The following is a 72,089-nucleotide window of genomic DNA, read 5'->3' as shown; positions in this document are numbered from 1 at the left end:
GCTACTTACTGGAAAAATCTTAGGGTTGAAAAAGCTGAAATGTTCAGAAATAAACTGTAATGGCTGTTGTCATATTCCAGTTCTCATATTGGTCTGACCCAATGTCTGAGCTTCTCCTATTTGAAGGTCTATGCCTGGAGCATAATGACAGGAGAGTTACCTAACACTGAAAATAAATGTAAAAAAAAATATCAGTAATGACTGCCACATTGAGCAGTACATTCTAAGATTAAACAATATGAATTTCCTTGAACTCAGAAGAAATCAAAGAAAACAGTAATTACTAATTTCCTTGAAATGTAAACCTACTTGATGTATGTGTGTGTGTGTGTGTGTGTGTGTGTGTGTGTGTGTGTATGTGTGTGTGTGAGTATGTTAAAACTATCAACTTGCAGAAATATTGACACACATTATGTCAATACTAGCATGTTAATAGCACATTTTCCTGACACTCAAATGACTGAAACAAAATAGATTGAAAAAAATGAAACAAATAATCTCCTCTCCTGCTTGGTTAAAATAAAACAGACCACAGTTATAGACACAATCTGTCTGAACAATGGTACAGTTAGGGAAATGTTTTTTAGTAACATAATGGATAGGTTAATGGCTAGAGTTAACACATATGAATATGGTGATGCAAAGGGCTCTGATCTTAAGGAACTATGCCATTTTATCTATTTTATAGTGTTAGGTACCTCTGTTGTAGCAGTGCCTTTTTACCCTACTGTCTTTGCGTACAATTCACGTCATCATTCTGTTTTTTCCCCTTAGAATCTGTTGTACATACACATACCTTTTAAACTATTCTGTCTTTAATTATAATAAAACCATTCAGACTACAATGGGCTACAGCTTGGAAAAGTCTTCAACATTTATTAGCATAGGCCAAAACTGTGGCCTATGTCTTTGCCGTAGAGCCTCTTCCTGCATTTTCCATTGCTCATTGGTTCCAATCCTGTTACAGTGAGAATAATCAGTCAAAATTTGCAGTTGTACATCATGGTCGATATCTCCAGGTATGAACTTGATGTCTCTTTTTCTCTTATATTTCTTATTGCACAAAATAGCATTATACAATTACAGACTATTCATTTATGATACTAAATCATAAAAATAAAAAAAGCACATGAAGAATAAGGAAGGTGTTGAGGGAAAACAGATTAAGTCTTAAGATGCACTAAAGAAACAGCTTGAGTATGAGGGAGGGTCTTAACAACGAAAACTATTTAATTTTGACAAAATTCTACAAAAAGGAGCTACCTGTCTTTTTTTAGTAAATGAAAGTAATGTATGTGTCTTCCAGTTCAGTAGTAAAAGTATCATACTAGCTATCATTGTCCTTTATATTTCTGTCTTCTATGCTCCTATGATATTTTTTAAATTCTCCATATAACCAAGTAGAAATAAATCTGGATGCAACCCCATCTTATATGCAATAATATTATTAATCAACAATTTTATTTTAATCCAACAAGAAGAAATCTGTTTGCATGGCTAACACAAATGAGGGGAAGCACTCATTTTCTTCTCCATAATACCAACAGTAAAAATTATCAACCCATCCTATATTATATAAAGATAAATTATTTAATAACTCTTTTTATTTCAGGTGAAAATAAAATAAACTTTAGCTTATCTAAGTAGGAAAGCCAAGTTCATTATTCCCATTTGAGAAGCTAGAATTTTCAATCTCTTGCTGTTACAATAAGTCATTTGCATCTGTGTATAGCTAAAATCCTTTTCATAGTTCTCAAAAATGAAATATATTTGCATTCTGACAATTGTTTATATATAGCTGGAGCGCCCTTTAAGACACATGCAGATTATTTTTATGATTTGTTTTTGCACCTCTTTAGGAAAATTTGCAATCAACAGACTGACTGCTTATCACATACTTATATCTAATACATGTAATAGTATAAATAGAAGAGAATAGTTTGAGAGTTCAGGTTGTAAGTAACTTGACAAAGGAAAAAAATACCCACCAGATTTAATATTAACAATGGAATTGTAACATTTGCATTGATAACTATTCATCAATACCTTTCATTTCCTCACACAAATAATAACATTAGCATTAAGTAAAAAATAGCATCTAAGTTTCTATTATATAAAAGACACAGAAGGATCTAAGGACAGCAAGGAGTTCCAGTATAATTCTTTTCTTTAATATAAAACGACAAGTACATAAGCACTTTCGTAGCAAAGCTACTTCATCTGATGTATCTGTATAAAAGCAATAAAACTGTATTAACCAGTTCACCTTTACAAACATTATTGCTATATATCATATAACGTAAGCAACATTACATAAATTATTCAATTCCTGCCCATTAACCAGTACTTACAACATAGGCAATTATATATATATATATATATATATATATATATATATATATATATATATATAAATGAAAACAAACAACAGTGACACAATTCCTGTTGCAAGCATTTTACATCACAAACCATACTGATATACTCCCAGTTGCAAACATTATCCCCCGGATTCACGAAACCTCCATGTAAGACTAAATAAGTCTTACTCGGAAACTGCAGTTGAACGGTCATGAGGGCATGCTGACTCGACTCCAAGTCTAACACGGATCGTGCATGAAGGCAGGGGGGCGTGTCTGACTACCGAGCAGTCCTAAGGTCCACGCCCCTTCAAGGGTCTGAATTGTGAAATGTCAACACACATGAGTGAGTCCACTCAAATGTCAAGATACCCAACACTACACTCCCTCACATTGTAAACCCCCAGTAGAGTTATAAAATGTAAAATATATATATTTTTTTTCTAATTCCCGATATAGCTGCCCGTATTTGCGCGTGTTTGCGCGGGTGTGCCTATTGCTTAGCTCCAGTTAGCAATGTCGACATTGAAGAGCATAACAACAAATGTTTATGCAAATGAATCCAAATAGCAATAGTGTAGTGGAAGAGCCTTCGCACAAAGAGGAGACATTCACAGTTTGAGTCCCACCACTCCCCTCTCTATTTTATGTTTTAAATTAGCATATGAAATAATTCCTGACATATATATGACTAAAATATTACTAAAAAGAATTGAAATGGCCTATGTATCAGTGAACAAAATGTATATATAGAAATGTAAGAAGGATCTTGACATATAAATGCCCATAGCTAAGCAACGCTTTAGCCAGCGCAATCTAGTTGCCCAAAGCTAAGCAGCGCTTTACTCAGCGCAATCTAGTTGCCCACAGCTAAGCAGCACTTTACCCAGAGCAATATAGTTGCCCACAGCTAAGCAGCACTTTATCCAGTGCAATAAGTTTGCACAGAGCTGCGCATCGTGCTAATGGAGCAACGTCGGGTAACGTCGGGCAACGTGGAGCAATTTGGAGCAACATTGAGCAATGTTGCCTAAACACAGCCACACCCCCTAGCCTGTCTGGACAGTAGTAAAATAAAATGCAATGACAAGTTTCAAACCCAGGACACTGTGCACCATAATCAAAGTACTGAACCACTAAGCCATGACAGCTTAGGATAAACATCCACTGTTAACATACATATACTTATAAATGGTAGATTAACCATTGCTAAGCAGGTCTGCAGTCAGCTGAGAATTTTCAAAAATGGCCAATCACAAAAAAGTGTGGGAAATGTGGCATACTTAAGCTCCATAGGCGGGAATACTCACCATAATTGATTGTAGCTCCCATCTGCAGTTAGAATGTCTGGTGCTGGAGAGGGTACTCACTTTCGAGCACAATGCTGAGGCATCGAGGAGTCAAAATACATGGTTTGGCTCCTAGTCCATTGTCATGAGTCTCGACTCCTGCAGGGCCAGTTCCAAGGGATGGAGTATAAGGCAGAGGCTTGGAACCGGTTGGCTCATGATCTCACCAGTGCCACAGGCATCCCCCGGACTGGTGAGCAGGTCCGTCACCACCATGTAGACCTGAAGAGACGGAAGCAGGACCTACTGAACCAATGCCTCCAATGGAGGCAAGATGCCCCACTACTGAGTAGGTAGCCATGGAATGCAGTATGTAAGACATGCTAATATAGTTTAAATAATGGATAGGTATGTCTCAATATCCCTTCATTTACTTCACAGTTGCAGTTGTCTGTGCTGCAAATCAGCAAGCCTATGCAGATAGGCTGCTAAGGCTGCACCACCAGGCAGGTTAGTAATTATTCTGCATGTATTGTTATATAATATATGTGAGAGAGCATGAAAAAAGTATTGTAGCCCAATAATACAGCTATAAAATGCCCTGAATAATTTCTCTGCATGTACTGTTATATAACATAAGTCAGAGAGCCAGGAATAGAGTGTAGTAACCCATTAATAAAGGTAAAATAAGTCTGGAATACTATCTTTGCATGTACTGTCATATAAAATAAGTGAGCGAGCCTGAAAAAGAGTGTTGTAACCTATCAATAAATGTATAATATGTCCTGAATAGGTCTTCTGCATGCACTGTAATATCAAATAAAGGTGAGAGCCTGTAGAAAACAGTGTTTAATGTAATTAATAAAGGTATAATACTTGGAGTGTGTCTGTGTCACTTATTTTGAAATGTTGTTGTACCCTTGCATTAAATAAATAGTACTGTTGTATTAAGTGCTGTCAACCCACAGTTGTGCAGTCCCATATAAAGTGGATAAAGGAAGTGCCAGTAGCTGTGAAGCATATATACAGTCCTCAACAGTCAGTAAATGGCTGGCATGCATAGGTAAATTTGGCACATAAGTAGCTTGTCAAGGTGTTTTCCAGAAATGTGAGTGTGCTACATGAAATGTAGGTTTCTGTAGAAATTTAACTGAAAATGTCACGTGAACACATCCAGATATGTTGATACATAAATATAAAAATAAAATATAACTATGTAAACAGTAGCATCTGCAACTTGGACAGTTAGTATGTCAGATATAGGTCAGGTATATAATGAACTAGCCAAACCCATTACACAATCTAATGCATGTTGCCTAGTGTAATAATACATGTAGGGGATATACACCTGCAGTCAATGGGAATGTAGTGTAGAGTAAAAGTACTTATAAGATGTTAATGGAGGTTTCTTTTTACATCCTACTCTATGTGCATATACAATGCAATTCCACACCTCAATGGGTATGTCTAATCTCAAAACATTTGTTGGGACATATGTCCTATTGTTCTATAAAAATCTGCATTTTATTAGATGCATGTGCCCTGTTCAAACATCACAATCTTGGTGGCCTGTTGCCACCAATCATCCCTTCATGCTATTGTAATGTCAACTGTCATTCAATATATGCATGTGTTATGCTTGCTGTTCAACTGTTGGAACCCTGGTGTGTTGGGTTAATGGGAATATTACCACATGCTGTTACAACTAATTTGGAATGCTGTTGTCTATGTTGTAATTAAATACACCTAATCACAGAACATATGGGAAGGCTGGTCCCAGCGGACCCACCTGTCCCTCCTCAGCTGGTGATTGCACCTGGCACCAGCAGGTCTGGTGCCCAGCCCGGACTACCCTCCTCCATTGGTCCTGTGCCACCCTCAGGTGGAAGCACTGCAGGGGATGGGGCTCATCCCCCCTGCAAGCGTGGGCGGAGAAGGGCCACCTGTCACCCTCCAAAGGGTCCGGGTTGTGGTGCGTAGGGAGATCCAGCATTTAGTCACTGATCCCCTAAGCCAGCTCAAGGCGAGAGTGGCACAACTCACGGGTGAGCCTGCCCCTCCTATGCAGCCCCCAGAACAGCCAACCTTGGGGCTGTGAAGGTTCAGTGGTGACTGCCCATGGATGGAGATCTCAGTCCCACTGTTACCATCTGTGGGCTCATGGGCTTGCGATTTCCAAACATCCGTCCCCGTCAATTGTGTTCACCCACCCCATGTGTCATACTCCGCCCCTGTATGCATCTTGTTTGTCTTGTCTGTTTACCTCTTCAACCTACCTCCCCAAATAAACCTACTTTCTCTACCTCGCATTCCACTCTCACCTGAAAAAATAAAAAATAAAAAAGGGCAATCTGTACCCACAAAAAATTATGCCCCATACATAGCTGCCCATTTTGCACACATGTCTGCTGGACTTGTAAACTGATAATTAGAATTGGCAGTACAACATACTTTGTTGTCCTCACCCCTCTCTCAGGGGTGGAAGGTTTCAAATTTCACTCCAAATTTGTAACATATGCACAACTGTTGCTGGTAAAGAAATGGGCAGCTATGGACCTTCCCTACACCTGTCCTGCACATCCTGAGCTGGTTTCCCCACTGTCTTTCCATCTTTGTGCCCCCTTTTTCACCACTTTCTTATCTCCCCATTTTCTTTTCTTTCAAAGAAATTAGTGCGGGGTTTAGCTGGAGTAAACACTTTTAAGCAGTAGATAGCGGGTTTGAGCGAGTGCGCATGTGTGCGCTAAGCTTAACATCATTAATCATCACGCAAACTCACGCAAACCCGCTTACAACTGCTTAAAAGTGCCTTAATCACTCTGTATATCAGGGCCCTTGTTCTGTTCAGCAGCAAAATAAAACACCTCTGTCAGTCTCAAACCCCAGACCTTGGACACACTTGACTGCATGAAGTACCACTAAGCCACAGCAGATATACAACAACTTGGTGCTGAAATAAATATATCATGCAAAACAATGAGTGAATGTAAAGGAAAAATAGGAAGGCCATAACACAAAGCTTGTTCTGTGGATCTTTACCAGCAATTGCTGTGGAATTGCATTACATGACTGATAAGAGAAGCAGCCATTCTGGCAGCAAATAATGTTATTGAGGCACTTTACAACCCCCACACAGTATCATAGCAGGACAAACACTGGCATATCTGATTAGGGCAGAGGCCATACTTCCTGATTGTGAAACATATTTTAGCTGTGTCCCTCTGAATCCCTCTGAAAAGTACTGGCGTTAGTCAGAGAGATGTTGTATTACACAATGAATAATCACAATAATAACAGTAGACACTGCTTGCACTTCATAAAAGGAGTACTAATCCATATGCACTGCTTCACTCAAGTCTACACTTACTGTCTCTATTAGTTGGAATGTGTACCTCACTTTTAACTACCTATCCCTGACTCCAAGCAAATATGTATCTGAGTATTTCATAGTACTGGCAGAGGCACAAACACACAGGCATATCAGCTCATCTGCTGTTACACACTCTGCAAATAGCTTTGTGAGGACTTCCACAAGCATACCCTTATGTAGGAGTACAACACAGAAATACTAAAGGATCTAGCCATGTACTGGTAGCAACTGACTATAACAATGCCATTCTACCAGTGCTGAAAACACCTGTGGGTTGCACAGACAAAGAATAACAGGCTAACATCTGGCTACCATCTGGATAGGTTCACAGTTGGGAACTATGCAGGCAGACCACCTGCCTTGATAAACCAACAGGTACACACCAATCCATTAAGTCCAGTAAGATAACACTCACACAATAAGATGTAATGCTCTCTGTATTTCTGCGCCCCCCCATATTTTAAATATACGTGTGCTTAGGGTCAACCAAGGATGTAGGTAGGCATACTCAGTAGTGGAATTGTCCAGTTTACCTGAGACTCCTGTGCTAATGTCAACAATAAAAATGCACAAACCCTGCAGAAGTGAGTATGTCAATATGCACAGTATAACAGACCACAAACAGTTCATGTGTCAAAAGAATACTTCTCAATAACTACTTTTGTATGGCAGTCAATTACATAAGTAGAAAAGAAACTACATACTCACATATATCTTGTGTAAGCATTTGTAGGGGTGAGTTAAACTCTGCACTGATAGCTCTGTACTGGAAGTGGCAACAGTGAGGTCTGAGTACAACATGTACATCACTGTCTACACCTCTAACTTCAGATATAAGAAGAATACCAACCTTATGACTTAAACAACAGTGTCCACAGCAAACAAGCATGGGCTCCACTCTGGAAATCTGAAAGGGCTATGCCTACAAAATCTAGCAATTTATAGCATTGTGTTGCTATGACAGTGAGTACTGCAATTACCACACAGCAGGCTGTATGCATTTACCAAATGCTGGGCACCAATTAGTGCAGAGGTCATCACATGCACATGTGCAGATACCTATAAAAGCAGACTGTACTTGCTATCCCCATATGCAATCATTACATTGCACATGATAAAGCTTCACAGAACTTGTGGATGAGTAAATACTAGTTATTACTTAATAACACACAAGTTTAATTTAGTAAAAATACTCGCGTGAATCAGCGACCAAATATATTAATTAAGTAAAAAAAAACTTAATTAATAAGCAAAAGGAATTAAGTAGCAGCAATCATTACTTAAGTAACAACAACAAAAAAAAAAAAAATTGTCAAAAAAAAAAAATAATACACAGACGGACCTGAAAGTGACAAATAGGTATGTGACAGAAATGTGATTACTGGCAAGTGGTAGATGTTTATGAAGAGTACTGTGAATACTCTGAAACATGCATATGTGGCAGCAGTAGGTATGTGTGCACTGATGCCATGCATGACTACTGCCATGGACAAATTAGTGTGTAGCTGTGTGCAGTGGGACATAACTGTGACATATGTAGCTCAGCATTTAATGTCAAACATCTGATCATGTCAACTATGTTCTGTACAGTACTGTGTATAATGGCTGTCTGGGGGAGTAGTGCAAACAGCTATATAAACATGGATGTGACAGAGTAACACATGCATGATAGTCATATAATGTGTAGCTTAGCATTGGCAACTGCTGTACCAGGCTAGTATAGTAATGTAGCATTAGCAGCTATCAATACTCCCTGTAATATTACTGTCATGCACACATGTGACAACTGTACATGTTGTAGCAAGGCCCAACAGGTCATCCGTGAGGTCTACAGACATACAACAGTGTGTACCTTGTGTGTGTATGGCACACACATATGTAGAGATATTTATGTGTCAGATATATTAGCATCTTAACATGTGCATAGAGCAAGGTACATATTGCAACTGTTTGTGAAGGGTGGACATATATATGTTGGTGAAGGTTGTTATGTGCATTTTTTCATGTAGGTTGTAGTGTGTGGCAAACAAGACAGCATACAGTGCTGGTATATGACATGTGGTGTTTAAACACAGTGGGTATGATTTGCTACGTTTATAGTCTTCCAGACAGGGAGTCCTGCTAAAGATACATGGCCTGAGAATACCGTCAATGCATTCTGCACAAGACTGTGCACAATTATTACATAACTGTATCTCTCTCAACCCTTGCATAATTGATATTCCCACCATGAAAGGTGGACTGTATATGTGCCTACATGTAAATCTATATCAACACCAATGGATGTGTATATGTACGCTCAAACTCAATGTTGTAAATGTATTGCCATCCATTTTGTTAAAAACTCTGTACCCTTGAACTACCACATAGGTGGTAGTCTACTCAACACCAAAAGTGTGATAAGAGACCATGGGACACAGGTGGACAGTAGTGTCCCTTTTGATAATCACAGTGCCACACTAGTCATGTGAACTGTGTATGGTCCACATGTCATCACAAAAGGTGTGTCATACATGGAATGAGAGGTCAGTGTTCCACTCTACTCATCAGTCATAAAACCCATCATAGAGTACAATGGGCCTTTTGGTATGTACCTCAGAAGACATCTACAGCAACTGTAGACACCAGGCACAAACACCACAAAGAGTATTACCATACTCAAACAGATGCCCTATGCAGACTTTCTTCCAAAACCACAGCTACACTGTGTCACATACCACCCACCTAGAGCCAACCTCTGCCTAACATACAAAGCTATGCCAAACCCACAAGTGTTGGACATGCTCCATGTCAACAGATCAAAATCCCTACAAGCCACACACTGTACTGATCTAAACATTTTGACGTCAAAAAGCAGAACATGCTGGAGTGGTACATTCTCATCTCAGACACATACCATACCCTGGAACTAACTACCTATCAATAGCAAAGAAAGGTCCTCATTAGCAGTCATCATGAATAATCATGATGAATGGATGTGACATAGGAAATACAACCCAGGAATCACCTCTGTGGCTCTGCATGACAGGGGCACATGAACTTAAATTACTTGGGTTTTGAAGGACAGGGTACTGTATGGCTAGGCTTCTATAGGCCCTACGCCTAATAGCCTATGAGCTACCTATGACCTCATACACACATGCATGCACATGTTGCATTAATTGCTATGTGAGGTTGACTGAGTGTGATGGTGAATGTGTAGGTGAATGTGTCATCGTTGTGTATATGTGTGATAATCTAGTGGGTAAATGTTCATATCATGGTTTGTAGTGTTCTAGTTCTGATCCCCGCAAAAGATATGTATGCTATTGCTAGGCAGCAAAAGCAGTATGGTATACGGTGTGACATAGTCCCATGGTGTTGACTGGAGTGTGCCATTGTAGGCTAAAGCAGTACGTTTATGCTCATTGATTGTTAACACTAGTGAATACAAATCCCGTATGAACTGTAGTACTACCTGAAGCTGTAGGCCTAAACAGCACAGTATGGTGTATATCCACATTGCTTTGAAACACTGTTTTGTTTGTTACCTGTAGTCCCCACACATTACATAGCTCAGGCATAAGGTTTTGTAAGTGCTGACAGACAGTACTGTATGGTACACAGGTAAAGCTCATCTGGGTTGCAATACCTTTGTGTCTTGTAGGTATGTCTGATGTGTGTGTGGGTATGGCTGTAACATGGCCTGGGTCATATGTGTGTTACAGGATATAAGTGCATATCTAGCAACATGTATAGTGTAGTACAGCAGTATGCTACCTATATTGATGAATGTGCACATATGTTACTTAGGGGTTTGCTATCAACAAGTAGTGTGATGTACTGGTAGTACTGTAACTGTACTTTACAATCATTTCAATGGATGAAAAATTTCTGTATGCATTAGCTTCATATATACCTCCTGTGGCTAGGTGGTGCATTGTGTCATATACAGTGTGCCATGTGCTGTTGTATAGTCTTACATATTGGTTTCACTTTGTTGCTGTGCAGAACATGGTTTAATATATAGAACGTGCCAGACACTGTCAGGCAGTTGTGGGCTGAGCACTGAGGTGTGGTATTAAACGTGTGTATCTACTGACAGCCAATAGGTTGCTATATATGGAATTTCATTGATATCTGTACTTTAGAATGTTAAGTGTGCCACAAGACTTGCTCACAATAATTGTTTTATTTTCTTACAGGGACATGTCTCATCATCGCAACCCTGCCTATTCCCCTGAAGAGGAGGAATTAATCATATCCACACTCTTACAACATCACACCCTGCTGTTCTCCAGAACCAGCCAGGACCAGCATGAGCGCACTGCACTGTGGCAGGATGTTGTCCATCGGGTTAATGACATAGGCATGCATAACTGGACTTATGAGCAGGTACGCCATCACTGCAGTGATTTAATCAGACATGTCCAGCAGCATGCCTCTGATGTCCGCAGACAACAGCTTGCCACATGTGGTGGTGCAGCATCACATCCGCCCCTCACCAGAGTGGAAGAGCTGCTCCGCAGCATGGTGGCTCCTGGCCATCCACTACAACAAACATGTGTCATCATGGAGGCCGGAGTCACCCAGCAAGTTGACTCAGAGCGTGCAGATAACATATCATATCTGTAGACTACTGTTAGCTTGATTGTTAGAACATGTATATGTCAGATGTGCACTGTGTATTTGGAAGATGTGGAGCCTGGTGTTGTGCAATACTGATAATTTTGAACATAATCTGTATGCCTGTGATTGTCAACCATTGTACTACTGTAAAATTGCAAAGTCACAGCAGCAATGCCACAGTTGTTGACACTGACAAACTATCTCATATCCTTGTAGGTCCCTCTGGTGTGACAGCAAGACAGCAGAGCCATGCTGGTGAGTGTTCTACATTTCGTATGGCAAATAACATGTGCATGTCATAGGTGGGTCTTAGGCCATATACACATGTACAACACCTACACATAATGCATGCTCTGCAGGTTTTCTGTGGGACTATGCACATCCCAGTAGCATGAGTGGCTGCCTCAAACACATGCTATACACAGAGCATCCCAAACAATTGTGGTACACTGTAGTGGACATTGTATAGACAGAGTCAATGCACATGCATACAACATACACCACCTTGTCATACGCAGTACGTGTCAATATGATACACATGGCGTATTTAGACACCTGCTGTAATGTCAGACTCCAGTATCCCACATCCACACAGCACACATACTATACCTGAATGGTAGAGGCCTAACATGGGACGGTGCAAAACACTTCAACAAACAAGACATTCATGTTAGGCAATGCTCCCTATTTAACACCTTACATACCCATGTAACAACTGTCTGTGCAATGGTTAATGTAGCCACAGTGCTGCAGTTCAGGTATAGCAAGATAGTTGCCAGTGTTGCACATATCAGTGGCCTTGAGTGACCACATGATGCTGCCTGATGATGGCTCATGGTACTACACTACATCCAGTTACAGTAACTACAGTACAACACAAAGCATTCATTGCTATACACCTGACAGTTGTGTGCATCCAGCCATGGTATGTATACCTGTGAGTGATGGTGTACAAGACATTGAAAAGCATTTAATACTTGCACAGCAATGTTGTTTCCATGTACACATTGTGTTCCAGGGTGAGGCCAATCATTGAACAACACACATGCATCAAACACATGGATACTGTTATTAACAAGGACTCTCTACACTCGCACTGCATGCTGTTGAGCAATACACATCTTGCATACTGACACGTGTGATAGAACTCTTTGGCTTGTGATACTGTACTCCACCATTAACCACTAATGGGTATGTTCTGGATTGCTGTTGTGTGTGTGTGTCTACTTTAATGAGTGGTGTATTTGTGTTCATGTGTGCCTGTGTGCATGTGTTCATGTGTTCATGTGTTCATGTGTGCATGTGTGCATGTGTTCATGTGTGCATGTGTGCATGTGTGCTAACATCATGTACAAATTGTAAAGTGTGTTTCCTGTCTCCCTCTCACAGGTGCTGAGGTTGTGTTGGTTGAGTGCAGCAGGGAACCTGAAGACACTGCCACAAATAGTGGAGATGAAGAAACATGTGTTGTGGCACAGGCAGATTTGACAGGGTCTGTCGTTGTTCCGCCAATCGACAATACACAGCTTTCCACACCATCTATGCGCACATTCATACTGCCAATACATCCCTCATCACCAATGGCCTTAGCTGAGGGACAGCATACAGTAGGCATTGAACAGGATAGTGTGGTATCTATGGCACATGCAACCCCTCACAGCAGCCATACCCAGATTCCTGGAATGGTACCACATAGGCAGAAGTCCAGGTGTTCTCGTGGGAGCACTGCTGGTTGTAATGCCCCTGGCAGACGTGGCCACACAGGTCTTACAACCTCAGGTATGTTCCGGGCTGTATTGCAGGCACAGGCACATATGGAACGGTATACCATACAAGGACTGAGGGCACAGAGGGCCCATAACACCACTATCAATAACAGTATCCATGACCTTGCGGGTGCAGTGCATCACTACACCGAGGTCATTGATAGACATTGGGGGGAGACATTAGATGTCCTCCGCAATATAATGTCCACATGCCAGGACAGTGCAGGATGGCCGAGACGGTGAAGTGGATGTATGCCAGCAACATCATCGGTTGGCAGTCGTTGCGGACGACACACAAGTCACAGTCGCTCCCATAGTGGCAGTACCAGCCCCAGCGATGTTGGAGCAGGGCTGTCAATAGACTGTTATAGAAGACTATGTGCACATGGCTCTGGCCAGTCCCAGCAGGGACATGGGTACAGTCGACATCCCTCTGCCTCTGATGATAGTACCCAGTCTGGCTTAGTACCCGATACTGTCTGTTGCACCCCTGCCAGGCACAGGTACTGTGTCCGTGGCCAGAGACGGTGATCTGTAGAGCCTGGCAGGTACAGTCTGTGGCTGTCCCACAACCTCCCGTATATGGCAGCCACATGGTAGAACTGTGTGCATGCAGACACACACACATAATCCAAACACCTAGGGCTAACACATACACACACACACATTACATCAACATTGACCCATGCTGTACTGTTGTCCCTCACACACACACACACATATATGTCGATTGGATGGGTCAATGTCGGGCTCTGGCAAACCAACAACACACCCTGTGCATATGATGAAACTGTGCCACCTCCTTTCATCTGTAACATTGATGCAAGAAGTGGCTAACATGGTGCTGATGCACAGGGTGACTTTATAACAGTGTAGCAATGTTAGCATGTTGTCTACCGTGTAGTGTAATGATATCCCTGTAGGTATATCTGAGCAGGCATGATGCATTAAAGCTATGATTATCAGTGTAGTATTGTTTACAACAGTGTTTATTCCAAAAATGTATTGTCTGCCCATGTGCCACTTGGCTGATGTGTGTAGTTTTGGCAGCATGTGTTGGTGAGCGGACAGTACGTGTGTGATGTGTGCAGTACAGATTTGCAGGTGTGCATTTGTGAACATGGTGGAGGTGCACTGTCTGCATGTATGTGCATAGTGGACACATGGGAAGGGTGACATGCCCTGTATTACACAGTGTCAAGACTTCATTGTTTCTATTGGTGGCCAGTATGCATTTTAGTACACATATGTTTTAACTTGGGTACACATGTTTGTATGACATGGTTTGACACTATGCTGTGGGTGATACTGTTACTATCTGTCATTGGTTTGCATTCTGGTAGTGTACACATCCTCAACAGCCTGACTATGACCAATCGTTAGATGATGTCTTGACAACTGACACACAGATGTAGGTAACTCAGTAGCATTTGGATCCGTCCAGTACTATACTATACCAGTAACCAGTGGTATTGACTGCCACCCATTCCTGAGACCACTCCTGTTTGGCATATAGCCCTCTTAGGTACAAGCAAACACACTAGGGATATGCCCGTCTACATCTGGAAATGCATACAGTGGCCTACAATGCATTCTCCAGATGAGACACTTATCCTCCACAAGGGTATCATACAGACAGATACCTGTTGTCCAACCCATGCTGTAAAGCTGTAAGCCAAATATAGCATAGTTATCCACATTTATTAAACATTGTATCCTGACAGTACCACATAGGTAGTAGCCCCAAACATGTAGAACGGGTACTGATGTGTACATACAACCAAGTGTTATGTCATCTGTCCTTTGGTATTCACATTTCCATAGGTATTCTGAAGTCCCCCCGGTGTATCACATAACCAATAAGGGGTCTGTATGCATATCCACAAAGTTGTTGTACACCTATAATGAATGTCCATTACTGACAGACTTTTTTGTGTTTGAACATGTCTGAAATATACCCAAGGCATGAACCCTCACTCACACTATTCTATGGAAACTGTCATGGGTGTGTGTGACACAGATGCCCTAGGCCACAGATCACTACAGTGGCTGGCCTTGTCACAAACATACATATGTGACAGAAGGTCTGAGAAGCAGCAGCAGAATCTGTCATAGGTAACAGATGTATTCATGTAGAAAGCAGGCTTCACACCTATGAACTAATTGAGGTCACATGTACATATATGCATTTGCCACACAGATAGCTGAAGTGTGCAATGCACATACTGTTATACTGATATGTCATACAGTAGTAAAAGCTAAACACACAACACATTGACCAACAGTATCACACACACACATTCAGCAATTTCAGGATTCAAACCCCTACCTAACTATGTTATGATACTAGAGAGATATGCATTAACACAACGTACTATATGCTTTACTGGGAGTTTTCATTTCCACTGCTATATTTGTAGGATGCTGACATCATCAGACTTGCCAAACAGGAATATAACACTTTTAAGGTGTTTTCCTAACCTCCAAAAAGGGCAATACCCTCAAAGGAAATCACACAGAAACGTACACACACACCCCCACCACACACTCAGCAATTGCAGGATTCACACCCCTACCTAACTATGTTATGATACTAGCGAAATATGCATTAACACAACGCGCTATATGCTTTACTGGGAGTTTTCATTTCCACTGCTATATTTGTAGGATGCTAACATAATCAGACCTGCCAAACAGGAATATAACACTTTTAAGGTGTTTGCCTAGTCTCCAAAAAGGGCAATACTCTCAAAGAAAATCACACAGACACATACTCAGCAATTGCAGGATTCAAACCCCTACCTAACTATGTTATGATACTTAAGAGAAACACATTAACACGACGCACTATATGCTTTACTGGGAGTTTTCATTTACACTGCTATATTTGTGGGATGCTGACATCATCAGACTAGACATGGTACTTGTGTGCACTTACTTTTATGCAATCCCAGGACTAAGACATGGGGGACAGCAGGTGTTACCAGCTTGGACAGGACTCTACAATTCTTACCTTGTGTGATCTATCTGTGGCACAGTTGCCAATCCATCCGATGACAATACATATTTATGCACAGGTTGTTTATTTGGTGGATACGACATGTGTCTGTGATGTTGGAAGAGGCCTATTCAAAGTGTATGTGGGACGTGTGTAGCTCATTTCATTGATGTATGTCCTGGGTGGCTGCCTTGCAAACAGTCTAGCAGGTTTGGGAAACATGATCTGTCCATGGACAGTCCAAAGTTGGTAGGGTTGTGTGTTTATAGGCTTCCAATAGCTCTGTTTCTGACTGCAATCATGATGGACTCCATGGCCTTGCAGATCAGCCTTTATCGGCTTATAAGACTATAGTTCCCATGGTCTGTTTTGCACCAACACTTGTGTAGTGTGCCATATGTTGCTGTAACCCATTCAACAATTTCATATCATGTAGAGAGGGTGAGGCTCAACAGACTGTTCAGGTGCAGGGTCTGTTTCTTCTGCAGTTCACTTATGACACATATAGGGGCACAATGTAATACAATTGATGCCATGTTTTCAGCTTTGGAAGGAGCTGTTTACCCATTCTACATGTGATATCTCATGGTATGATGATAGGGCCTTTTGTCAGTGGGAGGGGGGTATGTATGTATGGGCCTGTCTGACAGGATGTTGGCATTGTCAGTCATTTACAGTTGGCCCTGACTCAGGACATATATAAGTGTGCATTGCTATTTATGACATAGCTGAAGGAAGTGTCATGGTTCTGTATGGACTCCTTCGCAAATAATCTTTCCATGACCTGGAATGGATAGTGTTTGGAGTGCACATTGTTTATTGATGATACTGATTTTGTTTTTTTTTTTCTTTGCTTTTCAACTTTCTATGACCAACCTAAGTATCTGTAGTACATATCTGATTATGACAGGGTTTCAATATATTAAATATGTGTCTGTTGTCATATCACTGTGTGCACAAGTCAGGATTGGTGAATTGTGAGAGGTTCCTGGGTTAACACATGCAACTGCCTGATATGTGTGGCCCACTGCTCTACTCAGACATGGCCTAAGTGTGTGAGCATGCCCAGTTTGGACTTTCAGTATGTTGTTGGCTGACATTTGCCTCATTTATTCAAGTGTGGGAGCATGCCCAGTGTGAACTTTCAGTATGTTGCTATGTGAAGTCCACTACATTTGTTGATGTGTGTGAACACGCCCAATATTAACATTTATACTATATGTGTGTTGTAAATCAAGTTGTATTTTTACTGCAGGGCTCACCTTTGTGTTATAACTCTACAGGGATTATGCTGAGCCTGTGGGGTTTCCACGAGACACTTTGCATAGACTTATCAACATTTCTTCATACAGACTGCCCAGTGAAATAGTGTCATGGTTTAGTGGTTCAGTACTGTGACTATAGTGAACAGCATCCTGGGTTTGAGGGCTGTCACTGCTTCATATTTTCATACTGGGCAGACCAGACTGCTTAAGGAACAGTAAAGCAAATATGACCGTGTTTATCTGCTTTTGCTCAACTATGCACAACTTTAACCAAACCAGCACAACATTGCTCAACGTTAACCAACATTAATGAACGCTGCCCAATATTGCTCAACATTGCCCAAAGTTGTGCTACTTAGTGCGTGCAATTTTGTTTACATTTACTAAATAGTGGTAAAAGCTGTTTAGCACTGCTTTATATTGCTTAAAACATAGCAATCATGCCTCAGGTGGTGCTGCAGGGTGCCTATGTCGGATGCACATATTACACTCCCTATACATGTTTGAAAACAGGTAGTATCAAGTTGGGCATCCCTTTTACTATATGTGCTAGTCAGAGAGAGGTATCATTTCCAGGGTTCCTACTGAGCCAGTGTATATGCTATGTATTGCCTCTTTGCCAAGGCCAAAGCATACTAGGCACGCCTCCTTCTGCCTACTGGGGCAGGCTCAGGTTGTTCCTCCTCCAAGTCATGCTCTGTCTGTGATGGCCTTGGCAAAGGTGGGGGGCTATTTGGCCCAGCTGTATGCTGCTCCTGCTGCAGCTGTTTTTGCAGGATCACATTATGTAGTATAGCACAAACCATGACTATTTGGGTACATGTAGTTGTTGAGTACTGCAAGGCTCCACCAGATGGGTCCAGGCACCAGAACCATGACTTGAGCAGCCCAAACACATGCTCAATTACATTTCGTGTTTGTGTGTGTGCCTCATTATGGCGTTCCTGTTCAGGTGTGTGCGCATTTCTGATGGGTGTCATCAGCCACGGCTCCAGTGCATATCCAGCATCCCCACTAGGTGACCATGAGGGATGTCCCCATTGGCAAATGTCTGGTACAGCTGTGTCAAATGCCAGATATAGGAATCATGGCAGCTTCCAGGGCAGCCAGCACACACATTCATTATTATGCCCTGGGCATCACACACAACCTGGCAGTTGATGAAGAGGAAACCCTTGCGGTTAAAGTAGACCCTACCTCACTCACCAGCTGGTGCTTTGATGCATATGTGCGTGCAGTCTATTGAACCCACTACCTCAGGGTATTCTGCTATTTGCTGGAAAAGACGCATATTGCTGGCCAATACCTCACGGGAATTGGGGAAATATACATGATCACCGACATGTGCTGACATGGCATTCAGGAACTGGTGCAGTACCCTGGATGCTGATTCTTGTGAAATCCCCATCATATCACCAGTTGGTCTCTGGAAGGTACCTGTTGCTAGTATTCTTAGGCCAACACATACCTTGGTTTCCACTGAAATGGGTTTCCCTCTGTTGGTTCTGTGTGTGAGGCATGGCCTGCACAGCTCAACAATTTGCTGCATGAGGTCTCTGTCCACTCTATAGCGCTCCACTATCTCCAGCTCATGTAGCCCCTGGTAGGTTACCCTGGGCCTGTAGACTCTTCTCCATTTCCTCACTGTGGGTTGCTCAGCAGCATTGGCATTAGCAGTGTCACCACCCTCAGCATGTTGCATATGTCGCCTTATAACAGCAGTGGCAGCCCCTAACATTTCTTTGTCTCAGTAAAGCTTTTTCAGTTTTCATTTATATTAGCTTACTGCAGTGTTGCAGTGTCTCTGAGAAAAACATAGTGGAAAGTTGTTTGCAGAGTTTTAAGTGCTGGGCTAGTGTACTGCCTGTGTAATTGGCTGATTCTGATTGTTTTCACCTGCTAGCTCTGCTACTTCTCCTTGGTTAACTTCCTATTATTTGTTGTGCTTCCTTTTCCCTTTCTGTTTACACAGGGGGCAGTGCCGCGCAAATAAGCGCAAACACACGCACACCAGCTCACACGTGCGCACACATGCTTACACGACCTAACACTTGCTGACTCCAGCTTAAACGCACACACACAGGCACAAGCCCGCTTACACAGGTTTCAACAACCTTACACTTGCTTACTCCAGCTTAAACGCGTGCACACAGGCGCACACGCACGCACACAGTACAGGCGTGCACATGCACGCATACACATTGCAGGCACTTCTACAAGAAACTTTAGTGTTGTCCATGGCATACACCTTCAATTTCATGCCTTTAGCTAGGATACCTGTTGACACGCCTCTTCCAGTGCTGGGTAACTGACAGCAAGCACATGCCACTCTGCTCCAGTGAGCTTACATTCTTTCATACATACCCCCACATGATGTCACCTATCTTCTACTCTGATACTCCCCTTATCCTACTCTTACACTCCATGGACTTTGCTCATATGCCATGTGAAATTGGGATTCACTATCCTTACCCTCATTTGCATAGGATTGCCTACTAATGCTTGGTTACATCTCTTAGACTGAGCTTCCCCCCTTAGCAACCTCTACTCAGTAGCCATGTTGTCTTCAGCCTGCCATTCACTTCTATGGCAGATGTATATTTATAATAAAATGCCTAGTTTTGTCTTTTATTTATTTTTTATTGGGTTTTTTACAGCGCAGCACTTTTGTGCGACTCTGCGCTACACTTAAACTTTGGAGATCGAGGCAAAAAAAAATTATTCATTTTTTTTTTGCAATGGGTAGAATTGCCAATGGCCATATATTTGGCCATTGGCATGCATCCTCAACTGGATGCATCCTTTATTTGGAGCTGTCATGGCTCTCTTTTGCTATTTGCAGAACGGTACTCAGTTGACAACAGAGTACATTTCTGCAAATAACACTACTCTTACTCGGACAGGTTAGGGTTTCCTGGATCGCAAATTTACCTCATTTGCATAACTTTCAGCAGCAAATGAGGTAATTTGCATAACCTAGCCCTGTCCGAGTAAGAGGAGTTTTAGGAGCTCTCTTGCACACCCCTGCCAGCTGTTTCTGGATCGCTCGGCAGACATGTTGGCTGCATGGAGTCTTACTCTACTCTTAGACTCCGTGCAAGCCTTCGTGAATCCGGCCCTATATGTCACTTATAATCTACCCAATTGTTTTCAAACATTACATAGCTCATTTAAGACCTGCCTTCCTTTAAACTCAACCCTCCCCATATGTATTTTTTCCACAATTCCCATTTTTCCTTTGTAGTTTGCTCCTACCTTTTTCTAAATATCTCAATTCCAGTTGTTGTATCTATGTTACTATATTCACTACTTCTAAAATAGTTAGTTTATATTTTCTAGCAATTATTTTTTTTTTGGCAGCCATCATAATTAGAGACAACAAGGTCTTACTTCTTGCTTCAACAATTTCCATCAGTAAATTATCACATTGCAGGTTTTTGTATTAGCTGATTTGGTCTTTCCCCTATACCTTCTCCAGATAATTGTCTAAATGTCTGGCTGCATGTAATTGCATGTGAAAAAGCTACTGTGACAAAGTCATCATCATCATCTGCTAGAATATCAACAAATACTGATATGTGATTGCCTCTCTGCCTCTTCCCAGTACAAATGAACCATCTGTTTCCAAAGTCACCTTAAACATGTCCCTTTAGTTGTCCAGACTTTAGCGGACTGCCCAGGCAAGTAATGTTTCAGCCTAATAATTCAAGCTTAATAATTAATTATGTCTGATGCAATATCCTTCTGAACAAGGATTTCTTTATTCCCCACCAGGATAAGGTAAAGTTGTTTGAGGTAACATGGAAAGATGCAATTTCAGTACAACCAACCTGTACGTTGGCCTTACCTCTGCTAGCTCATGCACATGGCTTTTGCTCCCAGTCTGATTGCAGTGTACATTGTGGATCATACATGCTCCATATGACTACAATGGACATGTTTTATTACAAGATCTTGAAATATATTTGCACCAGTGTTTTGCTCTTTGTCAGTGAAATTTATTGTGGTGGTTTAGACTTCTTTCCATGGGTCACCCTATAACCACGTGCAGTACTGAATAACTCCACATTGTGCAGCAGAGATGAGGTAGCTGAATGGGGGTGGGGAGGTCACCTCTTGCCAATTTCCTCAGCCTGATTTTCATCTATTACTCGTGTCTTTATTGAAGAGCCAGTTGCTCTCTCTCTCTCTCTCTCTCTCTCTCTCTCTCTCTCTCTCTCTCTCTCTCTCTCTCTCTCTCCCTCTCTCTCTCTCTCTCTCTCTCACTGTTTAATGTTAATGCTTCTTTATTTTCTCTCTTCATCTTCATGCTGATGTTTCTTTTCCTACTCTGCAGCTTTGGCTTTTCTGTTCCTACTATATTTGTACTTAAAGATATTTTATCCTCATAGTTGTTTCAGCCACAAGGTATTTCATTTTCTGTCTCTAACCTCCTCAGATCAGTCTGCATTTTAAGGACATCTTTAGATGGATTGATTTACTTTGCAGCATGCTGTCCACTCATAGCACACATGGATTCTTCCAGCATCAGAGGAATGAATATTTCCTGCACCCATAATAGTCATCAACATTTATACTCAGTCATGCAGGCGGGCTGGATTCCTTTCAGCAGGCATTTTAGATAAGCTCTGTGACAGTGACATTTTCCATACTCAAGACTTCATTTTTACCTGTGTCATAACTGCTGTGTCTAAAAAGTGAAATGTTTATATTTGCATTACTGTTGAAAAGATATATGCACTTCCTGACAAAAAAAAAATTATTTGCAGGTTGTACAAGTTCTGCTCACAATATATCCACACAGCTGAAAAGGAAATTATATATAACAAACAAGCATATATTCCCACACTCTGCCACCAAATTATTTGTAATAGTCAGATGGCGGTAGTCTCATGACCAGCACTATTGCCACTGTTTTTTATGAGACAGTACAGACTTTAAATCTACATTGTAGGTATAGTGTGGTAAAGGATGTAGATGCCCTAGGTGCAGAGAATTTAGAAGGATGGATCATCCGGTATCAACAGAGCAGAAGTGAAGTACTGATCTTTATAAATAAATACTAATACTGCATTTGGGCTCATGGCTGAAGCACTCAAGCATATAACTGCAGAAAGTCGCTCGTTGCTTTTGCTACGGTTACAGAGCTGAAAAGTCTTTCATCTCGCAGTGTTGATCAACAAGACCTTTTTGTTTTAAACCCCTCAGCATGTTTCTCATCTTCCTTGGTATTGACTGCAAAGACTTTTCTTTTTGGTCTTCAACTTTGAGAGTTGTCAGAGACAGTGCCAGTTCTGAGAACAGTACAGGATTCCAGTTAACCGAGATATGGTTCTAATGCCAAAGAATATGAAAGGGGCGATTGTCTTTAAAATCATTCATCAAATGCACATTGAGGTAACCGATTAACTGAGCTTAGCATTTCAGTATTTGTGTTTGCACTCTAATTTATTCTTTAACATGATTTTGTTTTTGCTGGATACAGAAAATACAAAAGTGGATAAACGTTCTATATTAATAATTTGTACAGATTATAATATTAATGTGATAAAATAGTCTTGAGATTCTTCTCAAAAATTATTCATGTGTTGATTCATTTCACATTCTAAGGTCTATAACTCAATAAATTGAGTGTTCTGTCTTTCCAGCACAGACAAATTTACTTTTACCATGTTATTTTTGTGTTTTCTTTAGCTTCCATTATGACTTTCATATAAGCATTTCCCCATGTTTATTTCCCCTTGTTCAATGACAACAGAAACCACATGATAGCTAAAAATAAACAACAGATGGAATTTGAGCAAAAGTGGTACATATTCCTGCCAGAGGAAGCATTTCCACATTTGGCTTATTAGAAAAATATGGTGATTAAACAACCTCTAAAGGCCCACTTTGTCATTTTAACTGGCATCTGCTTCAAATAATAATAATAATAGTAATCTTAACTTACCTCAGATGTAAAGGTCAAGTCACCTTTACTGTGCAATGACCTTCAAGTTCAAGCGTGAATGTGTTCTATACCCATGAAACAGTTTTTTGTAAAGACATCATTATTGGAAAAGGGAAAAAAAATAAAACTGTGCAGCACTTCCAACAAATACCTGATTCCTAAGCTTTGTTAGAGATATAAAAAATACAAAAATGCAGCAGCATTTTAAATGCAGTGTCTAGATGCAGATCATTTGAAATTCAAAAAATCTGCAAATGCTTTGGTTGTAACAAAAGTCAGCAGGATGAATAGAGTAGACGTAAAAGTTATATATCATGGTAAAAATAAACATTCCTCCCTTTGTAATTCTTAAAGGTTCATGCACAGTTTTTACAGAATGTTGTTCATTTGCAAAAGCAAACAGTGCTGATTAAGGCAAAAAAACAAAACAGCAAGGCATTCAACAGGGGTTGAAAATATTTCATAAGAAAACTTGAATTTACTATTGGAATATGTTGTGTTTATGTTTTGCTTACTTATTTATATTTTGCAATGAGGTAGTTCAACCGGGAGAACTAAGGAGAAAAACTTCAGAAGGGACATTTCAGAATATTAAGGTATTTTTTTGGAAAGGTATTAAAAAATATATATATATATATATATATATATATATATATATATATATATATATATATATATATATATGGGTACCTGTTACTTCACTGACAAGTCAAAACAGCGACACTCACATGTTCGACTCCACATCATCGACACTTCATAACATCGGCGTTTCAGGTAAGCGATCTTCCCCCTCACAGGACCCATGGTAGCAATCATTTCACCATTAAGAAGGTAAGGACAACGCTGTCAGGGTAAATTTTGAATAATGACGTAAACCGTACGCGTTATAACAGAGAAACGAGTGCTACCATGGGTCCTGTGAGGGGAAGATCGCTGAAACGTCGATATGAAGTGTCGATGTGAGATGAACATGTGAGTGTCGCTGTTTTGACTTGTCGAAGTAATAGGTACCCATATATATATATATATATATATATATATATATATATATATATATATATATATATCTATACATATATATATATATATATATATATATATATATATATATATATACACACACACACACACACACATATATATATATATATATATATATATATACATATACATATATATAGAAGATGTGGGGTTATAGGACATGATACACAAAGTTTCTGTACTATGAGTGAGATTCAATGACTGCTGTATTGTTACAGGGTTTGAAGATATTCACTTGTAGTACTTTATCTTCACTTGTAGTACTTTATCTATCTCTGTAGTAAAGGGTATATGCAAATGCAAGAATCTGGGTCATGGCTAATGCAAACTGGCAATGTGATGTTCCCCAGAACTTTTGCCAATATCAGAAAGCCATGGTACACTGGTACAGTGATTCAAACAATATCTCTACCACCCTATTTGAGCAGTGAATTGAAAGAAGTGTATATGGTCTTTTGATGGTGTACACATGTTCACTTCTATGACTTGAGCAGAAGAGTTATCACCACAGTAGCTAAGTACTGTGAAGCCCTGTGTGTGCATGTGTGTGTGTATCTATGTGTACATGCATGTGTGTGCATGAGTGTGTGCATGAGTGTGTGCATGCATACGTGTGTGCATTTGTGTGTGTGTGTGTGTGTGTGTGTGTGTGTGTGTGTGTGTGTGTGTGCGCGTGTGTGTGTGTGTGTGTATTTCTGCTTGCATATGTTTGCAAGTGTGTGTGAGTATTCACCCCCTTTTCCACCTTACTCACATGTACTAACCATAGCTTCAATTCTGTGTCTGCCTCTAACTCCAACCTTACACATTAACTTATGAAAATGAAGTTTCCCTAACAGTATCACTACAAAAGATACACAGACATACATGTCATGCACAGTAAAATAAACACAAAACACTAAATCTTTTCACTTACCTAGTCCTTACTGAACCTCTTGCACACACACTCACATGCCCTAACAAATACAACTATGCACATATAACACAAAATCTAACCCCATCCAAGCCCTTATTCTAACACTAGCCAGCAAACATTCACATGCATACTTCTACCATTAATACTATCAAAAACGTGAATACTGACAGATAAGTAGTCATGCACTGAGCAACAATCTCAGTGCATGTAAACTTAAATAAAAAAAAAAGGGTAAAATAAAATGCACCACTCATATACCTGTTGATTATACATACTAATTCAGAGATAGGACAATATCAGGAAAAGGGCATCTTCCCCAACACAGAGAATCATGTGTTCTTGCAGACCTGCCGACCATCTGCTTAGCTAAATAAATGCTGTCAACTAAACAGATGTCAACCAGAGTTATTTCAGCCATAACTGAGTGTTTATACAAATATTTAAAAAAGTGATCACTGACTTATTGACCCCATGTAAGCGAAAGCTTACAATCCCAAACACTTTTAACAAAATCGCTGTTCCACAAAAATAAATAAATAAATAAACAAAAAGTAAAAAATAAAAGCATTATATAAAGTGGGGAGCTTCGCCCACCACACCCACCAACTTAAATACACCAACTCTGAGATCGCACTACACTGACAAAAACAGCAAAGTAATGGAGGCGGCCAAGAAATTTCTTTCCCAGGGAAAGAAATCACTTTTATGCCATTTTCGCTATTTTGCTGTTTCGTGCTTTCAAGTTCGATCAAGACGCATTCAGAAGAATTGCGTCTTCGATTATATAATAGGAACCCTACATATATATATATATATATATATATGTATATATATATATATATATATATGTATATATATTTAATGGATGTGTGTGTGTGTGTGTGTGTGTGTGTGTGTGTGTGTGTGTGTGTGTGCGCGTGTGTGCGCTCATTAAAGAGTAAGGGGCATTACACAGCATACATATATACACAGGAAGAAACGTATGCACTTTATAAGCATTTTTAACATGTGGGACAAAAGATTCACGGTATAAAATCGGAATAAGTAAGTAGAAGGAAGCACCAGACTATTGAATAGCAACAATGATGAAGGGCTTGTTAGCTTGAAAGCGCTTAGCAGTACACTTTTATCATTTTTTATATTATTGTTTTAATACATTTCCCTACAGTTTCAGTATGGTGTTTCCTGCATGTTGCATTGCTTGGATTAACAATGAGAGAAGAATAATGTTTGCAAGGAGATTATCTGACTGAGTAAAATATTTAAGAAACTCCACAGCTGCATTTCCTCTTGTAGCTACAGTAGGAATTGATAGTTTATTAGCTGTTATTTTGGTGGGTATTGCGTGAACTGAAGATAGCATATTAACCAGTACTTTACATAATATATCTGGAACAATGATGACAAGAGAAAAATCATTATTAGTTGTGCTGCTACATGAAATCAATTACAAAAAGACATACACATTCTACTAGCAGGACTTGCTCAAAATCTAATTAAAGGACTTTTTTTTTCAGGAAAGTGAATGCAGATATGTTAGAATGGCTAATGTAATAACTACCAACTAATGTTAATGTCACCCTTCTCTTAAAAAAACATTTATATTTCTTTGGCAAATAGACATCTACCCATGATGCATGTGATTTTTATATTTTATCTTTCATCAACTTGTGAAAGTTGTTTATTTGCAACATTTACACTGCCTGCTCATTTAACTGTACTGCAAATTGCTCTTACACATCATTAATATTTTATATACCATATTTGGTTTCTGTTGTCTTTTTGTTTATACATGGATGTCATTTTGTAAAATGCACTACAGTTATACTGCCAAAGGCACATGTGAGGCTTCATTTCTAGGTATATTCCTTTCTACAGACTATTAGCTCTGAAAGTAAGAGAAATTACCTGGACTAGCCCAAACAAGCTGGGCATTGTTGTATGATTTCTGGATGGTTGTTTGATTCCATACCTGAGAACGAAATCCATTTGAGTTAATGCCATTTTTCTATTTGAGAAAAGCTATTAAAGAATTTCTTCCATATATATTTTTTCTGTGATTATGGAGCTATCCCTTCAGTTATTCCTAGTAGACTGAGTTGTTAATTTTGACTGAAGAGTAAAGGAATCTCTTTTTGATCAATAGTTGAGCTTAACAGTTTGTGGAGGTGCTTAAAATATTATTTTTACGAAATGCAGAAAACCAGTGACCATTTTTATGAGCAATGTTATATCTGTATATGCCACAGCTTAGCAAGGTAATCTAATAGTTCAAAATGACTGGATACAAGTAAATTTCTATCACCAACATAACAGCCTTATACACAGGAATGAAGAATAGTCATCTTAAATGCAGATGTTGCATGCATTCAAATGAGGCAACTTAACAGTGCTGCAACTGTGCGAAATAAGGAGAAAGCCTGTCTAATTTACTTTTGAGAAACTTAGGACCAGGATTTGGATTACTGTTTCTTTAAGTAGTAGTAGTTTCTGAATAAGCGATCAGTTATGTCTGTGGTATAAAGAGTGAGATATTTAAACATATTTTAGAGACAATTTTTCAACAAAACATAGGTTAATATATTTTAATAGGAACTGATATATTTATGATAAACATAGGAAGGTAGCGCTGAGAATGAAACTTGTAGAATTGAGTAGTGCTGGATTTACATGGGGGTATTTTGTTAAACCTAAATATTAATGACCCATTTGAATGAAATACAGAACATAGTGGATTTTAGTCCATGTAGTATTGATATAGTCACTCATTTTCTTTTCGTGTTCTGCTGTAGAAGTAGGGGTAAAGTCCATTTGTCACTAGAGCTATCAAAAATTCTTTTTCATTTTTCATTTTTGGCATTCATGTCAATGTTTGTAAGAAAATAAACTTTGTTTTTGAAATGATGTTAATATAATTCTTTGACATTTTGGTTAACTAACTAGTAAGATAACATGATTATGATGCCATTTTGTGATCTAGAGTGGAATGTTTTTACCTTGAAAAAGCCAGGTGGCAAAACTAGTTGTGATGTATTTTATGGAGTATCCATACAACAAAGCTTCAGCACTTGGAATTACTATAAAGAATGCTGTCTCATTGCTACCATATTTGATTTTCTGTGCCTATCTTAGACTGTGTAAATTGTGGTCAGATGAATATTTATACTAGAAGACCATCAAGAATCCATATTATTGTAAAACTAGATTTTTTTGAGGTGATACTAGTTTTCTTTCTTAAATATTAGATGAAGTTGTGAAAAAACTTTTATGACTATTTCGAGTACAGATTGCATTTTACTAGAGTAAATGAAGGGGGTATGAAGCAAGTTCCTGGTTTTGCATATTGAAGCTTGAGTATAGCTACCCAGAGGGATATAACATACAGAGGACTGAGGTATCACAGCAGTAAAGAGGTTAAATAAAGTAGGAAGAAATGGGATGAATTTCACTGATGCTTTGCGAGACATTTGATACTTACTTGTTTTAGTGGCTTATTTATGGGTTGGGTTACTGTTGTATTTTTTTTTAGTATTACAATCAGGCCTCTGAGATGTACACAGCTAACAAAGCAACTGTAATTTTTGGGTGCAGCCCAGAGCTGTCTGTGGATAACAGTAAGTGACCTTCCTATTGTTTGCACATTATTCTAGCTCTGCAAGACTAATCCAATTTGTATGAAGCAAATTTAAACAGGTTCATAGGTTCATAGGTCAGTACTAGGCTATCGGCCCAAGGGCCTAAGTAAGCCTAGCCAACAAGGTTCCCTGGCTTACGCCACCCAAGAAAGTTAATTTCCTGTGTCCCTGTCGAGCAGAGCCACAAAAGTGATCCCCGGGGTGTATTTCCTATTTCCCATCCAATCATCAAGACTTTTCTTGAAGACTGCTAATGAGGAACTTTACTTGACATAGATGGGTAGCTTGTTCCATAGTATAGGAAGTCTCTGAGACAGGAATCTATCCCTCCAGCATGTCCTGTTTATTGTGGTGACAAGGTTTAGGTCCCTAGAGCGTGTAGCTTGGAGGGATTGGGATTTCTTTAGTTGTAGCATGCCCAACAGCTCTGGGGTTTAACATAGCTTTATATGTTAGGCAGAGATTTCCTCATAGTAGGCAATATGCTACAGAGTAAAGCTGGAGTTTTTTTGAGATGGTCAGTGTAGGGCATCTGTTTGAGGCCAGTAGTCCTCTTTGTAAGGTACTTATGTGGCCTTTCCAGCTGCTGCAGATGTCTTGTGAGGTACTTTCCAAAAGGAGCGTTGTACTCTATAATGGGTCTAATGAGTGCCGAGTAGAGGGGGAACAATGACCTCTTTTTTCCTGGATGACAACCCTTTTGTGATGAGGTGTGCCACATAGAAGGATTTCCTGACTACTGTGGCGATGTGATTAACAAAGGAGAGACTACTGTCCACCTGGGTCACAAGGTCTCTTATTACACATTTGGCATTAAGTAGACTGCTGCTTATGTGGTAGTTCATGGGTACAGATTTTTTAACAACACTTTTTGGCATTGAGCTTGAGGCCATGCCTCTGACACCAGGTATTTGTCTCAGTGAGGCCCTTCGGTAGGATGCCCACATCATTTGGAGACTTGACTATGGCTCCTAGCTTGCAGTCATCTGCAAATTTTGTTAGCTAGAGGCCTTCTGTGTTAGCCTGTACATCAGAGAAGTAGATACCAAAGAGGAGAGCTCCCAGGACTGAACCCTGTGGTACTCCACTTGTCACTGGTTTGAAGTCAGATTTGGAGTCTGCAACTTTTACAGTGTGGGTTCTGTCAGTGAGCCAGTTGGCATCCCATCTTGTGATGTAGGGATTTATACCTAGTTTAGTGAGTTTAGCTATAATTCCAGAATGGAGGATGGTGTTGAAAGCCTCAGCAAGGTCAAGATAGGCTGTGTGAACCATCTTACCCTCGTCTATGGCTTTCGTGACTGCCTCAAAGAAGTCAATCAGGTTCAGAAGGCATGATCTGCCTTTCATAAACCTGAAATGGGTGGGGTCCAGAGTTTGGAGGTTACCAATGTCTTTGTTTATGAGTTCCATGATGATACATTCCATGGCCTTGCAGACCAGGCTCATCAGGCTAATAGTTCCCAGGACCAGTGGTGGCTCCCCATTTGTGGAGTAGGATAACTGTTGCTGTGTACCATTCACTGGGCACAAAGCCTGACGTAAGACTATGATTGAACATGGTGCTTAGGTAGGGAGCCAGTTCGTTCTGAAGTTTGTGTAAAATGCAGCCTGGGATGTTGTCCTGTCCCATGATGCTGTGTTTTTGGTTTTGGAGAGTGCAGCTTTTACCTGCATAAATGTGATTACAGATACTCTGCATTCTTCCTGTATAGATATGGGCCCTTTAGGGGGTGAGAGGGGAGGAAAGTTAACACTGAACCTATTTGCCAGGATGTTGGCAATATCAGTTGGATCTGTAATTTTCTTGCCTTTGTGCTGTAACTTAGAGCAGATCTGGGTGTTGCCATTGAGGTTCTTGACATAGCTATAGAATACTTTGTGGCTGCCCTTAGAATCAGTGGTGATTTTGTTTTCATAGCTAGCTTTGGAGGATCTTATAAGGGATCTCAGCTTCTTACTGAGGCTGACCAGGGAGCTCCTCCACTCATGGGATTTTACTGTCTTTTGCAACAGTTTCTTCCTTCTGCAACTACTGTTTATATGAAACTAAGCTGAAATATATTACTGTGTACATTATAATTCATTTTATTTTTTATCACATTCAGATTTCTGGGAATGACAAAGTCAAAAAGCAGCTATACCTACTAGGTATGGTCAGGCTATCTCTAGATGAGAAATGCCTGATCCTTTTCTGATTTATTCAGTTTAAATTGCCTGGGTTTGCAGGATAATGGCAATTGTGCTCATGAAACAAACTTAAAATATATGTCTGTGGCTGTTACTATTCTGTTTAAGAATTTTTGTCACAATCAGATAACTAAGATGTACACAGTCACCAATGTATCTGTCATTTCTGGGTACAGGAGCTGTCTGCTGGTAAAAATGATTGACCCTGATGGTCATGAACAAATACTTTATGGAGAGAAAGTTGCAGGGATGGGTTGAACATGAAGCTATTGTCCATGCCTTTGTACCATAAAGAAAAAGCTGTAACAGGTTATTTAAAATGTTTTATAAGTCCATAGTTTGACCTCATTGTCTAAGCATTGGGCACTATTGATTCACCTAATAGCAGGCCAAAACGAGGTTGGGAAATATTAGCTATAGGACATAGCAGGGGTGGTCATATTGCAGCAGTAATCCCTATCTTGCACAAATAAGGGCCCCCTATGTAACAATGTATATATTTAAGGTTTCTGTCAGCAGCTAGAGTCTTCTGTCCATAGGTTCATAGGTTCAAAGAAGATTACTAGGGTAACAGCCCTAGAAACTTTATATGTTTAACCATATTTACATGTGGTTAGGTGAGTGCAGTTTGCAGAAGTAAAGGTCTATGGTAGTTAATGCCGACTTCATCTGTCCAAGAGGGACTTGGGAGGCATCCCAGGAGTGAATTTGCTGTCACCCATCCATTGATCTAGGTTGCATTTGAAGATGGTCAGGAAGGGGCTCTGTTTCTTGTGAACTGGAAACTTGTTCCAGAGAAATGGCAGTCTCTGGAAGATGTATCTATCTCTCCAGCATGACCTGTTCATGTCACAGGCTTGGTTAAGAGTCCCGAAGTGAGTGACCCTCACGCAGTTTGATTTACAAATGTGTAGCATTTCCATCAGTGCTGGGTCAGAGACTGCCCTATAAGCTAGGCACAGGTCACCATTAGCAACCTGTAGGAGACAGAATACAGTGATAAGGCTTTCAGTCTTTCCATGTATGACTTGTTTTTTGTACCCGTAATTTCTTGGTGAGAAACTTCTGTGGTCTCTCCAGTCTTTGCAGGTGTCTGAGGAGGTATATGCAAAGGGGAACATCATACTCAAATATTGGTCTAATGAGGGCTGATTATAATGAAATTATAACATCCTTAGATCTAGGTGTGATTCCTTTACTTATAAGATCTGCCGTATTGAAGGATTTCCTTGCAAATCATGTTCCCCTAGGTTTACATTTAGGCGGGATGCTGTGTATAATGTAATTAGCAGGTCTGCCAGCTTTCCCAGAGGGAGTAATAATGTATTATTTTTGCATTTATATTTAATCCATTCCTTTGGCAAAATTATTTTTTCTGTGTTAACCCTGTCTACAGTATATTAACATCACTGGGGGACTCAATGATTGCTCCCAATTTGCAATCATCAGTGAACTTGGTCAGTCACCGACCATCTTAGTTTGCCTGGACTTCTGAGAAATAAATTCAAAACAGTTAAAGGCTCAGCACAGAACCCTGCTAGATGTTAAGTCACCCACTTTGACAGTATGTGCCCTTTCAGTAAGCCAGTTGGTAATGTTGGGATACATTCCCAATTGAGAGAAATTTCTATAATACCTGAGTGAGGGATTGTGTCAAATGCCTTGGCTAGGTCAAGATGGGTGGTATGAACTGTCTTTCCCTCATCCAGGGCCTTGGCTGTTTCTCAAAGAATTCAACCATGTTTAACAGGCATGATCATCCTTTAATAAATCTGAACTAGGTTGGGTCCAGAGATCGGAAATTATCAATGTCCTTGTTAATGAGGTCCATAATGATTCTTATCATGGCCTTGCAGATGAGTCTAGTCAAGCTTATGGGCCTATAATTCCCAAGGTTGTTTGATAGTCCCCCTTTATGCAGAGGGATTACTGTTGCTGTCCTCCATTGCACTGGAACAAAGCTAGTTCACAGGCTAAACAGGGGTCCAAGTGTGTCAGCTATGTCATGTTTTAAGTTGTTTAAAAGGCAACCTAGGATGTTGTTTGATCTCACTGATGCTGTAGTTTGTGACTTGGAGAGCAGTGAGATGACCTGCTGTTTTGAATGGTAGCAGGTATACTTTGGGGGATGACTGGAGGGGATGGGGGTGTGAAGTTTGCTCCAAATTTGTCAGCTAGATGGTTGGCTATTTCCTCCAGCTGAGTATGGGTGCTGTCATCCACAAGAAGCTCAGCACATAGCTGGGTATTCACTGCAGATGTAGTTAAAGAATGCCTTGTGATTATCCTTAGCTAGGGAGGCTATTTTTGATTCATAATTAGCTTTGGAAGATGGATTTGTTATTTTAAGCTAGAGAAGGATTTCTTCCTCTACTGAGATAGTTCCCTCTTGTTCTTGGAAATTAGTTTCTTTCTCTTGTTATATAGCCTGTTTTTACTAGAAGACAACTAGGGTGGCTTGTTTTTTAGGCAAGACCTGGTTTTAATTGAGTCAGGAATATCCGATTCTTTAGAACTGCTTAAGTGGTTGTATGTGGCATTGGTGTGCACCTTTGCATAGGAATCTGTGTTATCTGCATTTGAGGGTTCTTACACCATCAAATAGTAGGAGGTAATTTGTCTTCAAAAAATTCTTAAGCCTCTTTCAGCTTGATGGGGTATCTGGTCTTATAATTACATTGAACGAGACAGATTTATGGTCCAATCTTACCAGGGAGGGCATCACAAGGGGGAGTATAATGCTTTCCCATGTTAATGAGTACTATGTCCAGGACATTTGAGCCTTTTGTGGATGTGCTGACTAGCTGTTCCAGAGCATTTGTATTGAGAAAGTCCAAGAATGTCTATGCCAGCACATTTGTGGTCAAGTATGTTTCCCATTCGATGGTAGGATAATTCAAATCACCCATAAGATAAGGTATTGGGCTGTATGACAAGTGTCAGTAAGTCCAGATATGTGGTATGCTTTTCCTGTTTCATGGTGGGGCACCTATAGCTAGCTGTGATGTGGTAGGGAGCTTTTCATATAGTTAATTGGACATGGAGTAGCTCAAGACAGTCTTACTGTTTGATAAGAATTGAGGTGTATTTATCCTTAATAAAGATGGCTACATCCTCCTCCTTTGGTTCGTTCATACTCAGTTTGTGGTCTAAATGCATGGAAGCCATTGTAGCCCTGCGCAGCCAGGGTGCTTACCTCACCTTTGAATCACATCTTGGTGAATGCACAGATATCAGCATCTTGCAAAATGAGGAGTGCTTCCAGGGAGTGCAGTTTCTTGTTTAGACTCCTAGAATTAAGCAGCAGTACCTTGAGTTTATCTAAAGAAGATTTTGTTTTGTTGGAAGGTTGGTCATTTTGACATGGCCTAAAAAGGCACAATAGGGATGGCTAATGCCCTTGTCAGTATTGGAAAGCCTATAGACAGGTGTAGACCATCTCTGGCAAAGCAGTGTGACCTGTCAACTACGTCTCCCAGACACATATTGGATGCTCTTGGACTGACACCAGAAGTTAAGCCAATTGTTAGCCAATCATTTTTTGTTTGTGTTGTGGCATCATCCTTGGAGAAGATAGAGAGCTGCTTAAAGCTAGGCTTATACCTGCCTGTGACATGAAATCTGAGAGCTCACTCATGTCTCTCTTCATGTAGTCTAGTCAGGTGCATCTCAAGTCATTCACCCCCAACACAGACTATGACAGAGTCATACCGGTACTTGCGGCTGAGTGACTTGTGTGCTTGAATGACTTGACAGATCCCTGCACCTGACAGGCAGCTAACCGTAACCCACTCTTTATCCAACTGCTGAGCACAACAGCCACGTGCCTTATAATGGAGTTACCTATGACCAATACATTAGGGTTTGTGGTGTTAGACCTTATGGGCTTGTTTGTTGAGAAACTGGTGCATGTGTTATTATGTATTACGGTTGCTGTTTGCATTGTCATGTGTGTAAGTGGTTTCCATTTGGGAGGCCCACTTACCTTTTGGTATGTTACTAGTGAGTACCTGCACATATGTGGGTTTATGCATCATGTCCTTAAGTGCTGTGTGTGCGCTGAAAACCTGTGTGACATTAGAGTTGTCCTTATGTGAGAGTCTTGCTTCCAATTTCATAGTGTAACTACATCTCTCACATAAAATATTTGTTTGAATCAGGAGTAAGTGGTTGACAGTATACATGAGATAATTGCTACATTGCCTCAGGATGCCCATGTCTATTAGGCTGGCAAGAGAAATGATGGGAAACTGCCCGTCAATGATAGCAAACTCTTCCTGTATGTTTTATTAGGGAATGGAATGGGTTAATTTGACAGGACTGTGCTGGTGGTGCTGAGAAATGAAGAAAGCACAAGATAAACCTATCCACAAGCAATCACCAACTCAGACAGGTTAGATCAGCACATTTCTGCTACAAGGGTGCAGAAAAACACCTTCTTAATGTGGAATAGCTGGACTGGAGCCCAAGTATAACAAAGCCGCACAAACTACCTACAACAGCTTTACGACTAACAGATACAATGTAATATAGTACAATGAAATACTTAAAGCAGCAGACATTACAGTTTTTTTAGAAAATTGTTAAAGTACAGTCAGAGTATATAAGAGTAGTACAAAAAATATTTAGAGCCTTTTTGTGTGCTTCACAGCTCAGATAGACCAGATAAATACCTACTGCCATTAGATAAATAATCCCAGTCCTCTTAATGTAAAAACACAGTAAAGGAGTATCCATAATGAAATGCTACCACAAACAAAGTTAAAGATATGGATACAGCAGTGTACTTTAAAAAGCTTATACAAGAGTGAGTATCCAATAAAAAAAACTTCTCTTTGTATAAATGAGTCAAAAGACTTTCAACTGTGCAGAATTTATAAAGGGACTAAAAACAAGATAAGCTGATTAATAAACCCTCCAGCCAATAAAGCTACAAGCAGAAGTCTCAGTGTTTCCCCAACCAAAACAGAAAAGGCTACCTCCCAGTGCACTATATGGAAAGGTCACTGACCTGTTGATGGAAAAACAAGTGCTTGCTAGAGTGTACAAATACATAACTTTATCCAGTAGCAAGCTGGATAATGAATTCAAAGCAAGTAAGTCAGTAGAACAGACAATCAGAGGCAAAATGCACTTTTCCATATAAACACAAGGAAAGACAATAACTAATTTAAGATATCAGTAACAGAGTATAAAGGGAGGAGCTTATTAAGCTCAATTTACAGTATGGGTGGGCAGTCAAAAAGATCACCAGGTTTAAAAAGCAGGTCGACAAAGAGGAGGATATGTAAGAAAATCTAGCAGGGAATCACCAGCAGGGCTTTAGTTTATGCAGGCTTGAAATCTTTTCAGAAAAAGTAAAAACCCCAGAAATTCACTGTGTATTTAAGTATCACTCAAGAAACAATTTAACCAATGAAAAAACATATAAAATGTGTACTCTAGATGATTTAAGTGTCATTCTGTCACACAGAAAAAAAGAAACACTAGTCCAAGCGAATTTCTTAAAACAGAAAACAAAATGGAGTAGATAAAATAGAAAGCAACTGTATCACTCACAGACAAAAATATATAGGTTTACTTTCTTCACCCAGCAGGGAATCAACATTAGTGCTATAGTTTATGCAGGACTGAAATATTTTCAGCAAAAGACAAAGGCCAAGAAATTCACTATGCATTTAAGTATCACTCAAGAAATACTATGAGAGTGGCACTTTGTAGTGGCTGCAATAGCATTGTGGAATTTTTATTATTTTTAAATTTTTTTCAGTATTCTGTTTCCCTTCTGGCCAAACATATTCCTTGTATTGTGGCCAAGACACCCCACCAAACTGACATTTTGACAGAATGAGACTGTCATGTTTACTTTAACAAGCACAGAAAAACTGACATACCATGAAATTTGTCAGATATTTGCTAAAAATACAGTACTAAATAAATGGTCTTTAAAAAGAAAAATGTGGTTATTTCAGGTGAGAAACATGTAACGCTCCAAAAAAGTATGCAAGTGAATAGATATTTACTCAATGCTACTAAACAGTTCCTATAAATTACTGAGGGATGGAGAGCAGAACAAGTAATGATACAAAAACAAGTGAACTAACTTTATTTATTGATTCAATAGTTTGAAGAAGAAAAAATGTCTCCTGCAGTACCATTGGAGAAAGTCCTTAAAGTAGCTAAAAGGAACATGAGAACTCATAAATTACTCTTGTATATGCTCCTGTAAAAGCAAAGTACACAACTACATACATTCTGTGCCTTCAGACATTTCAAAGATACATTTAAACTACTCTTATACAATGGTAACATTTTACCTCTCAAAGAAATATTTTATGGACAAATTTCTATAAAAAGACAGTCAGTAGGTAAAGCACTGTATATCCTTCAAATTTATAGTTTCACAGATATCCTAAAACCATTGAGTCTCATACTCGCCTTGCTAATGTCCTCCTTCAAGCTTCATTTTCTATCCCCAGGAGGGTCATAACTGTCAGTCCTAGAGTAAGATTTTTGATACCATTGTAGTAATTTAGTTTATGTTTAAAGGAAGATATTGAGTCTCCGGTTTATGTTTTTGTTACCTGATGGTGAGGATGTAGGTACCTGGTTCTACTACTGGTGGAGATTTTGAACTTGAAAAGAAACAGGAGCTCCAGGATAATGCCCAGGATAATTGGGCATTAATGGCACAATAAGCAGGCTAGAGATTTCCCCTCAAAAGTCTATAAGATACTGAATAAAGAGATAGAGCTTCCACCATCTCTTGGTATCTAAGGCTTAGGGCTATGATCTTTTTTTTTTTTTTTAGGAACCTTTGGGTTATTTCTAATTATTTGATAAGTTTAGTTAGATACATCCCAAAGGGAGTATTGTACTAGATAATTGACCTGAAAAATTCTCATTATAAAGGAGTGATTACCTCTTTAGACCTTAATGATATTCCTTTGGCATTTAGCTGTGCTAAATAAAAGGATTACCTTACAACCATTATTACATTATGGTCAAAAAAGAGAGGGATATCAATTCAAGTACCCAGAGCCATAACTATTTTTTTTTCATTTTGTAGATGTGTGTTGTGATTACAGTATGATGACAGGAGGGGTCATCTGCCAAAACTGATGATACTGTTCTTTTTAGAATTTAGTTTTTGCCCATTTTGTGTACAATGATAGTTTGCTAGGTTAATTTAACTCTAGACAGTTTGGATGTCATAAGGTGTCTTAACAATAACCCTCATTTTACAGTCATCTGCAATTTTTGTTAGCCAGAAGCCTTGACTCTCTGCTTGGAGAATTTCCAGAACTGAGCCTGGAGGGACACTGCTGGTCACTTTCATACTTTCTGATGAGGCACCTGCAACTCACTTTGTGGGTTCAGTGTTTCAACCAGTTTACTATTTATGTTACCAAATATAGGTCAATTTTCTTAAGCATTAAGCATTTGTATGATGCCAGTATAAGGAATGGTATCAAAGGAATTAGCCAAGTCAGGATGCATCTACACCCTCTATAACCCTAGTAAAAACATTTTAAATAAACTTTCCAGATTAAAAATATAGGGTCTACTCATCACAAAACCAAACTATGGGAGGTCAAGTCTAATAAGTCTTAATACCAGCAAATCATTCACTGATATTTAGCAGAGGAGTCTCAGTAGCCCAAAAGATTGTCAGCAGCTGAACTAATAAGCTAGGTGGAGATGATAGCATGGTATCCAACCTATTTAATTCAGATTGATAGAGTGTTAAATAAAACTTTGCAAATTTTTGTAATGTTTACTATGTGTATTCTACCTTCTTTACCTCTTGTACCATGTAAATCTAGTCAATTAAATGCTCAATCCTCTCCTGTCTTAGCTCTTTCTAATATAATTTATTTAAGCTTTCATGTAAGAATTGCTATTTCCTCATTACCTCTTCTTCTATTTATTTTATCCCACTCCTCTAAGCTGTCCCATCTAGGTCCCATGATCCTCAAGAATTCGCTTTTCAAATAATGCCACCCATAATTTTATAAAATTATCACTTTTTAAACAATAATATTATGGGACTCTTCAGTGTCTCTCTATCCTTATTTCTTCTCTTACATCTTCCTTATCTTCACCAGGGACATGGTCTGAGAATAACCAAGGGTATGCTAATATCTCCTTCATACCATGCAAATTTATTTGGTTATATACCCCTTATCCATTCTCACCATCATCCTTGTGCCTCCAGAAGCATACATATGAAGTGGGAGCCCCACGAATATACTGCTGACATCTGTAAATCCATAGTCAAGATACTATGTGCTGTTTAAGTCTCTTGTTTACATCTGACTCTAATTATAATATCCCAATTCCTATTATCAGGTTTACCCAGGCTAAGGTTAGTTTCTTCTTCTGATACCTCCAATTTATTGCCATTGGTCTTCTCTCCTTCTCTGCCAGCTCATCTTCAGTTTTAAAGGCAGAGCTCTGGCAGATCAAAAAAGTTACACCTTTTTCTACTTCCTTAAACGCTGCCACTATTCATTTTTGCCATCTTCCTCTTATCAGTCTTTGGTGCTTCCCTTCCATGAAGTATGTTTACTGCAAGGTGAAAACATTGTGGGAGATTTGTTGTATATACTGAGATATACTCTCACTTCTCTGCGTTCCTACTGAACCATTTACATTACAGAATAACATTCTAAGAGTGTTTTCTATAGGTTCTATAGGTATAATTTTGATTTTGGTGTTCTTCTGTTCTAAGATTCCTGATTTCCCCCTCTTGCAGTCTTCATCATTCATTTATTCACTTCCAGCATCACCCTTACATTATCTGCAAGTGTCTGTATTCATTTATCCTACCATATCCCCTTAAAAGCACACCTCACATAAACAATAACTATTTACAAATAACCAGTCATGAAAAACTGCTAGCTCTTCTCTCAGATCATAGCTGCTTGCTTGAATGTAAAAATTGCATTGCGTTCAAGCCTTCCTAGAAAAATGCTGCTTTGCCCTTCCTTTCTGCAATGCTTCTGTTGCTCTGATGGCATCACTGTTTGCCATTGTTTTTCAGCTATGGCTACTCAGTTTACTAGTAGTGGATTTATGGATAGATGGATGGATTCAACACTTTAGTCATTAATTAGCAATATCCCACTTTTCCTAATTATATCCCATTATAAATTGTTGACGGTAGAAGTTTTGCCATGGTTTAATTTTATCAAGTCTTTTAGGTTTCTAATACTATAATTAGAATGGACACCAATAAACCTATTAAATAATCTACTAATTACTACAGCACTCAACCTTCCTCATTACCTAGAGGAAAACAGTTTTGGTACTTACTTTCCTCACTTGCTTAGAGAAAAACAGCTCTTGTACTCACTTTCCTCACTTATAGGTTCATAGGTTCATAGGTTTATACTAGGCTATCTGCCCTAAGGCATTTATAAGCCTAGCCCAAATTTTTGTGGCTTACGCCACCCCTTATATGAAAAAATACTGTGCCCATTAGTTTGTTGTGCCTCTGTCCAGCAGTGACACAGAGATGATTCCCGGTGTAAACCTACAATCTCCCATCCACAGGTCTAGATTTCTCTTGAACAGAGTCAGCGAGGTGCTCTGCCTCACATGGACCGGGATTTTATTCCACAGCATAGGGAGTCTCTGAGTGATAAATCTATCCCTCCAGCACGTCCTATTTATATCCGTGCTAAGGTTTAAGTCGCTTGCTCTAGTGGTTTTGGTGGATTTGGATTTTTGAGGTGGAGCATGTCCATTAATTCGGGTTGGACATGGCCTTGTATGTCAGGCACATGTCACCTCTGAGCAGACGGTATGCGACTGAATAGAGCTGGAGTTTCTTCAATCTGGCAGCATATGACAGATTTTGGAGTCCTTTATCCTTTTGGTGAGGAACTTTTGGGGTCTCTCCAATTGCTGCAGATGTCGGGTGAGATACATCCCGAATGGGGCATTGTATTCGATCATTGGTCTGATAAGTGAAGAGTACAGGGGAACAATGACCTCACTAGATCTGGATGTGAATCCCTTCATGATCAGGTGGGCAATGTAGAAGGTCTTTCTAACCACTTTAGCAATGTGAGTGTCAAAAGAAAGGCCACTGTCAACCTGGGTCCCCAGGTCCCTGATAACCTCTTCTGTGCTTAGTGGATTGCCACCTTTATGGTAGCTTGGGGTTACCTTGTTTTTCCCGAAGGGTATGACTATACATTTTTTGGCGTTTAACTTCAGGCCATGGCTCTGGCACCAGCTATCTGTTTCCGTGAGTCTCTTCTAAAGGATATCCGTGTCCGATGCACTTTCCACTATGGCGCCCAGTTTGCAGTCGTCTTCAAACTTTGTCAGCCAAAGTCCTCCCATGTTGGCCTGTACTTCTGAGAAGTAGATGCCAAACAATAGGGGGCCAAGGACCGAGCCCTGTGAGACACCACTTGTGACCGGCTTGGAGTCTGACACAGCTCCAGCAACTCTAACCATGTGGGTTCTGTCCTTAAGCCAGTTTGCAACCCATCATGTGACATATGGGTTTACATTTAAGCTGGTAAGTTTTTCTACAATACCCGAGTGGGGTATTGTGTCGAAAGCCTTTGCAAGGTCAAGGTAGGCTGTATGGACTGCCTTTCCCTCATCAATGGCCTTGGTGACTGTTTCGAAGAAGTCAACCAAGTTCAAAAGGCATGATCTTCCCTTGACAAAGCCAAACTGGGTCGGGTCCAATGTCTGCAAGTCCCCTATATCTTTGTTTATGAGCTCCATTATGATCCTCTCCATAGCTTTGCAGACTAGACTTGTTAAGCTTATGGGCGGTAATTACCAGGGTCCATAGAGGCGCCTTTGTGGAGTGGGACCACAGTTGCCGTACGCCACTCCTTGGGCACGTATCCTGTGGTAAGGCTGAGATTAAACAGCTGCCTTATGTGCGGGTTTATTTCCTCATTTAGCTCGTGTAGCACACAGCCGGGGACACCATCCGGTCCCATTGATGCTGTGTTTTTAGCTTTAGAGAGAGCAGCTTTCACCTGTGCATTTGAGATGACCGGGAGGCTACACTCGGCTGGGATAGTTATCTCTCCTTTAGGGGAGAGGGGTGAAGTTTGCACTGAACCTGTCTGCCAGTATGTTGGCAATGTCTGTGGGTTCAGTGATTTTTGTATCATTTTGGACTAATTCTGAGCATATCTGGGAGTTTCCACCCAGGTTCCTAACATAGCTGAAAAAGGCCTTCTGATTGTCCTTTGAATCCATGGCAATTTTTCTCTCAAAATTGGCCTTAGTTGATTTTATGAGTGCTCGTATTTTTTACTAATAATGATCAGGGGTGACTTCCCTTTTATGGATTTTGTTCTATCATGTAATAGCTTTCTCCTCTTATTGTAAAGTTTGTTAATGGCTGGGATCCACCAGACTGGACGTTTGCCCTTTGTGGAAAGAGTCTTGGTTTTATTTGGGATTGCCTGATCCATGCAGTCCTGGAGGTGTTCATAGAAGGCATTTGTAAGGGCTTCCGCAGCTTGGGTTGTGGTTTCCTCTGGCTCAGGGGCCTTGAAGGATACCACACCAGTCTTGAGTAGTGTGAGGTTTGCTTTAGAGAAGTTCTTCACTATGGTTTTTTTTGTTTGGGGTGGGGGCGGGATGTGGATTTCCAGTGAGATTAGTTTATGATCAGATCTCACCAATGAGGGATATACTTCCGGTGTGGAGCATTTTGTCCCCATGTTTGTGACAATGAGATCTAGTATATTTTCTCCTCTCGTGGGAACAGTGACTAGCTGTTCCATGGCATTTGAATTTATGAACTCCAGGAACCATTGGGCTAGAAAGTTAGGGCTTGAGTAATGTTCCCAGTCTATATTCGGGTAGTTGAAGTCACCCAATATGATGGTGTTTGGAGATACATTTATACCCTCCAGTGTCTTCAGGAAGGCTGTGTGGGTTTCCTGAGTTTGAGAGGGTGGCCTGTAGCATGCTACAATTTGTAGAGCAGTTTTGCCTATGGTTAGTTGCACCTGGATGGTTTCCGAAGCTTAGTGCATTGCCACCAACCTGGAGGTGTGGGTATCCTTTATGAATATGGATACACCCCCTCCTTTTGTGGTGTGGTCGGGTTTTGGGGCGGAACGCATGATATGAGGTAAAACCTAATAGTGCCGGGGTGCTCTCAGGAGCCTTGAACCAGGTTTCAGTTACAGCACAGACATCGATGTTCTCCATACTGAGAAGGGCCTTGAGTGCGTGCATTTTGAGATTTAGACTTCTGGCATTGAGCAGCATTACCCTCAGTTTCTTCCCATTTTTGTTTTCTAGGGTGGTAGGTTTAGAATTTGAGCCTTGCCTAAAAAAGGCACTATGGGGGTGGCAAGAGCCTTAGCCAATATCCGGAATCCCAGGGGTGACAGGTGCAAACCGTCCCTTGCGAAGCAGCGTGGCTTGTCAAGCATGTCATCCCAGGCAGACAGACACTGGATCCCCTTTGAATGACACCAGACATTAAGCCAATTGTTAAAGCTAATCATCTTGTCTCTATATTGTGGCATCATTCTTGGTGAAGGAAGGATACTGCTCAGGGTTAGGGTCATACCTGCCTGGGCTACATAATCAGAGAGCTCCTCTATGTCTCTTTTCATGTAGTCCAGGGAGGTACGTCTCAGGTCATTCACACCAACATGGACAATGACTGTGTCATATTTGTACTTGCCATGGAGTGACCAGTGTGCTTGTGTTATGTGGCGGATTCTAGCGCCCGATAGGCAGCTTACTGTGACCCTCTCCTTGTTCAGCCTGGTGAGTGGGACGTCAGTGTGTCTGACTATGGAGTCACCTATGACAAGTATGTTTGGTGTTGTATTTGGCCTTAAGGGCTGTGACTGCTTTGCACACTGCTTTTGTGGTTTATGTGTTGCTTGTGGGGTGTCTTGAGGTAGCAGTTGTTTGGGTGTCTGCTTTGGAGGCCTCTGCTGTTTAGGTAAATTTTTACTCAGAGCCTCCGAGTATGTCTTTGTGTGTTTATGTGTTTGATTCAGTGGAGTGGTAGCATTATGTGAGGCTGGTTTTGTGGTGTGTGTAGTTGCCTTCTCCTCCTGTCTGGTCTTATGTAGAGGAAAATAGATTTTTTTATTCAGGCATGTCCAAGGGTCAGCTCCCAGTGTTCTCTCCTGTCTATCTGATGAATCTGGGCATCTCGGGCAATGTAGAAATTGCCTCATGTACACAGACAACCCTCTCCTCCTACCATCCAACACTACAACCTGTGAGAGATGCACTTATCTAGCCAAACTGGGGGTAAAGCTCTCTCCAACCAAGACTGAACTTGACAGTCAAGAGGAGAAGGTAAGCACTTGAACCACACCACACTCATCACATAGTCCCACTAAACCTGCACCACCAAAATCCACACATAGAAACATAAAAACATTTGTGGAGGCTCTCAATAATAATCTGCTCAAGCAACAGAGACCTCCAAAGCAGAAATGCAAGCAACCCCCCCCCAACACAACCCAAATGACACATAGCCCACAGACTCAGTGTGCCACTCAACCACAGCCAATAAGGCAAAACAACGCACCCAGCACACTAGTCATAGGTGACTCTATAGTCAGGCACACTGATGTCCCTCTCACCAAGCTAAACAAGGAGAAGGTTACTGTCAGCTGCTTGTAGGGTGCCAAGATCCGCCACATGACCCACGCACTCAGGTCACTCCACAAAAAGTACTCTGATTGTCCATGTTGGTGTGAAAGGCCTGAGATATACCTCCCTGGACTACGTGAAAAGAGACATGGAAGAGCTCTTTGATACTGTAGCCCAGGCAGGTATGACCCTAGCCCTGAGTAGCAATCTGCCATCATCCAGAATGATACCCCAGTACAAGGACAAAATGATTGACTTCAACAATTGGCTAAGTTTCTGGTGCCATTCTAAACGGATCCAGTATCTGTCTGCCTGGGATGACATGGTCGACAGACCATGATGCTTTGCCAGAGATGGCCTGCACCTGTCACCCCTGGGATTCCGGATACTGGCTAAGGTTCTTGCCGCCCCTATAGTGCCTTTTTTAAGCAAGGTTCAAATGACAAATTCACCACCATAACAGGAATAGGCAAGCAAAAACTGAGGGTGATGCTACTCAATGCTGAAAGTCTAAATCTCAAAATGTACTCACTTGAGGCACTCCTTAAATGGAGAACATCGATATCTGTGCAGTTACTGAGACCTGGTTCATACCACACTTTTCGGCCATGTAACGTGAACCAGAACACCAAAGGCGGAGGTGTGTCCATATTCATTAAGGATGTCCACACCTCCAGGCTAGTTGCTCTGCATAATGCAGCTGAGATTATCCAAGTGCAACTAACTCTGGGCAAAACTGCAATCCAAATTGTAGCTTGCTACAGATCCTCCACCATGCCCCACGATTCCCACTCCCTCTTTACTTGATGTACTGGAAAATATTAGGGTTCAACCAAACACCCTAATAATGAGCAATTTCAACTACCCTACCATTAGCTGGGAAAACTACTCATGTATCAACTCCTTTGCTCAATGCTTTATGGAATTCATAAACCCCAATGCACTGGATCAACTTATCCACACCCCCACCAAGGGCAACAATATCCTAGATCTAGTCATTACCAACATGAGTGACCGGTGTTCCACACCTGAAGTCAATGCCTCATTGGTCCGATCAGACCATAAGCTAATTACCCTAGATATCCACATCCTGCCCCCATCCCCATTAAGGAAACCACGGTAAAAAATTTCTCCAAAGCCAACTTCATGTTTCTTAAGGCAGAAGTGGTGAACTTCATGACACCCATGCAGATGGACAATACATTTATGACTACTGAATCCTACACAATTGCACTTTATAAGCATTTAGACAAGTACATGGATCGTGCTATCCCAAACAGAACCAAGATGCTATCCTCCAAAAAAAGGAAGCCTGTCTGGTGGTCCCTTGCCATAAACAAACTGTACAACAGAAGGAAGAAACTGTTGCAAAAAAGAGTAAAATCCCATGAGTAGAGGAGCTCCCTGGTCAGCCTCAATAAGAAGCTGTGATCCCTGATAAAATCCTCCAAAGCTAGTTACAAAAACAAAATCACCACTGATTCTAAAGACAGCCATAAAGCATTCTATAGCTATGTCAAGAATTTCAATGGCAACACTCAGATCTTCTCTGAGTTACAGCACAATGGCACTAAATATACAGACCCAACTGATATTGCCAACATCCTGGCAGATAGGTTCAGTGCTAACTTTATCCCCCTCTCACCCCCTAAAGAGCCCATCTCTATACCAGAAGAATGCAAAGTTCCTGTAATCACGGCTGCACAGGTAAAAACCACACTCTCCAAAGCCAAGAACACAGCATCCATGGAACCAGACAACATCCCAGGCTGCATGCTACATGAACTACAGAATGAGCTGGCACCCCACCTAAGTACCATGTTCAATCATAGCCTCACCTCAGGCTTTGTGCCTGCTGAATGATGCCCAGCTATGGTTATCCCACTCCACAAGGCGGGAGCCACTACGGACCCTGGGAACTACCGCCCCATTAGCCTGATGAGCCTGTTCTGCAAGACCATGGAACGTATCATCATGGAACTTATAAACAAAGACATTGGTAATCTCCAAACTCTGGACCCCACCCAGTTCGGGTTTGTAAAAGGCAGATCATGTCTCCTAAACCTGATAGACTTATTTGAAGATGTCACCAAAGCCATAGACGAGGGTAAGGTGGTTCACACAGCCTATCTAGATCTTGCCAAGGCTTGCAACACCATCCCCCACTCTGGAATTATAGATAAACTCACTAAACTAGGTATAAATCCCTATATCACAAGCTGTGCTGCCAACTGGCTCACTGACAGAACCCACACAGTGAAAGTAGCAGACTCCAAATCCGACTTCAGACCAGCGACAAGTGGAGTACCACAGGGTTCAGTCCTGGATCCTCTCCTGTTTGGTATCTACTTCTCTGAAGTACAGGTTAACACAGAAGGTCTTTGGCTAATGAAGTTCACAGATTACTGCAAACTAGGAGCCATAATCAAAACTCCTAATGATGTGGACATCCTTCAAAAGGGCCTCACTGAGACAGATGCCTGGTGTCAAAGCCATGGCCTCAAGCTCAATGCCAAAAAGTACATTGTCATCCCCTTTGGTAAAACTCTGTACCCATGAACTACAACATAGGCAGTAGTATACTTAACACCAAAAGTGTGATAAGAGACCTTGGGACACAGGTGGACAGTAGTCTCTCCTTTGATAATCACATTGCCACAGTAGTCAGGAAATCATTCTACGTGGCACACCTCATCACAAAAGGTTTCTCATCCAAAAAAAAAGAGGTCATTGTTCCCTCTACTCATCACTCATTAGACCCATTATAGAGTACAATGCCCCTTTTTGGTATGTACCTCACAAGACATCTACAACAACTGGAAAGGCCACAGAAATACCTCACAAAGAGGATTACTGACCTCAAACAGATGCCCTACACAGACCGTCTCAAAACTCCATCTTTACTCCATCGCATTTCGCCTACTCAGAGGTGATCTCTGCCTAATATAAAAAGCTATGTCAAATCCAGAGCTGTTGGACATGCTCCACTTAAAGAAATCCCAATCCCTCCGAGCTACATGCTCTAGGGACCTAAACCTTGTCATCACAATAAACAGAACATGCCAGAGGGATAGATTCCTGTCCCAGAGACTTCCCATACTCTGGAATAGACTACCTGTCTATATCAAACAAAGCTCCTCATTAGCACTCTTCAAGAAAAATCTTGATGAGTGGATGGGAAATAGGAAATTCACCCCGGGGATCACTTATGTGGCTCTGCTCGACAGTGGCACAGGAAAATAATAATGTTGAGTGACAAAAGCCAGGGTACCTTTTTGGCTAGGCCTGTATAAGCCCTAGGGCTGATAGCTTAGTACCTACCTATGAACCTATGAACCATTTCTAAGTCAAAATATGATTAATATTCTTTCAGTCTTTGATATTCACCAAAATGCTCTTTACAGCACCTACAACATGCCCAGAATTGACTCCTTCTGCAATTCATATGTAGTTACATGTATTGGTAGCATATCTAAATGCAATTATAAATTCTTTCTTATAAGACCTGTTGTTCCTACTACTATTGGAACTGCCTGGGTGTCCTTTCACATTGCCCCCTTTTCTGCCTGCAAATGCTGCTATTTTATGACTTTGTGTCAGTTTGTACATAAGACACTTTAATCACTGGTTGTAGAAATTTCAATTGTTAATGCTACTTTTGTCTTCTTTTCATGGAGTACTATAGCTGGTTTTCTCGCATCTGTTTTCTGGACTGTTGGCAATGAGTGATTTCAAGTGATGTACACTTCAGCATTTTAAGTAATACTTTGTAGCTCGTGTTTTCAATGCTTCTCAGCTACTTCAGTATTATAATCCTTTCACAATCTCCAGTGCAACAGTCTTGCCACATTATTATGCCTTTCAGTATACATTAGTGTATCACACCCAAAAACAAGAAGTGTGACTGTTTCCAGTTCTGTTTCGCAGAACCTGCTTTCATCTGTTTCTCCCACATGTTCAACGGACTTTGTAAACCAATGTGCATGTAGTCCGCTATCCTCGGCTGCTGATGTTAACCTTTATCTTTTGCTTTAAATTAATTTTTTCTTAATCATTCTTGTATCACATCCAATTTAATATCAGGGATGTTCAAGGAGTTTTCTGTATTTGAAACCATATTTATGTCTTTTCCACAATTTTTGCCTTCTCATCTGATTCTTCTTCGTATATTCTTTTTTTGGGGGGGCACACTCGATTGTTGCCCCATTTTTGTCTATCTCTGGTTTGGTTTCCATTCTCATGTGACATGCTTCTGCTAAACTAAGCAGGGAAGTAATCTTAGATTTGTTCTCTTCATGTTACAAAACTTAAATTATGTTTGGATCTGGTGAGGTCAGCAGATTTATATGCAGTAATATGATTGCAGATCAATATGTGTAATCAATTTCATGGCGGCCTATACCTTTTTCAAAACAAGGAATATATAATGTTGGTATACACTAATTTTTAAGTATCATTTGATAAGTATGAGGCAATTTCTTGTATCCTGTCCAATTGATCTAATGGCTTTTTGGGCCAGTCAATCACCCCAAAACTGTAAGTTAGAACAGGGAGATCAAATTGGTTGATTGCTTCAACATTGTTTCTAGATGTCAGGACATTTTACAGTACTTAGTGTTCTAAAATATTCCTTACTGAGTTTTTTTTCACATTTGTTCATGTTTTAATTTTGATCCTTCATCAGTTCCCAAATATGTATACACTCCCTCCTGCTTAAGTCCCTTTATATCACATTCCTGTCCTAGACTGATATTTTCTTGGTACTGCAGATTTCCTGCTTTAAATATTTCTTTTGTACATTTATCAAGATCAAATGACATTTATATCATCTGAGAAAATTTTGATTATTTCCAGTTGTGCTTTCATCTTCTCATCCGTTGAACTATACAGTTTTAAATAATCCACAAAAAAAAAGAGATGCAAAGTCTTTACACTTTGATGTTATCTTTGAGCCAAATTGCAACCATGACATAATATGTCAAGAGGACAGCTTAATGGTTTAAGGGACAAAAGGGCACCGGTGATAAAGAGTAACCCTGGAATATCTCCGTTTGAATTTTTATCCCTGGGCTAATAATTTGTCCTTTATCACAGCTTAGCTGCGAAGTGGTTTGTCACTGTTTCATGGCACTGTAATATAATTACTCAATGTAGGGTGTATCTTATATATCTGTAAGCACTCCTTTACCCATGAATGTGGGATGCTGTCAAATGCTTTATTGTAATCTATCCATGCCCTACTTAGATTTTTTTTATTTTTACAATTCTCCATTATGGCTTAATTTAACAATAAATGATCCTTTGTTCCATATGAATTTTTGTTAACCTCTTGCTCTGTTGCCATGATTGACTGTTTTTCTAAATGACTATAAACTCTGTCAGCATCAATTCCAATATATAGTTTATACATTCTCAGAAAGGAATGTATTGGTCTATAGTTTTTATGATAGCTTGCAGACTCACTCTTATGGATTAGTATCATTTTCCTATTGTTAACCAGGTTGATGTCTGTTCAGGGTGCACGTGCAAGGAGTTCTTACTCATGGATACATCTTTGTGTAAAGATGTTAATACTTTTAGTCTGAAATTAGGTACTGCATCTGGGCCAGGGATTTTCCATTTAGGAGCTTTTCTTAATTTTAATTCAATTTTCTGGCTGTTATTTTATTCAATTTCATATGTTGTACATTTGAACTTCATACTGTTACTTTTACTTTTATCCATTCAGCATCTTTCTTGTGTTCCACGGGGTCTTCATAGATAGTTTTCCAGAATGGGTCTATATCAGTTCTGCAAAAATCCATTTCAGCGAATACCAAAAGAGCGATACGTATTAATTGAACCGCAAATAGACCGAATGCACTAAACTGCAAAATTCAAAACATCGAACGGTCATAGTCGGCCAACCCCACCACCCGCTACATACCACCTACCCAAACAAAATAAATAAACCACATACATACACTAACCAAACCCTACTCCTAATCCTAAAGTAAAGCACCACAACCCAACTTCTAACCCTTCTCTAAACCCCACATACACAGCTATCTATGCACTATCCTTAACTCCTCCCTAACCCTAAGGTTCATAACTACCGCACACTTCCCTTACAGAGATATACCCTAACAAAATAAATAATACACATAAATACATTTAACTAAACCCTACTTCTAACACTACACTAAATCTTACATACATTATTTATCTATACACTTACCTTAACCCACACCCTACTATAAGGTCCATACTTATTGCACACTTACCTTACGGAGCTATACCGCAGAAAGGCCAACCAAAACACTTCGACATTTCATATTTCATTGTTTTGGATGTTCAGCGTTTACGTAGTTCACACAATACGTGTCGATCATTTCGTATTCTTGGAAACCGTGTTTCGATCATTTGATAGGGAGCCCTCCAGAATGTGTCTATTTCTTCTTTTTGGTAGCATTTCGATTCTTTTTGCTTTGTTTCCTAATTCTCCATAAGGCTTTTTTAGTTCATCAATGAAGTGCTTATTTTGTACTTTTCCTTTATATTTATCTACATAGCTTCTAAGTGGGTAGTAGATCATGGTCCTTTCTAATACTGCATGCCACTTTTATCACATCTATCATTCTAAGTCTTTTTGTTAATCTGCTCACTCTTCCATACTCTTTTAACAGTGACACTTCTTGTTTTAATTGCTTTATAGTTTTCTCTATTTGATACTTCCATGATGGCATTTGATTTCTTCCCTTCCTTTCCCTTATTGTCCTGTATTTTTGTGGAAAGACTTGCTACACAGTAATACATTCTATTAACTTCTGTTATATCACATGAATTTCTGTTGCTAGTCCTGTTTGATGTGCTCATTTGTTTTATCAGAGTTCTAACATTTTGGGTCTTATTTACTTTCTCTAATCTATTTCTTTCATCGATCATAATGTGTCTACCATCTCTATTAAATCAAGCAACTCTTCCTTTAGATCTTTTTCTTCTAAATTGAGGGCACATTCTTTATTCTCCCTTTCCTGTGGACATTCTACAGAAAGTTCCAGAATATCTTCCTGTGGCATATACTGTTCAACTTCAACCTATGTCATCCATTGTTTTTCATTGGAGAACTCATGCTTACCACTCCACAACACTGAATGCGTCAGAGTTGTCACTGTTTCCTGCTCCTTCCCTTGTGCAACTCCGACTGGACTTTTTTATTGCTTTCCTGCTGAAAGCTCCAGAGTATCTTCATATGGCAGTAGATCAGATGCTTCCCGTTCCACCAGTTTCTCCTTAATTTGGGGACTCATTGTTCTATCATGCTGTGATGTTACCAGAGTTGGAATTTCTACAGTAAATCCTTCACTTTGCAGGTACTCCATAACTTCAGTTTCTGTTTCTTTCATTTCTCCATTACTAGTCCTCTTTATCACTTTCCCCTTTGTTTTCTCTCTCTCTCTCTTTTTTTTTTGTATTGTAAAATTTTCATTATCCAGATACCTTTGCTTGTATTTCTCTTCAAATATATTTGGTGCTACCTTTTCTTTTTTTTTAATTGATTCGTTTTGTTTTCTCCTTTGCATAAATGTTGCACTTTTCTTTCCTATGTGCATATTTCTTCTTGAGATGAATCCACTTCTCCTTTTTTCTCATTACCTTGGGGACTCATTATTCTGTCCTGCTGTGTTAGACTTTCTACACAAAATCCTTCAGTTTCGGGTATTCCGTAACTTCAGCTTCTATTTGTTTAACTTCTGCTTTACTAATCTTCTACTCTACCTTCCTACTTTGTAATCTTATTTCTTGTATTGTGAAATTTTCCATATCTGGGTGCCTTTGCCTGTATTTATCTTCAAATATCTTTAAAGCTGCCTTTTTGTATTGATTAGTTGGGCTTGTTTTTCATATTTTTGTACTTTCTCAGTCGCTTGTTTTTTCCAAATGACCCAATGTTTCTTGGTCTATATAATGTTTTTCATGAATCTGTTGCATTAATGAACACGCATTCGCATTTGAAGCTTTTGGCAGTTTTTCTTGTGCAATTATTTTTCTTTCCTCTGTTTTCTCTTTTAATCTTTTTGTGTATCTTCTATCTGGAAATTATGGGTTTCTTGCATAATAGTAAAAATACATAATTTCTTTCTTATCCTCAATAGTCCATTCTGTCTTCTTTATGGCCCTTTTTGGCTATCAGTTTTTGTGACTTCTGTTAACTACTACTTCCTTCTACAATGGGGGGGGGGGGGCATCATCTCCCTGACCTGGCCTAATTTCATTGTAGGAATGTTTCTGTGTATTGAGGATTCTACATTGTCATTTTCTCCAGTCCTGGCACCAGTGCACCTACCAGAGTCAGACATTTTCTTATCCTGGGACTTGTGCATCCAGCTGTCTTTTTTTATTTTTAACCTGCTTCTGTCCATGATATATGCTATATAAAATACAGTTTATATATCAGTGTCATCTTCATGAGATTTTTTTAAAAACAGGGTCCATCTCATAAAGATACTCACCAAGACTTGAGGATTAATTAAATTCCAGCAATACTGCTCTCCTTTGCTTGCTGATTTTATCATCACTCCATTCAGATCCCATAGATTATCTTTTTGTTGTTCAATTTGTGTGATGTTATGTAAATCCTGCCCCTTTGTTTTACTTTGCTTTACTCACCCATACAGTCTGTACACCTGCTCAAAATCATACCTCTTATGATTCCCTAAATGGCATTGGGTTCACCTTCTGGACGATCACTAAGTTGTCCCATTTTTTCTGGTCCTTTACTGGCCCTCTCTGTGCTTCTGGTTCACTCTCAGCTAAATGCAGTTCACTTCAGTTTTACTGGGTTATCAATATCTCCATCTCTCTACTCTTTAAGCATTGAATCTCCTCCATGTAATCCATAAAATTCTTAGTGCCACTAGACAACATTCCCTTTAAAATTGCAAGGTGCAGAAGCTTAAATTTCAGTCTCTGCTGTTTACATAGCTTGGTTACAGGAGAAACTGTCACTCTTTTTGGCATTGTGGACACAGAATAGTTCTCTATATATTATTCCAGGCATTCAGATTTATGGTAATTATTTATCATTTATACTGTTATGCTTTGAAGTGTACATTTATGTGCCTAGGTCAATAAAGTTCAGTACTCCATCTATAGTACTGAATGCTGTGTGCCTGTTCTCTAACAGTAGAATCATCAGGAATTCCAGACAAAAGGGCAAGATGCAGTTGAGCAAAGGAAGCACAATCATTTCCCCCCATGTATTCTGGAATCCAGATCAGTCCATCTTCCTCCTTGTCCTGTCGTTTATACCTACTTGCTTCTCCAGGGGTGCCTCATACTTGTCTCTATGATTGCAAATCTCTGTTATAAAGCAACATTAAGCTGTAAGGATGTCAGCTGATAGGAGTGATCCAATAAAGTCTGATCCACCTACATATTATGATGACATGTCCTGTCCACAAATTAATCTAGTGTGCTGTTTATTTTTTGTATGTCTCTTAGCACCAGTTGCAGAAGTTCATTTTGTGGGGATGCATCCTCTCCAGTAGAGTAAGATGCCAAGCCTCTTCTCTCACCTACCGAGGCCTCTTCTGCTGTAGTATCTTCTACAGTGATATAAGCTTTCTCTGTCCTTCTCCTTGCTCTAATGTAGCTGGTATTTTGTGAAATTCACTGATTCTCACTTTTCTAATTTTCATTGGGTACCAGTATATCTTGTTTTCTCCTTTTCAAATGCTGGATTTTGCACTGATTTATGGGGCCAAGGCAAGAGCATCTTAACCTTCTCTTTCCATATTGGAAGTCTTTTTTTTGAGTACTTATTTAAATTATCCCTTAAGACATGGCAAATGTAAGTCAACAGAAAAGAAAAACAATATTAGTATTTTTTTCATTTTACATACATTATATACTGCATCTTTTCTTTCCTTATAATTGTCATTGGCCCAACATAAGTTTCTCAGTTCCTGCCTTCCCTTAAACATAATTCCTCCTCCTGAACATTATTCTGCATGCACTGTTCCCACAATTTCCATGTATTTCTATGTAGTTTACTCCTTCTCTTTTCTAAAGATTCCTCTTCAATTTCTATTATCTCTTCAATACTTCAAATATAGTTGGTTTAGACTTTGATTTACATCTTATAGTAATTGCTTGTCAGCCAACAGAATTAAACACAACAAGGCCTTCCTGTGTCTAGACAATTCAGATCCTATGTCCAGCTCAAAGGAATCATTGCCTTAATTACAGCAATTTGGTAACTCGATATTTCTGACAGAGTACTCTGCATGGAGTTTTTAAAATCTGGCAACTCACTACACTCTCAAAATGTATGCTCCCAGTTACCTCTTTCTTCCCCATCACACCTCCAACATTTTAAGTCTAACAGAGGAAAACTTCTTTGACATCTGCTTGGGGTATATAAATACATATGCAAATACTTCCACGCAAAAATCCTAAACCTTCTACACTTTGTTGCATCCTTGGCAGCCTTACATATGTCTTCCCATTGTTGTTTTGTAAATTGCTTTTCCAGTCTCTCTATTCCCAATATTTTCCAACTTTCTCTGATTGTCCCTCATTGTTATTGTGCACTATTTTATATGCCCTACTAATTATCATTTTGAACAGCAACCTCTGTCTTACATTCAACTAAAAATCTACAGAGCAGATCCTTCACTTAAGATTCCTTTATCCCTTTCTCTTTGCTTGTACTCTGATACCAATCCCTGGTAGGGAAGGCTGTCTCTAGCCTGCAGTCCAAATGTCTCTTCCACATATCATTAAGAAACTGTTTTAACTCAAACTCCTAAATACTTCATCTTGCCATGTTCCCATGAATATGAGTATTGCTGAGCCAATTTTGCATGGATACATAATTTACAGCTATGGCATTTGTTCTGTCTTCATTAATTTTATATCCTGAAAAGACTTGAGACTGTCTCATAATGTTCTAAAATAGTGAGATGCCATTTTCTGGATTTATCAGGGACAAAATAATATCATCTGCAAATAAAGTCATCTTTTCTTGATTACCATACCAATGAAATCATTGAACTTAAGATTCCTTTATTTTCTTTGCCAATGGCTCTAAATTTAAAACAAATAACAAAAGGGAAAGAAGACGTCCCTGCCTAGTTCCTCTGTTCAAACACAAGTTATCAGAGAGCATCCTCCCATTTTAAGGGTACCACCAGATTGGGTTCCTTTTTTTTGGAGGATAGCATCTTGGGTCTGTTTGGGATAGCACGATCCACGCACTCGTGTAATTGCTTATAAAGTGCATTTGTGTAGGATTCAGCAGTCATACCTCTATTGTTCGTCTGCATGGGTGTTGTGAAGCTTGCCACATCTGTCTTAAGAAGCGTGAAGCTGGATTTGGAGAAATTCTTTACTGTGGTTTCCCTAATGGGGGGGTGGGGGCATGATGTGGATGTGTAGGGTGATTAGCTTGTGCTCGGATCTGACCAACGAGGAAATGACCTTTGGTGTGGAACACCGGTCGCCCATGTTGGTAATGACCAGGTCTAGGATATTTCTGCCCCTGGTGGGGGTGTGGATAAGTTTATCCAAGGTGTTGGAATTTATGAATTCCAGCAAACATTGAGCAAAAGAGTTGGTACATGAGTAGTTTTCCCAGTTAATGGTGGAGTAATTGAAATCGCCCATAATTAGGGTGTTAGGTTGTACCCTAATATTTTCCAGTGTATCAAGAAATGAGGAGTGGGAATCTTGGGGCATGGTGGGGGATCTGTAGCAAGCTACATTTTGGATTGCAGTCTTGCCCAGAGCTAGTTGCACTTAGATAATCTCAGATGCATTATGCTGAGCAACAAGCCTGGAGGTATGGATGTCCTTAATGAATATGGACACACCTCCACCTTTAGTGTTACGGTCCAGGTTAGGTGGCCGAAAGGTGTGGTGTTAATAACACGACAAAGAAAAAAGCCTGACAGTAGCACCATTTCATAAACTAAACTGCATGCGACATGATTCTATAGGGCATCAATGGAACTAAGTGTCTAACAAATGTTGAAATGCTCTGTTTCTACCTTGTCTTTAGCAAGACAACTTGCACCTTATACACTCACATGCAAAATACAGTTAATCAGGCTACATAGCATATGTGTATACTAAACTATGGATACTTTCAAAGCTGTAGCTGGATTGCCATATGCAGTAATTACTCCATTCAGACCACTCAATGGATAGATGGTTATTATGGTTGCTTATAAGAATTAACTGTATTTACAGCGAAAATTTCAGATGAGCTTGAAAGGAAACCATTTGTCAGAGATATACAACAGGTGTGAAATGGAGAGAATGCGGTAGAGAGATAATATTTTTGGTAATATAAGCAAGTGATGTGGTACAAATATATACAATAGGTATAACATGCAGACAATATAGCAGAGAGATATACAGCAGGTATGATATGCACTGTGACAGATGCATGGTGGGTACAATATGCAGGAGACTTAGTAGAGATGAAAATAAAATGTGAAATATCAAAATCTTGTGAAGTTTTGCAAGCAATGTGATTTGAGAGGGAGTACTGTAGAGTTCATAAGGACGGTGATGGCCAGTATATAAATGACGATGTCATACCTTCCTGTAGTTACTGAGACCCTGCTTCGATGACTTAGCATTTCACAATTCATTTTCTTTTACTATGTAGATGGAATCAACGTAGTCCAGCGAAGTAAATCAATGACACGTACAGCTCGCTCGAGGATCATACTGATACTTTGAAGGGATGGAAAACATAATGACAACATGTTAAAATCATTAAGGCTGTCAGGTCAGCAAAGGCTTCTTTAATGTTCAGAGCAAAAAATGTGAATGGGGGTGAGTAAGGCTAACAACAGAGAAGTTCTCTTGGTGCAAAATGAAGAAATGTCCTCGTGTGTAACATGGGAAACATACTGTTTTAATGAAATAACTCTTACAAACAGTGGAGGTATTAATAGCAATGGGCCAGGTAAAATATCTTGCCTATTGTAGTAAAAGGAACTCTAGTTTGGGATGTCAAGAACTTAAATTGTAACTCACAGGTGTGGAGCTAGAAAACATGAATTCTGGGAAGCAGTTCCTATAAGTTACCAGACCCAGTATTTTTTGTTTCACACAGTACCACATTTTAATAGAAACTTCAGCTAGATAAAATAAATAGGCAATAGCATGATATTGATTCAGAAAATGTGACTTTTTTCAAGAAATGCTTCTAGAAAATTATCTGTGTCATTTACAGCATTGAAAAAAAAATTAAAATGAATCTTTTCAAATTAGAAACATAAATATGTTATTCAAATATGCTTTCATTAGGCAGTAATCATGCTGTATATTTCATCAGGTTAATTGGAAACATAATCGTTGCATTCTCTGTCTTGAATTATTGTTTTGGTTTGGTTAACAAACAAAATTTTTGTTTCTGATTATAAATGTGTATTCACTGATTTTGTTTTACCCACCCATTACAGGAACATATAATTTCCCCTCAGTTCCCATGAGACTTTTATTAAGAGGACTCATCAGTGAAAATAATCAGTAACTTAATGAGAGGGAGAGGAGAACTGTTTCTGTGAGGAACGAATCACAAGCATGGATTGAACTGAAAACGTAGACTACAATAGCGTTTTGTAATCTCATTCCATATACATCTGGCACTCATCAGCAGTGGCATGTCAAACAACAGGCATGGTAAGGAAAACCTTCACAACAAAAATAAGGAGGAGATTTAAAAACACAAATGGCTTCCTTACTATCAATCATGCTTCATTAAAAAATAAATCCTTATTTTTGCGGGGCAAATCATGATTGTGCGTTTCATTCAACCAGATGAAAAAAACACCAAGAAGTCTAATAAATGCAGTAAATGTTCAAGAACATATTATGCCTATACAAATACCATCTGAAAATGTAGAAGTAAAAAAAAAAAATAAAACCAAAAGTGCTTTGAATTACGTCTAATACAGAACTGGGTTATTGTTTCTCATGAGGCTATTTACCCTCCCATGCATTCCAGACAGAAAAAAGTGCACCAGGTTCTAATATGAGAGAGATGTTTTGCGAGGTAGCTAATTAAACATATTTTCAAGGCACCTGTTAATCTTACTGTCCTGATGTTTGAACACTCCTATTAAAAATGTATGCAGTGCAGTAGTTTCTTGATTTCATCATATTGGCAACATTTCTTTAGTTTTGTTAGTCTAGGTTCCATCACTTTGATGAAAGATTAATGTTTTAGTTAACAAAAACAGGTGAAAGTAATTGAGACAGATGATACCCGAGTTAATAAACAAGTATAGTAATTCTCAGGCAGCTAAGTGGACCCTACCATAAAAGACTCACAGTACAGAATAAACACTGGTTCTGCTATGAATCACAGAGTGTTTAATGCTGCAAATGCAAGATGACAAAACAAATAGTCTGAAAGTGCACAATATCATGAGAACAGCTGGGCATTCATCGGAATGCCAAAGGATAGCTTTTCCACTGGTGGGCACACACACTTTCAGCTGTAGCATATGTGTTTTTGGTCTTGTGGTCTATCTCCTCTCATGTCACTAAGTACAAGTAGGGGAGGAGCAGACAAAGATGCAGTATATCCTAATGTCATCAGGAGAGGCAGCAGGAAGTATTGCAGCAGGTGATATTACTCCTGGCATTCCTGGAACTCTATGTGAGACAGTAACAAGTCCAAAGAGGAAGCCTGTCCTCCTTATAAAATGCAATCGCTGTCTGATGGAGAGTATATCCAATGGTCATTCATTCTGGCACATGTGGACAAGAGGACCACATGTTCACCTGAGTGCTGCATCTTTCCTGTACCATCTAGAACAGTGTAGAAGAGTGGTACAGATAGCATAGGTAAATGTGTTATGCACATACTCCTGCAGTGTATATGGGGAGGGGAGTTACCCACACATCTATAGGTTAACCCACTGAATGTGCCCAACAGTTACCTAATTTTAACCACATATTATCTGACCTCTGTGCTACTATCCATCTGTGCCATTTGATTTGTGTCTAACAACTTTAGCCCTTCCTGTGTCACTCAGTTTCTGTTCCTTTTTGCCCAATCATTTTCATTTGTGTATTTGGCACAGTGTTATGGGGAACTTTGTGGCCTGGATTTGAGCATGGAAGACCATTTCCCCATCTGAGTTATATGTTGCATGTCTACACTGTAACCTCTACAGTGTGCTTACATGGGTTGTCCAAGGGCAAATATTGAAATTTCCATGCTATACCATTCTGTGTGTCAGTTGCACCTTATGGGTGCCACTGTTTATTTCTAGTCCACTAACAGATGGATTTCACCTGTGGCTGCATGGACTTCTCTCCACATTATTCCCGATAAACTGGGTGCATGTAGCTGCATGAACTCCTGCCCACATTATTCAGGATGGACTGTTTACATATATTGCACCTTATTTGTGTTACTCAATATCTGCAACCTTACAGTGGATATATAAAACATGCGGATATGATGGACATCAGCTTGCCACATGACAAGTTGGAAAATCTGTGTACTGTACATTTTAGACTGTAAACCATATGTGGCTGAGCTACACCTTTGCCTCTTCATGTGGATGTTCCTTCCTAGTGACTGTGGACTGTGTATGGCTTGCCTTTTGTGAATTTTCTTGTCCCAGTACCCCCTGTTGCCATTGCGGTTAAAAGTTTATGGCTGTTTGAGATGTGACCTGTGGTGATGGCTTTATGTGTAAATAATTGCCTCTGGCTAATTGCATGTTATGTTGGAGTACATTCCAGTATCATGTGGGTTATTATTGCTTCATGGTCCTTAGTTGCCCTGTGCGAATGGACTGTGATTTCCATAACCCATACATTACACTGACTTCTGTTGGATATTATTATTATTATTATTATTATTATTATTATTATTATTATTACTACTACTACTATTATCATCACTACCAGATGGGAATTACTTCATGGGATGATTTTGAAAGACTTCCATGAAAGTTTCTGCTGTGCTTCCTAACAAGGGTAACAATGTTGTTTTTTTTTATTCATTTGATATCCTACATGATTTAATTTTCTCTCTTATTATGCTTATCAGATGTTTGACGATGTTGGTTTGGTAATGGGAATAAACAGCTACGTGAATATGATCTGTTTTGTGAATGTCACTGCACCTCATGGTATCCTGTTAAGTAATACTATTCTGGCTTTATGAAAAGAAGTCTGTTTTAAGTAGATGCACAATTATTGCAATTGCTATGGTCAAGATTCTGGTATAATCATAGTCAATCACTACATTTGTGCGGCATGCTTACAGTTTCAATATTGTAATTATAATCATTGGGGTAATTTGCACCCCCTACCCCCCAGCTATATATACCAAGTCCGGGATTACACTACACTGCCGAAAAAAGGCATATTTCCACAATCTGGGCAACTGTTTACTTGCCCTGAGGAAAAAAAAAAAAAAAATATATATATATATATATATATATATATATATATATATATATATATATATATATATAGTAATTCCAGATCAATGTGTGACGGTGTATACCAGTAGTAGCTGGAATTTTCTGTGACTACCTTTCATTTACAGTTTTTAATTTTGGCATGTTTTGTGCATCCATCAGTACAAGTGTGGGTTATGTAGTGTTTAAACATTATTAACTTGATTTTTACTATCTGACTTAGGTTCCTGATGGGGGATCTTCATAGAGGGCATTATTATTTTCAGTTATTACCTTGTTTTTGATCATTTCAGATTGCACTATCACTCACATATGTTCTTGTTTTACAAGGAAGGAGAGGAAGAACTTTCAAAGTATCATATTTGTTACTGTCTCTTTTCCCTTTCATGTTTAGTTAAATCAGCATACTGCCAACTATGTTGAAATTACTTTTCAGTTCACAGCCCTGCAATTTAAAAGCCTCTGGCATATTTAATATAAGGGTTTTAAAATGCTCCCAGAAACACAAAAAGGAAAATAAAGGTATAAAATACATACAAAGATGGCAAAGTCAACAATTTTTGATTACAGAAATGAAAAACATAGCTCTGAATGAATGCAAGTTTCAGTTGGTTATAGAAAAACATTTTAGGGGCAAGGGGTTAGCATCAAAACAATAAATTGTATAAGTCGTCTGAATAAAGATCCATTGGGGAGAAAGTTAATTCTTAATGCATTATTGTAAATGATTAAAGGAGCAAAATTGCACTGAATTTATTTACACAACTTGTTTTAAAAGCCAGCGGTTAAAACTACTGCCATTTGCTTAATGGATTTTGCATACATATTAGAGACCAACTATGAAAATGAAAAAAAGAAAATAATTTTACTTGTGCAATTCTTGGCAGACACCTGGAGAAGTGCATGGGTTATCTTTTAGAAGATGATTATAATTTTATATATCTGATTGTGAAAAGTCAAGGAAACATAAATAGAAATTGTGGAATAGAAATTGCTTTTAGGCATGTAGTGAAGGCAGGATGAAATTTCTGATTGTTAGAGAAAGAGTTATTATTTCAGCAAATTAAGAAAAGGTCTGCCAAATGTTATCTGCTGATTTTGCTAATGATAAAAGTTATAAACCAAATAAATGAAGTATATTGAGTTTGCTGGTCATTAATGTCTATAGTGCTTTGTGCATTTTAAAATTAGTCTAGGCCTGTCCCAGTTCAATGATGGATCAGTTGGAACCCTGACTATAGCCAAGAAGATCTTAAGTTTTATAGTACCTCAAGTGAAGGATAAGCTGGGCAGAGGGAGACTGGAGTGAGTGTCATAAAGTTTTCTTATCTTTGGCAAACAATATGGTGGTATTTGTGCAATTCTTGGCAGACATCTGGAGAAGTGTACCAGTTATCTTTCAGGAGATGATTATAATTTTATATATCTGTTTGTGAAAAGTGAAGGAAACATAAATAGAAATTGTGGAATAGAAATTGCTTTTCGGCATGTAGTGAAGGCAGGATGAAATTTCCCATTGTTAGAGAGTTATTGTTTCAGCAAATTAAGAATAAGAACAGTACTGCCAAATGTTACATGCTGATTTGTCTAATGATAAAAGTCATAACCCCCAAAAATGAAGTATTTTGAGTTTACTGGTCAGTAATGTCTCTACTGCTTTCTGTATTTCAAAATTAGCCTAGGCCTGTCCCAGTTCTGTGGTGGATCAGTTGGACACCTGACTCCAACTAAGAAGATCTTAAGTTTTATAGTTCCTCAAGTGAAGGAGAAGCTGGGCAGAAGAGGACTGGAGTGAGTGTCGTAAAGTTTTCCTATCTTTGGCAAAGGGTAGGGTTGGTAGTTTCTCAGCCAGAAGTTATGATCCCTACAAGCAGAGGCAAGTATACCAATGGGCATTTCTACTGCAGCGTGCATCCTTTGATCCATTAGCTGCCAGTCATGATGACCTATCAGAGAGTATGAGTTAACCACTTAGAGGTGACCAGATTGCAGCAGAGTCTGATGATCTGTAGATAGCATCAATGCCCTACATGACAGTATCTTCTGGTGAATGAAAGTAACTTGATGGCTGGCAAATATATTGCAAAACAATTTTTAATGATTAAAACTAAATTAGACAAGGTGCAAATAGTTAAGAAGTACTTCAGTAAATGATGCCTAACTACCTCGGAAACTAATTTTCTGATTCCTCTCCATGTAAAGAAAAAAAATGGGTTTCTCTTTATAACCTGTATGCCTATTCATTTTTCTGGGAATAGTAAGAATGTGGAAATGGAGATGCGCTTATGCCTTAAAATGTAGCAAAATTGAGTCTCACTGAGATTATGGTTTAATCCCTTTTAATTTCATCAAATGTTTCAGGTTTCTAATACTGTGATGGGAGTGTACTCCATTCCTAAGTCAAAGTTTATAAAAAAAAATCTCTTCCTCTCTTCCATGCTTAGATCTCCACACATACTCCTAACACTGTTTGCCTATCTGAAACCTGTCTCAAGCCTCGTATATCTAACTCTGAAATACTTCATCCAGGCTACAACATCCTATGACAAGACCGCCTTGAAAAAGAAAGGAGGTGGTGTTGCTGTTCTCTTCTCTAACCATCTCACCCTTCTCCCTCTCACTATTAGCTCTTCCTATCTTCCACCCTGCTGAAATTCTCATAGCCAAATTAACACTCATAAGAAGCAAGCTATCATATCCATTTGTATAGCCCCAGACAACAGCATCCCTGTTCTGGGAAACTTGCTCTTGTGGATTACCAAAAATATTACTCATGAAACCATTATTATGGGGGGATGTAAACATTGACTGGAATATCTCCACATTCCTCCATCAACCTCTATCATTTCTCTCAGCAAATTACTGAACCTACTTGTTTTAACAAACACATGAACACTAGCTCCCCTTTTGACTGGATTCTCACCTCTGACCCTAAGCTCTACCACAACCCCTCTACCCTACCTGAAACTCTTAGCGATCACCATCCCACCATTATTAGTAGACATTCACCCCAGCTACGGAAACCCCAACTTTACAAAAGTCTGTCGAAATCTCACCAACTTCAACCCTGACACTTTAAACTATCTGCTTTCTTCTGTTAACTGGTCCTTCCTCCATAACATCCTCCCAGATGAAGCAGTCCTATCCTTTAATAATATATTTTTAGATGAACTCAGCTCCTTAGCCCCCACTAGGAAATTCAGGTGCAAAACTCACTTTACCCCATGGTTAACAAAAGCCACTCAAATTCTAATGAATAGGAGAGACAGTGCTTGGAAATGAAAGAAGAAATCCAGTACCTACACTGATCTCCAAACCTATAGTGAGCTCCGTAACTTAACACAAAAACACATCACCCTTGACAAACAAAACTTTTCCCATAAACCACTAGACTTCTCATACTCCAGCCCCCATAAATTATGGCAATCTGCGAATAAGCTACTAAACCCTGGATATCCGTCTACCCCCAACCCATACCCACATAGCTCACCCAATGATACCGCTACCCAACTCAATACATTCTTCATTGATTCTATCTGTAACCTAACTAAAAATGATACTCATTTCAACCCTAACCCCTCCACCACTTACCACTCTACTCCCTTTTCTCTCAAACCTGTATCTACAACATTCATAATGTCCCTTCTCTCTAATCTTAAAAACTGTTCACCATCAGTTGATAATTTACCTCCTCAGTTCCTAAAAATAGCTGCTAACTCTATTGCCCTCCCCATCTCCTTTTTAATCAATAGCTCCATTCTTGAAAGCATAGTCCCTAATATCTGGAAACAATTCTATGTCATTCCCCTTCACAAAGGTGGTAACACAACCGATCCATCCAACTTTCTATCGCTATATTATCTCCATTGTTAAAAATATTGGAAAAATTAAGCCACAAACAGCTTCTTACTCACCTCCTCCAAGAAAATCTCCTTACCACCTCTCAGCATGGCTTTCGTCCAAAGCACAGTCCTGCTACTGCTCTCATATCCTTTATAAACACCATTGCACATTCCATGATAATAATAAGTTAGTCTCCTGCTTGTTCCTTGATTCATCTAAAGCCTTCTACACTGTTTCCTATAGACTACTTCTTTGAAAATTTGCTTCTCTAAACCTCACCGACTCTTCCCTATCCTGGTTCTCCAGCTACGTCTCTAACAGACTTCAGGCTGTAAAATGGCAAACTACCTTTTCCCCTTCCTAACTGTTCAAACAGGGGGTGCCCCAAGGCTCCATCCTTGGACCCTTACTTTTCGATATCTTTATTACAAACGCTACTCTTCTTGCCCAAACTCTGCCATTATTCAATATGCTGACAATTCTACCATCATTTTGTGCTCTGACAACATCTCTCACCTCCATACCCTCACCCAACAGTCCCCCTATTCTGTTGAAAGATGGCTCACTTCTTTTTGTTTCCCCAAAATCTCTTTATTTCAATTTTCTTGTTTCCAAATAATAACAACAGTAAAATAACTCAAAAACACAAATAAACAATACAAATACATATCTAAAGAAAACAGGCAACAATCTTGTTTCGAAAAAGAATTATACACACACATATATATATATATATATATATATATATATATATATATATATATATATATATAAGTCACTATATCGTCAAGTAGAGTGTGAGAATTCTTATGTTCATTTGGTCTCATAAGGGATAATGAAATGGAGATAGTCTATATAGAAAGTAAAGATAGAATTACAACCATTTATTGTTTGGTTAGGGAAAATATCTAGATACACATATACTAAGAGAAGGGGAAGTTGCAAGAAAACTGGTTATACTACCGCCCTTTTTTATTAAAAGGTTAGCTTTTCATGTCAATTTGTGGGCAAATTTTATTTGTCAAGAATTATATCTAGTAAGTAACCCCAATATTTTTGGTAATGGCGTTTGTTTTTTGTTTTTGAATAAACTGATTTGTGATATGAGATATATTTGATAGCAAGATTGCCAAAATGTTTCCATGTAATTGGTGACATGACATTCCAATTCTTTGTAATAAAGAATTTAATAAGGGCACACATCGTAATAAAGACATGTTTTAATATTTTTGGAAGTTGATAGATGTTAATGTGCAATATAGCTGTCTCCCATGTAAGGGTTGATTTTTCATATCCCATCTTCTCTAATCTTACTCTCAAGGAACACCATAAGTTGTGTATCTTAGTACAGTTTCACATGACATGCAAAATATCAGCTGTTTGATCTGGACAATGGGAACATATAGGCAAAAAGGTAGGATTGAATTTATTTAATTTAGATAAGGTATAATATAGATTGTTATTTACCATAATTTGTGTATATAACAGCTTCTTGAAAGGAATGAATTTGATTGTATTTTCAATGGCTAGTTTCTTATTTTCTTCAGTCAGTGATTGATTTTTTGTTTGCCAGTAGTTTGAAAATAATAAAGAATTCTGATGTTTTGCGCTCATTACAATTTTATAAGTCCTAAAAATTGTTTTCCCTTTAATCGCAAGATTTTCAATTAATTTAAATACATTTATGCTCTGTCAGTCAGTGTGTATTTGTGAGAATTTAGCATTTATAAGATGGTGACGTTGGTTAAGGATAATACTATATTTCTTAGGAAGTTTGAGTTCAAGTCTCATTTGCCCCATGTTAGAGTCTTTCCACTGGTATATATCCCATATTGTGTAATCTTTTATCAGGGGGTATTTTGTTAGATTTATGGGTTTATTATTTATTAGTAGATTAGGATTTAGGTGTAACGGTTGTATAAGGGCAAAAGCGTCAGCTAATTGCAATGATTTAAATAGTTTCTGTGTTGTAAGAATCATGTTTTTAATTAGTGGGTGTAGATTATTCGTGTATATGCTAGTCTGGTTTAAATTCAAGAATGGTAGGGATTTGATATTATAGCCAAGGGATTTTAGCTGTTCATACCAGATTTTGGTCTACTGGGGTGTCCAAGTATTTATATATGAGTCATAGTTTATTATTTATATTAGTCTGTAGATAGTAATTATACTATAGTAAAGCTTAAAAATCAGGCAACACCAATCCCCCCTTATCTTTGGCGAGTACAAGTTTTCCATATTTAATTCTGGTAGATTTGGGATACCATAAGAATCTTGATATAGTTTTTTCCATGGCAAGGAAGAAGTCGTGGGGAATATTTGAAAAAGAAGCATTTAACTGAAAGAGTATTCTTGGTAGAAAATTCATCTTGACAACACTAGCTTTTGACAGTAGAGACATATTGATGTTCTTCCATCTATCAATATCATATTGAATACTAGTCCTTGTACTTAGTAGGTTATTGTTTATAATATCTTTGAAGTCCAAAGTAAATAGTATTACTAGATATTTCATCTGATAGTTTATTTTGATCTCACTCATGGGAAAATACAATTCTTTATGACCTATAGGATTGAGGGGAAATATGCGTGACTTGTTTAAATTTAAGTTATAGTTTGAAACTACCAAGAACTCATCAATAGCTTTAAGTATTTTTGGGAGGTCAGTAGTGGGGAGTTGGAAGTATATATTTAAGTCATCGGCAAAGGCCGAGTATATAAGATTTGTATTGTGGATTCTGGGAATATGATGATAGGTCTTTTGTGAAATAAACAGAAGGAGGGGTTCTAGATAAAGATTAAATAGGTATGGCAAAAGAGGGCATCCTTTTCTTGTACCATTGGATAAGAGTATAGGGTTAGTTATACGTTTGTTTACCTGTATAGTGGTAGAAGCTTTCTGATACAGAACCTGGATCAGTTTAATGAATTATTGAGGAAAACCATATAAAGACAGTATATTAAAGAGAAAGTGTAAGTTTGCTCTATCAAAAGCTTTGGTTGCATCTACTGTAAGGGCATATCTGGGGCATTTATCACTATTAAGTAGTCTTACAATGGTATCTAAGAGGAGGGTGTTGTCACTTGTTTGTCTGTTTGTCATAAAGCCCATTTGTTGTTGGAAAATAATAGAGGGGAGTATATTCTTAAGTATATTTGCTATAACATGGGCGAATATCCTAGGATCAGGAAAGATGGCTCACTTCTAATAAACTCTTACTGAACCCCAAGAAAACTAATCTCCTCCTTTTCCTCCCTACAACCCATCAGCATCATAAAGCTACCTTCTCTGTCTCTGCATTCAATAATACAATCATCTATACTGAACCTCATACCAAACTCCTTGGAGTTACTATTAACGACCATCTAAAATTCGATCACCACATTCAGCTATGTATTAAAAAGACCAATCAAAAACTTGTGCTCCTATATAGCCACAAAAAGTTTCTCACTCAGTCCTCTAGACTTTCCCTTGCTCAAGCTTACCTACTCTCCACTTTACTCTATGCAACCCCTATTTTTATAAACCTTCAATCTAATCTGCTGGATAAACTAGAAAGCACCTATAACAAAATAGCAAGATTTGCTTCTAACCTACCTTATCATACTCATCACTATACAGCCCTAAAAAGCCTGCAATGGCTTGAATTCCAGCACCAAATTCTATTACCCCAGCTTGTCACAGCTCATTCAGTCTTACATGACCCATCTTTCTGTCCCTCCCTCTCTACCCTTATTCAGCCTTACATCCCCAACCATACTCTTCACAGTTCTCACCAGAACCTACTGCACATCTATAAGCCCAATAAAAACATTGGAATTGTAGTGCTACACTGTCACTAATGCTTGGAACAAACTTCCTTCAAATGTCAGATCTATCACTAACACCATCTCCTTCAAAATGGCATTAACAGATGCCTTCCATTTGGCATGGTCATGTCTCTGTTCTGAACCAACATAACCTTACCTTCCTATCATCTCTTTTCTCTTACTGCTCCCCCCTTCCATTTGCACCTTTAAATAACAAAAACCCTGTCATGTTATAGCCTTTCTCAATCACTGTCTGCACTCTGTTTATCAATACAATATACAATCTCATCTTCACATCTCAGAACTTAAGAATACATTACATGTAATTGATACTTGCATATCTTTGCTAAAAAAGAATACCTTCTGTAAATATGTTCATTACTTTGCTGTAAGCTGTCTGATGATTTTTTTACGACTGCTCTATTTACATATATTCCATTTGTTAATTTTCAAATTGTTAATGTCTATTTTCATATTGTAATGTCTGGAGCTTTTCTCCTCAGGTCTCCGCTGAAAAAGGATATCTACCCAGTTGGACTAACCTGATTAACAAATGTCAAATAAATAAATAAATATTCAAGTGTGTTCTTACCATTCATCATGTCCCAAAATTGCCTCCTGCCAGTTTATGCAGTGTCCTATTTAAGTATACTTGTGTGTTATTTTTTAGTAGTCCTGTTCCTCCTGCTATTATTGGAACTATCTGGGTAGCTTCATTCTAAAAAAAAAAACAAGTAATCTCGGTGGTATCCTCTAAGTCTCAAAACAACCCAAGTCCCTTTATTTCTCATTCATGATTCAGAATATTTTCTTGGTGCTGCAGCTTTCCATGTATAATTCATGTTGCACATATATCAAGATCAGATGTCATTTTATATTATATGTGAAGTTTCTTAACCATTTGTAGCTGTGTCGTCAGATCCTCATCTGATGAACTATACAACGTTCCATCATCTGCAAAAATTAGAGTTGATGCTTTCAACTGACTCTGATTTTCATGGAAATCCTTGATTTTGACTCAAAGTTTAGCTCAGTCCCTTCTAATCCATCCTAAAAAGTGGTGAATTACACTTAATAAATAGTGACAATAACTAGAGTTATAGACTTATTTTACTTCAGAAAAATGAATATTGATTCACATTATTTTATTCTATCAATGTCTCTTGCTTCCTTGTGTTGATGTACTACGCATGCATATGGGACTTGTGTTCTCATGCATACCCAGAACATCAATGCTTTAAAACAGAAGCAACAGAGAAAAGAAAGTCTCCGTTGCTCTGTTTTCTTTTTTCTTTTTTTTTTTTTTTTGTTAATTAAAAAAAAACTTTTGTGCATTTTAGGGGTAGGAGAGAGACAGCATTGAAGAAATACAAGGGATATCAGGTACCTGATTTCCCTAGTATTTTGTCCAAGCTGCCTCTCTGGTATGTCTGGAGTCGGGGCTAAAGATTTTATTTTTTTTAAGATATAAAAACAAAATTTAAACAATATACCAATGGAATGAAGTCCAAGTGACCAGACCTTTTTCCGTTGGTATATTGTGGGATTTACAATGGGCACACTGGTTGTGCTGGCCAATCAGCGTGCACATTTTTGAATATTAATGGGGAGCCATTGTATAATTTTTTTTAAATCTATTCATGCTTTACTGAGATTCTTTCTCCTTTAGATCTCTCTGTTATGGCTTTGTTTAAAAAATATATGATCCTTTTATTCCATGTGACTTTCTTTTATTACCTTTTTGTTGTATTATCTTGCTGAATTTTTTCTAGGTGGCTATATTTGTCTCCATCCATTCCAGTATGTAATTTATATATTGTAAGAAGACAAGTTATTATTCAATAGGTCTTAGGATGGCTTGTAGGCTCACTCTGAAGGAGGAGTGTGTTTTTTTCCGATTGTTAACCTGGTTGGTGTCTATCCAGAAAATGCATAAGTAATTTTACTCAGGTTTAAAGCTTTGTGTAAAGAACTTCCATTTATCTGGCACAAAGACCATTCTGAGGTTATTATTGAATAGCTTATGTGGGTGGTCCAATAAGCAGACAGCCTAGTATGTTATCAAGCCTCATAGACATAGAAATCCTAGCTTCAGATACTACCTTGAGAACTTGTTCATGTGAGATTTGTAAGGGGTATGTGGATGTGAGTATCTGTTCTGAGAATATTGGAGAGGAGTGGGGGGGGGGTGAAATGTGAGCTAATATTGTCCGATAGTAAATTTGTTATATCCACTGGCTCTTCTTGAGGTTATGCATTGATTCTGAGAGTTTTAACACAGTTAAAAGGACGTTCTGGTTATCTTTCAACTGGGTGGCTATTTGTACCTCTTATCTGGCCTTTGTTGATTTGTTCGGGCTCTGCAGTTCATTGTTTAGTTTAGCAATAGTATTTTTGGTTTTGGCTTCTTGAGAATTAGATTTACTTTGGTGTGCGATTACATTTTCTTTTATTTTAGAGCCTGTTGTTTTTGAATTTGGCAATGTAATTGTTTCTGCGGGGGACAAATACATTTATGCAAATATTTACATATGCCTAGAATTTTGTAGTAAAGAGTTCCATTTAAGCAGTGGGATCGTCAAGGTGGAAGGGGCATTTGAATTTAATCATGTCATTACTCAGATCTATTAGATTATCCTTTGCATAACCTCTGAACGCTTAAATATTGCAGGTTGCTTCAGTTTTCAGTCTTAAGGTGAATGTGATTGACTTGTGGTCTGATTTGACCAGGATGTAGATTATAATTGGGGGGAAGAACAGAGCTACCCAATATCGGTAAGGGCCATGTCTAGGTTTTTATCATCCTTGGTTGGTGTGTGGACTAACTGGTCCAGAGAGTTTATACTGATAAAGTCCAGAAATCTCTGGGCATACATGTTTGAGGATGATTACGACTCCCGGTTTATAAAGTCTCCTACAAGAATGGTGTTTGGTATAATACATAGGCTTTTCATACTGATCGGGTATGGGCATGGCTTGAGGG

At 39.1% G+C, this 72,089-nt stretch overlaps 1 long non-coding RNA gene across 1 annotated transcript; it reads left to right on the top strand.

Annotated features, from left to right (window-relative positions):
- The first annotated feature begins 21,924 nt into the window (after nt 1-21,924).
- Nucleotides 21,925-58,951, top strand: LOC122804892. The gene is made up of 3 exons (XR_006365252.1): nt 21,925-23,050; nt 57,667-57,789; nt 58,469-58,951. It is a non-coding gene; the product is annotated as an uncharacterized LOC122804892 (long non-coding RNA).
- The last annotated feature ends 13,138 nt before the right edge of the window (nt 58,952-72,089 follow it).

The sequence above is a fragment of the Protopterus annectens genome, chromosome 6.part0 (genome assembly GCF_019279795.1).
Source record: "Protopterus annectens isolate FY-2018-M chromosome 6.part0, PAN1.0, whole genome shotgun sequence".
NCBI lineage: Eukaryota > Metazoa > Chordata > Ceratodontiformes > Protopteridae > Protopterus > Protopterus annectens.
This window is presented reverse-complemented; position numbering and strand designations above follow the sequence as displayed.